This window comes from Macrobrachium nipponense, chromosome 29 (assembly GCF_015104395.2).
Source record: "Macrobrachium nipponense isolate FS-2020 chromosome 29, ASM1510439v2, whole genome shotgun sequence".
Taxonomy (NCBI): domain Eukaryota; kingdom Metazoa; phylum Arthropoda; class Malacostraca; order Decapoda; family Palaemonidae; genus Macrobrachium; species Macrobrachium nipponense.
The window spans coordinates 37,104,305-37,176,393 of NC_061092.1; the positions used below are offsets into that span (position 1 = coordinate 37,104,305).

The following is a 72,089-nucleotide window of genomic DNA, read 5'->3' on the forward strand; positions in this document are numbered from 1 at the left end:
TGCCATCTAATTTATCTAACACATCATTCCAGCCTTCATTTCGTAATTCATTTGATGCTTAACACGTCTTTTTACCAATGCTTTTTCAACGTTTATCCAATAGTAGCTAAAATTGGCATCTTAATTTATGTAATACATACCTCCAGCCTTCATTTATTATTCAATATAAACATCCTATTAATTTAGAAACCTTAGAAACCTTGCTGGTTCTGTCTCAATGTTTAGTCACATCCTCAGTTACTTCTAAAATATTTTAGCAATAATTTCTTCAGTAGAACAAACAAAAGTTAAACAAAACCAAAATTCCACCTTATGTAAACCAGCTAAATACATGAAAGACTTCCAAAGTTAGAATATAAAGCCGGCCACGGGAAAAAAAGTATCTAGTGCGTTATAGTATAAATAAACCGCACGACTATAAAGACCTTGATTAGCTTTTAATCCCGAGAAAGTCGAACACCAATTATAAACCAACATAACGACATAAGAGCACTTACCGAATCTCCAAATGAAGGCTTTTAAAGTTGGACGATCTCCGTGCAAAGACGTCCAGCCGCGTTTTGCGTGGGCGCAATTTGGGTTAATAATACTCCCATGACGGACACCTGGAATGAAGAATTACGTGTTAATTAGTACCTGGGTGACGTTTGAAATTCTTTTAATGCTCATAATAAAGCTCATTAAATTGTTAAGGTTTTAAGATATTCATTAATTGCGGGTTTTTGAATTCACGTTTATGAAAACCACAAATACATAAGCACACACACACACACACACATATATACATATATACATGAATATGAACGGAGGTATAGTAAAATAAATGAAAGGGATTACAGCTAGGGGCAGAAGGGACGCTGCAAAGAACCTTTGGTAATGCCAATAGTTTACCAATTGTGTTGCATTGACGGCACTAACCCCTTACGTGGAATGAACACAAGGGAAGTAACCATTGTGGGAATATATATATATATTATTATATATTATATTATATTATATATAATATATATATATTATTATATATATTATATATAATATATATTTATTATATATCTAATAATATATAGATATATATATGATATATATATATATATACTATTATATATATATTATATATATAATATATATATAATATATTATATATAATCTATATATATATATTATTATATAAAATATATATATATATATATATATATATATATATCATTATATATATATATATATATATATAATATATATATATATATATATATATATAGATATATTATATATTATATATATATATATATTCCCACAATGGTTCTTCCCTTGTGTTCATTCCACGTAAGGGGTTGGTGCCGTCAATGCAACACAATTGGTAAACTATTGGCATTACCAAAGGTTCTTTGCAGCGTCCCTTCTGCCCCTAGCTGTAATCCCTTTCATTTATTTTACTATACCTCCGTTCATATTCACTTTCTTCTTTCTTATTTTCCACCCTCTTCTCACAATGTTTTCATAGTGCAACTGCGAGGTTTTCCTGTTACATCGGTAAAGTATTTTGACTCTCAGTTTCCCTTTCAGCTCCGAATGACCGAATAGGTTCCAGCGCTTGTCCTAAGTAATCGATTCCATTCCAATATGTTCATTAATATGCTATAATGAACATGGATTCCTGTCAGCATTCATTTGAACGCTTTTATATATGTATAATATATATATATATATATATATATATATATATATAGATATATATTATAACATATATATTCTGTGTGGTGGTGTGGTTTATATATATTCATATATATGTGTGTGTGTGTGTGTGTGTGTATATATATTCATATATATAGTTTGTGATTATGTATGTTACCTACTTATTTCAACCTTACGCGTTCAAAGGAATGCAGACAGGAATCCATATTCATCATAGCATATTAATGCACGTATTGGGATGGAAACAAGTACTTAGGCCAAGCGCTGGGATCTATGAGGTCATTCGGCGCTGAAAGGGAAATTGAGAGTAAAAATTTTTTAGCGGTGTAACAGGAAAACCTCAAAGCAGTTGCACTATTAAACAACTGTGAGGAGAGGGTGGAAAATAAGATAGAAGAAAGATAATATGAACGGAGGTATAGTAAAAGAAATGAAAGGGGTTACAGCAAGGGGCCGAAGGGACGCTGCAAAGAACCTTCGGTAATGCCTTCATTTCACAAATTGAGGTGTCCTGACCCCACTAACCTACCACGAGGAATGAACACAGGGGGAGGAGCATTGGTATATTCATCAAGACTTTGGCGTATATACTGAATAATAAGAGTAGATATCTGATAGGGGAAGAAAAAGGCTGCCTGTAATGTGAATGGATCTAGAATAACCTTCTTTAAAGTTTAAGATTAATTGGAAAAAGTTCATGAGTAATTTGAGTGCAAATGGGTTAAAAAAAAAAAAAAAAAGGCTCACGATATAACTGATAACCAAGCAGCGTGTAGTCTGTCTTGCTAGAATGATGGTCACGCACTGTGAAAAGTAACTTTCACATTCCTCAAGTTATCTCATATTTACACAAACCATTTTGTAATTATGAATGCAAAAGAGATATAGGAGAAATACACACACATACGTGTATATATATATATATATATATATATATTATATATGTATATATATATATATATACTTAATATATATATATATATATATATACTTAATATTAAATATGAATTTCAAGGGTGTGTTATTAATATTCAGGTCTGTTTACCGACAAATACCGGTTGATACCGTATTACCTATATATACCTCGGGAATCGCTTATAGCCAAAGGATATTATTAATCCTTTCTGACCCTGTGCCTGTTTAGAAACAATGATTAATGATAATTTCCTTTGAGTGCAAGTTACTCCCAAGGTATAATGAATTCGATATTAAATGGTTAAATGGCATTTGTGGCTAAACATTTGTGAATGCAAATAACACACGCAAGAAATTCAAATTATATATATGTATATATATATGTGTGTGTGTGTGTGTGTGTGCGTGTATGAGTGTGTGTGTGTGATTGAACCGAGACAGCTCTAAATCTGTCATAGCTGATGTCATCACATGAAATGAAACATTTCTTGAGTTTACTGAATTCAGAAAATTCACCCTATATCCGATCTCTCTGTGGTAGAGGTGAAAGAATACTACCACCATGTCCTGTGTGTCGTAAAAGGCGACTAAAAGGACAGCTTCTGCCATGCAGTCGTAATTACTTTTTATTGAAACTCGAGGTCCACTGCCAATGACTGTGGAAACTGCTGCCTTGCATTCTTACTTTTTAGTAAAAGGCTAGGCCCACCGCAAATAACTGTGGAAACTGCTGCCTTGCAGTCTTTCTTCTTAGTAAAAGGCTAGGCCTACAGCCAATAACTGTGGAAACTGCTGCCTCGCAGTTTTACTTTTTAGTAAAAGGCTAGGCCCACTGCCAATAATTGTGGAACTGCTGCCTTGCAGTCTTACTTCTTAGTAAAAGGTAGGACAGCAATAAACTGTGGAAACTGCTGCCTTGCAGTCTGTTTCTTATGGCTGCCCCTGCAAGTAAAATTTGGTTTCTAGTAAAAGGCCTAGGCCCATGCCAATAATTGTGGAAACTGGCTGCCTTGCAGTCTTGTTTCAGGTTTGTTTATTAAAGTAAAAGGCTAGGCACACTGCCAATAACTGTGGAAATGCTGCCTTGCAGGTCTTGTAGTAAAAGGCTAGGCCTACCAGCCAATAACGTGGAAACTGTTGCCTTGGAGTCTTGTTTCTTAGTAAAAGGCTAGGCCTACCGCCAATAACTGTGGAAACTGCTGCCTTGCAGTCTTGTTTCTTAGTAAAAGGCTAGGCCCACTGCCAATAACTGTGGAAACTGTTGCCTTGGAGTCTTGTTTCTTAGTAAAAGGCTAGGCCTACCGCCAATAACTGTGGAAACTGCTGCCTTGCAGTCTTGGTCTAGTAAAAAAGCTAGGGGCCGACCGCCAATAACTGAGGAAACTGCTGCCTTGCAGTCTTGTTTCTTAGTAAAAGGCTAGGCCTACCGCCAATAACTGTGGAAACTGCTGCCTTGCAGTCTTGTTTCTTAGTAGAAGGCTAGGCCTACCGCCAATAACCGTGGAAACTGCTGCCTTGCAGTCTTGTTTCTCAGTAAAAGGCTAGGCCCACTGCCAATAACTGTGGAAACCGCTGCCTTGCAGTCTTGTTTCTTAGTAAAAGGCTAGGCCTACCGCCAATAACTGTGGAAACTGCTGCCTTGCAGTCTTACTTTTTAGTAAAAGGCTAGGCCCACTGCCAATAACTGTGGAAACTGCTGCCTTGCAGTCTTACTTCTTAGTAAAAGGCTATTAGGCCTACCGCCAATAACTGTGGAAACTGCTGCCTTGCAGTCTAACTTTTTAGTAAAAGGCTAGGCCCACCACAAATAATGTGGAAACTGCTGCCTTGCAGTCTTTCTGCTAAGTAAAAGGCTAGGGCTACCGCCAATAACTGTGGAAACTGCTGCCCTGCAGTCTTACTTTTTAGTAAAAGGCTAGGCCCACTGGCAATAACTGTGGAAACTACTGCTGTGCAGTCTTACATTTTAGTAAAAGGCTAGATATACCGCCAATAACTGTGGAAACCTGCTGCCTTGCAGTCTTAATTTTTAGTAAAAGACTAGGCCCACTGCAAATAACTGTGGAAACTGCTGCCTTGTAGGTGGACTTTTTATCAAAAGGATAGGTCCACCTCCAATAACTGCGGTTTATAACAACAAGGGCATGCGGTCGTACAAACTCCTTTGCCAAACAATAAGATGAACCATACCTGATGTTGTAAGGAAGGCAGTGGAGAAGGCGATTTCAGGCAACTGACTCCTTCATGTAGGGATAACGGTGGGAAAGAAGCCAAACTATCAGAGCAAGACACTTTTCCACCTCCCGCATCTTTTCTTTTGGAAGGGGTAGAACCTGAAGGGTAAATTTTCACGTTACTTTCCAAACTTTTTTTTTTATCCATTTACAGTGTGTGGAATGATGTGGGTTTATAAATATTTTATTATTATATTATATATAATATCTATATATATATAATATTATTATTAATAAATTAATAATATATATATATAATATATGAAAATAATTAAATATTATATATATCATATATATATATATATATATATATATATATAATATGATGTAACTGTGATTTCATAATAAAAATTCCTGTTTCATTTCCAGCTTTGGCTACAATGACCATAAATTTAGCTATGACTCTCGCTCTCCTCATCTCTCTTCCTCTCTCTCTCTCTCTCTGATGCAAGCACGCACACAGTCTTTAAACAAAATTTTCATTGAAATCAAATACGTCTTAAGTCAGCAATCCCATTTAGTCAATGCAAACCACAGAGTTCGGAAATGGGCTTCTAACGGGAATACTTAATAACTTAAAAATATTTTCTACTAAGGGAGAGAGAGAGAGAGAGAGAGAGAGAGAGAGAGAGAGAGAGACGGTGTTAGGGGAAGGGGTGGGGTGGGGGACAATGGCTATCATGGTAAAAATTAACTGCAAAATGAAGTCATTACAATTTCAACCCCTGGGGACAAGTTAATGGAGATATTTGCGGAGGTTGGATAAAAGGTTGCATACACCTGAAACGTTTCCCTCTTTTATCTCTGTTCCTGTTTCTGGCCTATTGCCATCATCAACTCGATTAATAATCGCTGCAAAAACATTACTCTTTATGCATTTTGTAACAAATACAATCTCCTGTACATCCATTCGAACACTGAACTGCTTTCCATTGTATAATAACTTTTTCGATATACTGAAAATGATTGCAGTTAACATTGGGACTGACGATGTAACATGATTGATTGCTTTCCAAAGCGCTATTTCGACAAGATAGCCTAAAGGTCAGTCAATTTTTTTAATTTTTAAACTTCCGTATTATAAATTGTTGGACACCAAGTTAATTTTTTTCTCTTTCTGAAGATATCATTTAATAATATGCAGAGGTCACGGGTATTTTCTCAAGTTAACATTTCTTCTGAAAAGGTTTGAGATCAACTTCGTAAATATATATCTAATAAGCAATGATTTTGGGAGAGCAATATAGAATTTAGGACAAAGGCCAAGCGCTGGGACCAATAAGATCAATCAGCAATGCAACGCAAATTGACAGTAAAATGGTTTGAAAGGTATAACAGGAGGAAAACCTCGCAGTTGCACTATGAATCAACTGATAGGAGAGGGTGGATAGCGAGATGGAAGAAAGCGAATATGGTTAGAGGTACAGTAAATGGAATGAGAGGTTGCAGATTGGCTGAAGGGATACTAAAAAGAACCTTAAGTAATGCCTACTTTAGACCGCGTGAGCTGCACTGAGGGTCTACCCCCATCCGAGGGCAACGATTTTAGGTCAGTTTCTTTAGTCAATATTCAATGAGCAAAGGTTTTGGATGAGTTTCTGAAGTTAACGTTTATATGCATCGGCTTGAGGTTAGAACCTTCACGTAGATTATAATATGAAAAGGGTTTAAGTCACAGGATACAGGGCACTTGATGAAATAACTTAAAACAAGGGTGGGTGATGGTTCCAGGCACAATGATCAGTAATGATTATGTCTCAGGCAAAATAATAAGTAATGGTTATGTCTCAGGCAAAATAATAATTAATAATAATTGCTAAATGATTATGTAAGGCCAACTAAGAAAGCTTTCAAACGACAAAACCGAGCCAGTGCACTATATTTACCATGAACCTTAAAAATAATAATTAACAATGTTTATTAAAATAATGATGAAGGACCGATCAGGAAAGTTTTCACATGACTGAGTCTGAATCATTATAATATCGACCATGAATCTAAATGTAATAGCCTTCAAGCAATATGTTAATGTTTGTGGGCGATAGCATCCCAAACTCCTTTGTATTTATTGCATAACCCTTCAAGAAACCTTAAAAAGACGAACTAAAATTGAATAACAGTAATCACTATCAAGTAATGAAAATGACAGGAGAGTGCTATGATATGAAAACAAAAGAACTTACGATAAAAGACCGTATTCAAGAAGCAAGTGTAGTCATTATTCACAGCACAAGTCAGAATAAAAGTCAGAACGAGCGGTAACGCGATATCTGCAGGTGTTCACGCACACGCAGTCTTTTTAAGCGAGGCCCCAAGGGAGTCGGGTGTTGCCTGACTAACATCAGCTGGTGACGGGAGGCGCGCTGACTGCTGGGTGGGATGGAACAACCGTTAAACAGCCTGTTCTAGGGATATGAGTCGTTTGCCATTCTCCTTTGAGTCTCGTTTATATTTGAGCTGTTGGTCTTTTTTCAGATACATAGTCTAAAACTAGTTTATGATGAGTTGTGTATGCTAGTACACTTGGTTTCTATGTGTAGGTATAAATATTGTGCCCACATTAGGTGATTTCTTATTTTCATTTGAATATCAAAGCTGTAATTCTGGCCAGAATTATTAACGTTAAGGAAAAAGAGCCTTTGCTTATGCCGACCGGAAGATGTACAGTCGCGTGGTATTTGATAGCAAACTTGAGAAAACTAAAACTTCCGCCATTAAAAAAGAAAGACAGAAACGGACTTGACATTTAAAAAAAAAAAAAAAAAAAAAAATCACCTTGAAAAAGAGTCGGCTTCAGATGAGCAAAGTAGAAATTCTAAATAAGATCATCGCAAATGAAGTTTCAAATACAAGTCCTTTTAAGATAAAAACTTTAATTATTGACCTAAAGGAACTTCCACGCTTATCGAGAGGCTTCACATCACTCCTACGAGGGTCATTATATCATTCCATAAAAATATTATACAATAATTGTTGAATAACCCTCATATTCCATTCTTGCGAGTCATTCAATTTAACAAAATTAAAATATTGTCGAATAACCCTCGCATGACAAAATAATTCTTTGCAACTAAATTGTTTGATAATGATTCAGAATTAAAAATTGTAAATATTCACGGTTTAAAAAGTGAGGAAAGGCGTGATAAAAACATTGCATGGGGTAATACCAAATGATTAAGTAAACACTGCTTAATGAAAAAGTGTTCATCCCTAACCGAGATATGATACCGGATTAAGAGATTGGTTTGGGATTGGCATGGATCGGAACTACTTACTTGGATGGGGTTAGGGTGTTTTTCGTATTTATGAACAATAAAGAGGTATAAATCTCTGCTGACACTAGAACAGCGTTAAGCATTACCTTGGGTTAAAATGTTTAGTAGGTATTTATTTATTTATGAATAAAACAAGGAGCAAATCTTAGGAACGAAGTGAGACAGTCATAGGGTGAATGTCGTGCTTTGCTGAGCAGTGTGACAAGAGTCTCACTTCATAGGTCGTCTGTTATTGGTCTTATTTGTTATACGTTTATTATCCACAATATGCTCTGTTGTTATTGATGTCATTTATATGATCTTTAGGATTCACATGATGTACATATATGGCCTGTTGTTGTTTATATGATTTCTCTTTCACATCTTATTCCCCGCTTCTCAATTCTTCTCCGCACTAGGCTTCTTTCTTCTCGGGAACCCTAGATAAGTATGTTTTAGTTTTACCAGACCACTGAGCTGATTAACATCTCTCCTAAGGCTGGCCCGAAGGATTAGATATTTTTACGTGGCTAGAAACCAATTGGTCACCTAGCAACGGGACCTACAGCTTATTGTGGGATCCGAACCACACTTATTCAAGAAATAAATTTCTATCACCAGAAAAAAAATTCCTCTAGGACAGCGTTGGCCGACCCGGGATTCGAACTTCAGATCACCGGTTTAGCAGCCGAGCGCGAAAACCACTCGTCCAGCGAGAGACTGGAAATATTAGAGCTTAAGTCACTATGCTTTTCCAACTGCTATAATAATAATTAATAATAATAACACAACAAGAATGTGGCGGAAGATTTATTACAAATTTCGTGAATTAATTGACAGTACCTACGAGGGAGAGAGTTCTGCTAACGAAATTTAAGTATAGATACTATCTAAAAATAGAATCGATGTAATTAAGAGGAATCGTACACTAAATAGATTTCATTATTTGGACTTATCCAGAATTTGTTGTCATCATTTATATTACATAAAAATTGGCAGAGTTAAAAAAAAAAATCAAACGATTTGCTTTATATCTTTGTAGAATTATTAAAGCGCTGCCTATTTTCAAAAGTTCAAAAGAAAAAATGTACATTTTATACAACAAATCTTCATTAATGTTTCATGCAACCTGTCTGTTTCCACATAAAGGTTAGAAAAATGGTTGTCATAAATACAAAAGCAAATGAATTCGATTAATTTCAACGAAGTATTTCGTTGAAGTTCGAAGGGATTTTTCGTTCTGCTACGGTTAATGTCTAGAACTTCTGTGAATTAGAATACTAGATCAAGTTGCCTGCTAAGTGAAAGACTCAAACTTGATCAATAACAAAGAAACTGTTGTTCGAACTGTTAATTATTGCTACGATTGGTTTATGTACATTACATGCCTCGTTGCCGACATCTAACTATTTAATCAGTTTACATACTCTCTCTCTCTCTCTCTCTCTCTCTCTCTATATCATATATATATATATATATATATATATATATATATATATATATACGTATAATATATATCGTATATATATATATATATATATATATATATATATATATATATATATATATATTTATATATTCTGACTCACATCGAGCTCGAACACAGGTTTCTCAGTTGAACTTTTGCCACATACACCTTAAGTTACAAATGACGTTTATTTGTCAACTTCACCAACCTAGGAATAAACACCGAAGGAGAATTATGAGTGATTCGTCACTACTTATAAGTGATTCGCCACTAGGTGGGATCGAGCCACTAATTGGTTGGGAACGACTACTTTTAAATGATGTTAAATAGCATCGTCTTTCAAACGGGCCAATCCGATATCGTGGTGGGGTGACTTCGTATTGACTCTTAACTAAAGCAATCTGAATTCGACGGGCATATGTACGACAGAGTCGGTATCGATTCATACCTCTCTTGATAGTCGACTAGTATGAAGTTGATTGTTGTTCCCCAACCATCCAGTGGTGTTTATCACTAGGTTGAGTGATTTTGATATTAAGAGAAGTTTTCAGCTTCAGATTTGTGAATATATATGTATACACACACACACACATATATATGCATAATATATATATATATATATATATATATATATATATTATATATATATATATATATATATATATATATATATATATATATATATATATATAAATCCCCCAACCTCGTAATAAACACCAGGCGATCCGTTACCTGGTGGACTCTAACCACAGGATGGTTGGGGATCAACAACTTTACTATAAGATTCCAGTCTTAATGAAAACCAAATTATACCTCAGTCGCCTATAAATCTCGATTATATATATAATTAATATGTATATATATGATACATAATATATATATATATATATATATACATATATACTATATATTATATTCTTCAGGAATGTCTTTTGTTATGATTATTGCTCTTCGATTTCATAGGTTCCTTTACTTTTTTACCGAGATTTATAGGTGATTGAGGTATAATTTGGTTTTCATTAAGATTGGAATCTCAGAGTAAATTTAACCAAGTTACATAGTTAACGTGGAACTGAAGCAGAGACACGGAAAGTAGCAGAGATAAAATTCCCTAACGCAAAGTTTAACCGGGAGAACGAGAGTCTTCTGAACATACAATGTGTGTGTGTGAGAGAGAGAGAGAGTGTGTTCACATATACCTTTGCGTTCCGGCAGAGCATCTTGGCAAGGAGATAAAATTCTGTGGAATTATTGTCACAATCTCATTGTATACTGAATTCCCAGGGTTTTGATCTCCGTAGGGGTGTAGTGCCGTCAATGTACCTCCTGTGGTTCACTGTAGGCATTACTTCAGGTTCTTTGCAGCGTGCCTTCGGCCCCAAGCTGCCACACCTTTCGTTCCTTTTACTCGGCCTTCTTTCATATTCTCTCTCTTCCATCTTACTTTCCACCCTCTTCTAACAATAGATTCATAGTTCAAACTGCGAGGTTTTCCTGTTACTGTCAATTTCCGTTTCAGCGCTGATTGACCTCATATGTCCCAGTGCTTGGCCTGTGGCCTAAATTCTATATTCATCTCATGTCAAACCAAGGATTGATGGTTGGTTTTAGAGTAAGTTGGCCTTATACTAGCATGCCTCTTGTCGTAGTGTGGATATTATCGTGATAAGATGTTAAAGACTGTAAGATGACTGGTGTGAATCTCTGATAATCTCCAAAGCTTTTTATATACTATACTAAAATAAAGTATAGTTTGTCTACTGTTAAACTGACTGAGAAACAGATATACTTGCTTTTCGTTACACATTAACTGACTTCCTCTCAGTATGCGATATCCGGAAATGAGTCCGATAATTGAAAATCTAGCATTAAGTATTTAGGGAGAAGAGTGGTCATAAAATATTCAATGACTGACTAGATCATTAGATTGTGCAATATAAGTTGTATATAATGGACATTCATACTATCATATCTATACTAATATATTTAACTTGTTTGTTATGTTTTGATGATTGAACAGGTTCCATATTTCGATTTTTAAACACGTGAAAAATTTACCATGCAGTTCGTCGAAACATTTATTCTTGACTTTGACTAGACATTCTTGTTAAATATTTACCGGTAACACCGGCTCTACCATATAATTTTTGTATATGACAATAAAATTCAGGTACTCATTTCGAATAATTTAAGCAAAAGTTAAACCGAAGAATAAGACAACATGCCACAAAGTACAATAAAATCCACACTTTTCTGGAGTGGAAAAGAGTGTAGGCCTAATTCTACTTGAACCCACATCAACACGAGAGAGGTCCAAGAAAAAGGGTCCAGAATAATGTAATAGATTCGGTGAATCTGTCTCGATTTAGTAGAGGACTAAGACACCGTTCTCACACTCTCCTGTTTAGTTTAGGCCAAAGATAAGGTTGAGCTCTTGACTTCTCAAGGTAGTACAACTTGGTCGGGAGGATAAAAGAAGATAATAGCATCAATCTCTTTGCTAAAGTTACAGAGAGCTTGGTGATAGACCATCTCCCTTTAGAAAGAGAGATAAAAAGACAGAATACAGAATCAAATGAGTGCTTTATGCATTATTTAGGAATGAAACAATGCCAATCACAAGATAAGTAAAGTTAAGAGACAGTTGTATATACATATCCTCCGAGAAGTCATACTCAGTCTAGACGAAATGCGTTGGACGACACTAAATACTTTTATCTTAAAAATATATATATATATAATATTATATATATATATATATATATATAATATATAATATATATATATATATATATATATATTTATATATACGTATAGAATACCAGAAAGGAGAAATTTGTATGAAATGATGGTCACAGTTCAGGCTTAACTTCAAGAGACAAACTGGATATAGCATTTTATTCAGCTGGTTCATCAAAACATCGGTGATATTGTTTAACTTTATATGATATTCTCTATGCGAAGTTAATTAGAAAGTATTGGCAGTTAATGATAGCTAAGCCCCAGAATTAAAATCGAGTTCTGTCATTCCAGTGTTCTAATTATGCATATGGATAACCACACCAGGTGACTCAAATTAAATTATATCGTAACTATTAGATTCCAGAACTACTGTAAATATATATATATTATATATATATATATATATATATATATATATATATATATATATGTGTGTGTGTGTGTGTGTTGTGTGTGTGTGTGTGTATATACACATCTACATTGTATACAAACACATAAACATATATATATATATATACATCTACACAGTATACACACACACACATAAATATGTGTGTGTGTACATTTTAAACGGTAATTGCCAATGCTAGTACCTTACTGAAATCGGATTTCAATGAAACACTGCAAAAGGAAACCAATTAACGGGCAAGATTAAAAGAAAAGGAGTTGAAAATTAAGTATTCCAAAATTGCTTAAGAAAGTAAGGTGATGAGTTTAGTGAAACACTGCAAAAGGAAACCAAATAATGGACAAGATAAGAAAGGGATGGAAATAAAGTCTCCCAAAATTGCTTAAGAAAGTAAGATTATTCATTAATCAGGTGAGGTCATGACTCACGATATGCAATGAAACCATATCTGAGAGATTGTATTTAATTTGAAAATAAAGATTTCAGAAGATTTTTGGGAGTTAGATAGTAGAATAGAGTTCGAGAAATATCATACCGGAAATTACGTGGGTTTCGTTTACATGATTTAATCTTATATATAAATATATATATATATATATATATATATTATAGATAATTATATATATATATATATATATATTTAGGTTTAGGGCGTCCATAAAGTCTTTCCAGGATTTCAGACCTTTATTACACACAAGCTATGCTAGATAGAGGTATGAGATTTTTTTCATTTCCAAAAACAATGACTAGTTTTTTTTTTTTTTTTTTTTTTTTTTTTTTTTTAATACATTTCCACATGTGGCCCCTTTGTTGCCCGGAGTACGTCTAAGCGAAATTCTATCTCACGCCAGGTCTTCTCCAACATCTCCATAGTTACCGTTGCTAGAGCTACTGTTATTCTTGCTTTGAAGGTCTTAAAACTATACTCTGTTTTTTTCCATCTGTCCACCCGCCTAGGGTGTTTGAATATGGTAACACTGCATCCCGGGCTTTATATAGTTACGCTATGTGAAGTTTTAGGTAAATAAAAGGATATCTGGGTGTACATTGCAACTGAAAAGTGTTTTAATAATTTACTGTATGCGAATTGTACCGTTAATATTCGAAATAGGATATTGTTATTATTGTTGAATGTAAGCTTTATGTAACTATCTAAAGCCCGGGACGCAGTGTTACCATACGCAAACACCACACGCGGGTGGACAGATGGAAAAAAAACCGAGTATAGGTACTGGTGTACTGTACACTTTATCCTTGATATAACCCCATTCTGTTGGGCCATCTCTCCCAACCCAGCGGATGCATCACTCACACTGGGTCTACCGATTTTCTTATGGTCTTCAACACTTCCAGTCTCAGTGAACTTTTAATACCAGTCTTTATTGCTTTTAACATCTGGTGGATCTCGTCGATACTCATTTCTGAACTTGAGTTGAACTGCAACAAGTGATTTTGTTTCGTGGTACCATAAGACATACTAGGCTTTCTCCTGCAATGGCACCATTTCAGCTATTCTCGACTCGGCTGGTGGACAGTGATCACAGTGGCATCTGTAGGCAAACAAAAGAAACTTTAGCAATTCCTCAACAGAATGTGAAATTTGTACGGTCATATTCATAATAATTTTGAAGGAAGTTTTTAATTTGATTAATTAGGGAATGACTTTATGGACACCCTATATTATATATATATATATATATATATATATATATATATAATATATATATATATATATATAAACGGGGGTATATATGTTACAGGGAGATAGCAAAATGCACTTAGGAACATTTGATCCGCCAAGGGCTAGTACTAAACGCACGAAACAGTGTAGGCGAGTCCTTGATTCGTCGTGTGTAGTACTAGCCACTGGAGGGATCAAATGTCCCTATGTGCATTTCGTTATCTGCCTGAAATTTCAGGCAGTTCGCGAAATGGCTGGTTTCGCTATCACTACCTGCAACATACGTATATAACCCCGTTCGTTACTCAGTATTACTAGACTCGCATCGTAAGCAAGTGGCAAGGTTCAATTCCAAGGAGGAGATCCCACCTTGATTCATTTCCTGAGAAATCCATGATGTCTCTGTCGACCAATGTAGTAAATGAGGTATGTTTTAATTAATCCGCTGTAACGTGTTGCTGCAGTAATGGAAAAAGGCAAGAGTCCAGTTACCTCTTCCCACAAAATGTTTATATATACAAACATACATACATACATGTATATATATACACATATATATGTGTATGTTTATATATATATATAATGCATATATTTTCTTTTTCTTTACCTGCAAATATTATTGAGATGAAGTTGCTAGCTTCACACACACTTTCTGGTATTTCTTGATTTTCGCCCATCAAAGTACTATCCATACCTATTGTTGCATAAGCCCTTTGATGGTTATAACGATATTGTAAATTGCATTGCTAACATTACACCCTTTCTTATAATGAGTGGTTGTAGGGTAAAACCGAGTCAGTGGTAAATGCCTTTTTCTGCCTCTAACTGCTAAATCGCAAACAGCCCAAGTTTGTAGATAATTTCTCAAAACTAGCCGCTTCATATGCATAACCAGATGGCTCATCAGTAGCTTGTCAAACAGATACATGGCTCTCCTTCTTCCCTCAGGAATGCTAACGAACTTTTTCAATATTAAAACTTCTCATAATACCATTCCCTCTTCCAAGCAACCTGTTCTTTAATTTTTAAGCTTCTTTTCTTAACACTGACCAGTTCTACACTCGATCAACGTTCTCATTTGCATCATCACACACGCACACACACATACATACATACATACACACACATACATATATACATATATATATATATATAATAGTATGTATGTATGTGTATATATGTAAATATATATATATATTACTATATATATATATTATATATATATATATATATATAATATCTAATAAAAGGAGCCCATAAAAACAAAAACACCGAAATATAGAAAATAAACTACATTTCAGAGACCGTGCTTTTATAACAGAACATTTGTTCCAGTCATATAGTATATATAATAAGATATATATATATATATATATATATAGATATAAATTACATAAATACATACACACCATATATACACATACATACATACATACATACATATATATATATATATATATATATATATATATATATTATATATATATATACTATATATAAATTACATATACATCACATATATACACCATACATACACATACATACATACATATATATATATATATATATATATATATATATATGTATATATATATGTGTGTGAATGTATGTATGTACGTTTGTGTGCGTGTGATGCAACTGAGAACGTTGATCGAGCGTAGAACTGGACAGTGTTAAGAAAAGAAGCTTAAAAATTAATGAACAGGTTGCTTGGAAGAGGTAATGGTACTATAAGAACTTTGAATATCGAAAAAGTTCGATAGCATCCCTGAGGGAAGAAGGAGAGCCATTTAATCAGCGAAATCCATGCGCACACACACACATACATATATATCTATATATATATAATATATATATATATAGTGTGTGTGTGTGTGTATGTATATATATATATATATATATATATATATATATATATATATATATATATATAATGTGTGTGTGTACGCGCGCATGTATTTCGCTGATTATACGTTGGTTCTCTAATGCACAGAGCTTATCTAAACTCTTGTAAAATTCAGTTTCTCATTGCATCGGGCTTGAACTGTAAGCAGGCAAACATGTTCCGCTAATTGGATTGCCTGCATCGCTGGTGATATATAAGTGATGCTTCGACCACGTTGTTTGATGGGAAACCGCCTTGTTGTTTTAATGATAATGATAATAATTATAATGACAGCAATTATTAATAATAGGTAAATCGTGGAAAATTTAGTTTTAAATAATATTATGATTCTCTGCAAGAATCAAGCCTTTCTTTGACTTAATCAATAAAAGAGTCAATTGAACTAAATAGAAAGGAGGAATATGAGAATCAGAGGTGCATCTAATTTTAAGGATATTTGTAAAAAAGAATATTGACTATGAATGACAGGATTTTAAAGGCTTAAAGAAATTAAGAGAAAATGGCACATTTATTCATGTGAACGACGAGAAAATAAAAATCTATACCGTTCTCATTTTGGGTTATCAGCAAGTGATCGGCATGGTCTTGGCCTGCCACCTCAGTGGCCGCGAGTTCGATTCTCGGGCATTTCATTGAGGTGTGAGAGATGAGTATTTCTGGTGATAGAAGTTCACTCTCGACGTGGTTTGGAAGTCATGTAAAGCCGTTGGTCTCGTTGCTGAATAACCACTGGTTACCCCATACAACGTAAAAACACCATACAAACAAAAATAAAGGGTGAGGCTGTTGGCCCCACTCTCTTGACCTTCACCCCAACAGATGCTGCCACCCATTTACATAATTACATGTATACATCATTTAGTATATATATATCCATATATAGTATATATATATATATATATATTATATATATATATATATACACGTATATGAATCTTTATCACATCACCGTGATTGATATACATACATTGAGTTACAAATGTCCTTTAATATCCAATTCGCTCTACCTCGGAATTCATATATTTTCATATAGGTTAACCGAAGGAAAATTTTTTATTTGGCCGAATCGATAACGTCATTGAAGTCCTGATTTCTCCTCAGTCCGCTGGGCACTGGTTCGTACCCGCGAGAGGACGAAATTATTATATCAACTGAAAAATTCCCCTTCGGTTAACATATATGAAAATATATAAGTCCGAGGTAGAGCGAATTGGATTTTAAAGGACATTTGTAGCTCGATGTTTGTATGGTGTTTTTACGTTGTATGGAACCAATGGTTATTCAGCAACGGGATCAAAGGTTTTAGTGACTTCCGAACCACGTCGAGAGTGAAATTTCGTCACCAGAAATACACATCTCTCACTCCTTAATGGAATGGCTGAGAATCGAACTCGTGGTCACCGAGGTGGGACGCCAACACCATACCAACCACGCCACTGAGGCGCTATGAATCTATTATTAGGAGAGGGTGGAAGGCAGGATGGAAGAAATTGAATATGAAAAGAGGTAGAATAAAGGGAACGAAAGGGGTTGCAGTTAGGGGCTGAAGCCACGCTGCGAAGAACTTTAAGTAATGCCTACAGTGCACCGCATGAGGTGTACTGACGGCACTATCCCCCTACAAGGAACAAACGTAAAGAAAAATGTTTTGAAACTAAAAAGGATTGAACAAAAATGAATTTAGAGTAGCAGTGCCTTCTTTCCTGCATCTTGACAAGTTTGACGTTGGTGACATTACATTCTCGAATCTCGAGATAATAATTATTTGCGATTGTTTTCATGTTAAATGATTTCGTGTTTTTGAAAGTTTAACGAAATTATGTTCGTGGAATTATCATATATAGTACACCTATTGCAAAGTATGATGGAAATACTGAGATACAGTGGAGGTACTTCTCTCTATCTCTCATTTTGGTGGAACTACCAACGTAGTAACTTCTGGACCTCAGGTAATCTGAATTCAACGGTATTGCAGCTAAAATTTTCCACATGGCTTATGGGCATATTTTTCTTTCTCTCTTTCTCTCAGTGGGTTTCCACGTGGTTTATGGGCATATTTCTCTCTCTCTCAGTTCCCCGTTGGCCGAGTGGATTTCGCGCTCGGCTACCTATCCGGTGGACCGAAGTTCGATTCTCGGCTCGGCCAACGCGGAATCAGAGGAATTTATTTCTGGTGATAGAAATTAATTTCTCGATGCAATGTGGTTCGGATCCCACAATAAGTTGTAGGTCCCGTTGCTAGGTAACCAATTGTTTCCTAGTCACACGTAAAAGTATCTAATCCTTCGGGCCAGCCATAGGAGAGCTGTTAATCAGCTCGGGTGATTTGGTAAAACTAAGATATACTTAGCAGCTAAAATTAATTTTGTATTCCTCAAAGATCGTAACTATATCGTTAAATTACATAAAAAAACGTTATATTTTCGTTCTTAGCAGGATTGGTGCAATCAGTGCAACTCATCTTGTTATACACCTTCTCCTAACAATAAGTGCAACTGCGAGGTTTTCCTCCTTTTACACCTTTCAACTCTCAGTTTCTATTTCAGCGCTGAATGAGCCAACTATAGGCCCGTGGACTAAAGTCTATACACACACACACATACATACATACACACACACACACACACATATATATATATATATATATATGATTACCCTGCCTTGAGATGGTCTGATCATGTGCAAAGAATGGAGGATGGTAGACTGGTGACAAGCAAGAGTGTACAATTTGTGGTAATACAAAGTAAAGGGTCTGTTAGTCAGGAAGCAATAGTTTGTGTCAAGTTAGTGTCTGGAGGGGGTTCAACGCGCTGCTGATGATCCACCTTTGTAGGTGTACTACTTTTCCTATCTAGTACATCTTCGGAATTGCGTTCCAAAGCGTGCAGCACTAATGTCAACTAGTGCACTAACATTAAAAAAAGTGATTAGATAAAAAAAATGTTTAGATAAAGGAAATTCTGAACGAGATACTTAATCTGCAAAATTACAGAGGGGCCAGAGGTTAGAGACTAACCCTCCGCCCCCTACCCGGGGGACCACGCCATGTTCATCGTGATTGCTTTAAACATAGACTACGGTTATGCCAGCTAACCCATAAATGGTATGGAGACTGTATTGTAATACATATGGGTTACGATAATAATAATTATAATAATAATAATGTAAATCAATGCTCCGTGCAATGTAAATGAATGTAATTGAATTTTCCGATCAACAGAGCACGAGAGAGAGAGAGAGAGAGAGAGAGAGAGAGAGAGAGAGAGGCTTGGTGAAAAAATTCTGTAATGTCAGTAACTGCGAAGATCAGTTAATTTTTCATATTTTCCATCTTATATGGGATGAAGAATTATCTATTATGCAGTGCTTGTACTAACGGTGAAATGCTAACATAATTTCCTTTGATTCCCAGTAACCCACTTTCAGTGTTGCTCCTACAAAGAAAGAGAGAGAGAGAGAGAGAGAGAGAGAGAGAGAGAGAGAGAGAGAGAGAGAATGCTCGGGAGGAGAGTTGTTCGAAAACAGATAAGGAAATAAAAATAGCCAAACGAAGTCCACTATACGTGTGATAATTGACACAGGAGTTCTCCAAAATCTCTCTCTCTCTCTCAAAATTAAAGTAATATAGGCCTCAAAATTACATAATACCTGAACCACATCTAGCTGATCCGCAGTGCTGTAGAATTCACTATCAGTAAATTTTCTATCAATATCGAATAAAACTAAGGTGGTTTGCCACTAGATAATTTTCCCCTCAGGCCATAATCTAAACTGATGTGACGCAAAAAATGCAATATACATCGTCACTCAATGACCACAAGTAATTTTAATCACGAAACAATTTGATATTGCATATTCGGCAGGTTCGTACATATTTCAGTCAAACGGTAGTACCTGGCAGAAAATTCGGGTGGGTCTGTGTGTTGGGATTTGGTGCAGGGGGGGGGGGGGGGGTCGTCGTGGGGGGGGGACGGCGGGTGATCATCTTGGTTAGCCTGTTTGGATGGGACTTACGTCTGGTGGATTGTCTACTGTTTCGAGGAAGTAATCAGTGTTGCCAAAACGCGGAAAATTAAGGAAATATGTGGAGTGATGCGTCCAACTACTGCAGACTGGATTAGTACTCGATTTTCAAATTGCATTTTTCAGACATAAAAACTTCTCAAGTCATATATTAATATTTTCAGCGATTTTATAACTGAACTATTCGTTAATCTTATAAACAACAACAGTCTCGGAAATATAGATTTTAGACCATCAGCTTGCAGATCATATCGTTTGCCTAACTCCTAGGAATTGTCTTGGAAAGGATTGTAATTACGTGTTGCCGAACAAAAAATGCACAACGTGAATTCGAACACCTATTATAAAATGAATATGAATTCAATAAAATATAAAATTTGAGAATATTAGGTGGCTAGTCATTAAAACCAACTCATTTTTTCAGTGGATATATCAAGAATAGGACCAACGGTCAACTCTCCTCCACCGAGACGATGAGTTTGTGGAATTGTGGCAACACTACTGTAACTTCATTCGTCCTTGTGGCCACGGTGGTGTACACATACACGAGTGGATACTAGATAGTGCCTAGCGAAAAAAAGGAAACACTTGCGAGTCTACGCAAGAAGGTTGGTTTGTTGTTATTTTACTCATAAAATAAAGTGAGTCGTATTATGTGTGTAATTTTGTAAGAAGGCCATGAGTGAGTTTTGAGTTCCAAAGCATCGTTTCTGTTTGAAGTTGGAGGTCACTCCAATGGCGCTCATCATGCCTAGGTAATGGAGTTTATTCGGATAATATCTCATGTGGTTTGTTCCTACACGGTATACCAACCCTCGGTCGTTTACATAAAGAATTACTTTCAAAGAAGCTGGAAGTAGTTCCTTATGTAATTGCCCTCAGGTTTGTATCGTTAGAAAAAATACAATTTACTTTCAAAAATTATAATTTTTCAAATTACGGTGTGACCAGGAAGCAGTTGGTCTTTCCACAGCATCAAGAACCTTTGCCGAAGGGTATTTTTATTAGGTAAATGATGCTCAATGTCCATGATGATTATTACTAACAACTTTATGTTGAAACCGAGTTTAGGCCCATGTGTAAAGACGGGTTTACTGGAAAGCACAAAGGTGATTTGACCTAGGCTATACTTCAAAGCGCTAATCATGCACATGAACCGGCTCGTGGTGAAATTGCAGAAAATGTTTTTATCATTATTGCAAGTTTATATGCTCATTGTTTATTTTTTCAAATGTACGCATTATGATGAGATTGCCTTGTTAGAAGTACATAGCTATAGGGTAAGTACACAGGGTTCATGTAGGCCTAGACCGTTGACAAGATTATTTTGCAAGTTGTTTTTTTAGGACTAGGCCTAACCCCCGCCTTGCAACTAAAATTAAAGTGCATAATGTCTTTTCTGCGGTCATATTTGTATGAATAAAACTTCGATGTTAATATCGTATAATAGTAATACGATGTTTAGGTGCTTGGTAATGATTACCAGATAAAATGGAGTAAGCTCTCTCCCGGTCTTCGGAGTTCCTTTGGTAAATGTTAGACATTTTGCCGTTGTACCGGAATCCCGGCTAAGGGTTTATATATTTAATAATAAGGACGACTAGTCATCGTGCCAATGATTACAAGACGCGGTAGCGCAAATCCCCAGCCTATCCTATGCAGTCCTAATCCAACCAGTTTGAACTCCAGGTTAACGTAATCAACACAAGTTCAAAATATTCTGCAGTGTAGGCTAACGTATTTTAGTTTCAATGCTACGATGCAAGCTTGCAATTTTACAATGTTACAATGGCCATTGAGCACCGTAAGTTTGGATATTGTCTTTTGCTTCTGTCTCCCCACCACCGGTTAGCTTAGTTTTGCAGTTAACTGATTAGGATTGCTTTTTTGCTATACCAAGCTAGGCTCACCTTATAATAATATGTGGATTGCTTAACCCAATATTCAGTATGGCACAGATGCAAGTAACTTTGGCCTATTGAAATGAATTCTCACCTTTCTGTGGTTGACCTATGCTCCATGTTAGCGTGTATCATAATGGGTTAACAGTAATGTGTTCACACAAACATATAGTATACTTATTCATTATAGAATTTAAATGTAAGTACATTGCGAGGTAGTTTTGCAGATTGTTGTCGTCGTTATCACCATCATTTTGAACCCATTAAATGAAAAATCAATTGTTCCCTTGGTGAAATAAAGAATGATAGGGGTTGATATATTCAGGAAGGAAAAGGATATGAGGATTAACGCCTCCATGTACCAACACCCCAACCCCCCTATTAGAGAAAAACCTTATCCACACTACGACCCTTAACCGTTACGAATATCAGTATGCAGGCGATTCATGGTAGCGTTGCATTCACAATGCACCTCTGCCTAATGTAACGCAAGCGTGATATTTAGCCATGGTGAATACAATCGGTACTGGCTTATAACGAGTAATGAAATATTAAAGTAAGAACAGACTAAACACAGTGTCCGTGTATATGTTGTCAGTACGGCTCTGGGCACCGTAACTGTGACATCATTTAAAAATCTCGTTTGGTTATGAGCAGCGGTTATGATTACTACGGTTTAAAGATCGATGTATTTTATTCAACTTTATATTTAGAAAATAAATGATGGATGTCCGTAGTATGTATTTAAGGTCTTTTGGAATTTTCGTAGGAGTTTGACGAGCAGTCCTATTACTATAATAGTAGTGGTAGTAGTAGTCGCATAGTGGAATTTTTTTTTTTTGCATAATAGCGTTTATATGTAATGAGTAGTGTTGAAAACAGTCCCTTCGCCAACGTACGGTATGTATTTCGGACCTAATGACGTGACAGGTAAATGGGGTGTCAATGGAGTTACTTTAATTGGAGGTTTACACCTGACTGTCCAATTTCGTTGTGTGGTCACAACAAGGAAAAGATCATTGTCTTATTGAAAGGACTTTGAAAGCTTTGTTCTTACCAAGTTAGGATATTTATTATTATTATTATTATTATTATTATTATTATTATTATTATTATTATTATTATTATTATTATTATTATTATTATTATTATTATTATTATTATTATTATTATTTTAACACTGAGTCCCATTGGCGTGCCTGAGGGGTTGGGCCTAAATAAGACAATTGAATAAGGTTGAAAGGTTTGGAAAGTGTTGCGGGCGGGTCATTTTTAAGACTAACTCCAGGGTCATATATGTGTATATACATATATTATATATGTATATTATATAATTATATATATATATATATATCTATATATATACTCATATATGAAATGTGAGTGTTGGGGTGGGGCGGGCGAGTCATTCAGTATAATTGGTAGGCGTAAAGAAGGCGAAAGCTTTGAAATGAAACCATATCTATAAAAACTTAGCTGATGTTCAGAAAATGTGTCCATAGAATGTATAAGGATGAAATCGAGGTGGAAGGTCTACGATGAAGGTGGGGTTTGCAAGTACGAATGCTAGACCGGGGCTTGAGAGTCCGATGGCTGGATATCCAGAGTTGAATGTAAACGGGATATTCACAGAAGACAAATGAAGTCCTCCAACCCCAGAAGAATCCTACGTCGACTAACAGTTGAAGAACAAAGCAGACTGTTAGCTGGAGACGTTTTTTTTCCCCCCGCTGGAGACGGCATTGTTCGTTATTCGTAATTTTAGAGTTCATACTAACCGTATTATCGCGCTCATGAGACTATAGAAGATATCCCCTAAGAGGTACATGCCCTATAGATTTCCACCGGATTTCCTTTATTTACTTATTTCATCAGGTAGGATATGATCAACCGCTTGTTTGCATGAAATGTAACTACAAATTCGTTTGGCAAACAAATGAGTATATGGATTGAGAAACGTTCCTGGTAAATGCTGTTCTGTTATAATTTAACAGCAGAGTGATAGAATTTGGACGTATAAAGTGTAAGTAATTATGATAATAAAATCTGTTCCAGTTTTCTGTAATGATCAAAAGCTCAAAAGTTACTTATTCTTAGAGAGAGGGAGGGACGGTTGTGGAGTTGGGTTTTTTTTTTTTTTTTTGGGGTGGGGGGGGGGGGGGTTAGGGCTTTCTGGTTGGTGGCGGCAGTTTTTTTCAGGGGGAGAACTAACAACTTTCAGATCACTTAATTATGTATAACCAAACAAGTTAACGCAAGAGTTTTAAAATGATGTATATCGCGTTAACAGTTTACTTGCTTTTATTCAGTAACTCTGCTATCTAGATATTTTCGTTGGATTCTGATACGTATTTGTTGAAATAAGTCGTCACATTAAAAGGCAGTGATCTCGAATCTGTATGATGGAAATTTCATTTATATATACACATGTTTATCTATATTCAGATATAAATATATATTTGTATATATATATATATATATATATATATATATATATATATATATATATATATATATAGTGTGTGTGTATTGATAGAGCACTTTTTTTCATCACTTTCATTTCTCCAGCGGTTTTACTCACGTCTTGGAAGATTTTACCTTGTGTTTCCTTGTTTAGTCCGTAAGAATTTCTTGATGATTTTTATGTATTGGCATTGTTAATTTAACAAATAAAACCATCTATCAACAAACCTAATGAACTGGCTGGTACTTTTCCAGACCTTATCTTTAAAATTTACCTTGGTTGCCGAAGTGATCAATAGGTTTATCGGGAGCTTCGGGCAGCAGTTGCATGGCAAGGTTAACGCTCTTGCGTTGAATACCCATAACATTAGCGGCACCGTGGCGTGGTCGGTATGGTGTTGGCCTGCCACATCGGTGCCCGAGATTTTGATTCTCGGGCATTCCATGAGGAGATGAGATATGTATTTCTGGGGATAGAAATTCACTCTCAACATGGTTCGGAAGTCACGTAATGCTGTTGGTCCCGTTGCTGAATAACCACTGGTTCTATGCAACGTACATACACCATACAAACAAACATACCCATAACATTGATATGTTTTCGGAAAGTTTATATGCTGTCCGAAGGTCGCATTTGTTCCTCTTTATTAGATCTCTAACTGGACCATTGTGAGCGTACTTACTACCATCCGGCAATATGAATCCATGGTCAAGAAAGTTATATCTAATAAATAAGCTTCATTAAATGCGGAGCATCTGCAATCGCATGTATTTCTCTGTTGTTGATCGATTTTCAGGTTTTTTATTTATAGGTGTTACGCATAATGCCAAGCACCGAGGCAACTAAGGCCATTCGGCGCTGAAACGGAAATTGACAGTGAAAAGGTTTGAAAGATGTAACATTAGGAAAGTCTCGCAGTTGCACTCTTAAATCAATTGTTAGGAAAGGGTGGAAAGTAAGATGGAAGTAAGAAAATATGCAAGGAGGTACAGTATAAGGAACGAAATTAGTTGCAGCTAGGCCTGAAGGGACGCTCCGAAGAACCTTAAGTAATACCTACATGGCACCGCATGAGATGCATTGACGGCGCTACCTCCCTACGGGGTTCTCAGTTGTCCATTGAATTAATAAGGACTAAGGCGAGGTGGTTTTGACGTCGCTCTCGACCTTCGCAGAAGAGCTTTATTTTGGGTCAGCGCCGACAAGGCCTCCCTATACTCTGTAGACATTGGATGGGCAACTGTTCCCCGAATGCGATATTGAGGCGATAAAAAGTTCTGTGTAGGTCAGTCATGTGAAGTTTTGAATGGTAGGAGGGCCATGAATTTTGGAGGCGAAAAGGTGACATGTTAAAATTCAGTCAATTAATATCTTGAAGTTATGAATTTATCCACAAAATTTCCGAATCTGGTATCTCACTTTCCTTTGTTGTGCTGAAACTGTCCATCCTCATGCGCACTACGGTTCTCATATTATCGGTGACACGTGTCTTATACTACCAACAGAAGGACCTGAAGTGTATGAGAGACAGGCTGTCTTGAATAATTGTAGCCTGTTGAGTGAGTTGTTGGTCCCAAATGGTTTTAGTCTTATGGCTCTCAGTAAGTCTTTGGGGGTGACATTACTAGTTATTTGCCCTTCTCTACCTTGACTGCAACCCACCTCTGTCGACCAGCCTCATGGTACCCAATTCTTTCCTTGCTTAGGTCAACGATAGCCCAGTGGATTTTTCAGGAAACAGCACCAGGTCTCTTGATAGTGAGGCGGAGTTGCCGTTAACCTTTGAGCCATGTGGACCAGCTGCTTAACTTAGCTCACCTTATTTTAAGTAGAATTAGAATGATTCGGGCATGAATAGCTTGGGTACACTGGTTGGACGTTGTAATGTGTATAAAATGAAATGACCCCAATATATACTATTTACAATAATCATTATAGAGTAGTTTGAGTAGTTTTATCGACCACCCATTATTTATAATTTTTTTTTTCTGTACATTATTCACGTTGAACAGAGATGCGTTTGCATTAAGGGAATGACTTTCCTCCAACCCAACCCCACCACCACCTCATGACCTCTAGTCCCTAACCTAATTTTCCAGTTATCTCGTCTCCTGACTTCGGGGAAGGGAAAGAAGCTTGGCATTCTTCGTTTTTCCCCGTTCATTTCAAATTTATCTTAATTTCTAATCTTTTCCTAGATTTTTGTGTGTCACATTTTCTTAGTCTTGTCTGTTACAGTTTTCTCTTGAATAATGTGGATTCGTAGGTAGCGTAGTCACATCAGCTGTCATTTGTTAATTAATTTTACTGGTCAGATCATTTTAACGGATTTTTTTTCCAAAATATCTTTCATATAGAAAGAGGTGATTTTGTTGCAATAATTTTAAATCTAGCTTTTATTTTATTCCTGACGTTTAAACTGATTCTTGTGTGTTGCATCTGTGACATTTAGCTGCTCTTACAGTGTCATGTTTTTTCCTGTGGATTTTCTTCAGTTCGCTTAATTTTTCAGCTGACTTCCTTTAGCATGAATCACTGCATGTTTATTATATATTAATATATTATATATATATATATATATATATATATATATACTATATAATATATATATATATATATATATATATATATATATATATATAATATATATATCTATATATATATATAATATATATATACGATATATATATATATATATATATATATACTATATATTCCATATATATATATAGAGAGAGAGAGAGAGAGAGAGAGAGAGAGAGAGGAGAGAGCGAGAGAGAGAGAGAGAGAGAGAGAGAGCAAGTTTTTTAGAAATAAATTTTATTTTTAGCGAGTGATCTGTGTAATTCATATTACCAACGTCATGGGAATATCTCTTCTTCATTGTCACAATCAACTGACTCCGTCCCCAACAGTTATTTATCCTGAACATTTGCATCTCCGTTCTTGGTGCGTCAGTGTTACTTTGGCAATCATCCTCTCACTGTCACTCTTACCTGCGTTGGGTGTCAGAACTTCGAAAGAACACCTGAATTATCAAGTATGTCGGAGGGATGCGATACACTGCTGGTATTGACGGATTGAATAAGGGAAGGGGACTCGGTTATGTCGGAGTGATTAACGAGGAAAAGATTATTAGAATAAAATTGTTTATTTTTCGAAAGGTCAAGACATTGGAATGTTGGTTGGTTTTTCTCAACTGGTATATATACAATATTATTCTCCCCTTCCGTGTTTCTTTCGTATTTTACTGTACAAATGTATCCTTCAGTATTCATAGTTGACTTTGATGGTAACAGGCATGTTGCAGTTACCTCACGAGATCGCGCTAGCCAAATGTTATAGACTAGGTCCCAGTTATTGTTATTTAATCTCATAATTTTTTTTTGTCTAGTCCACGTTAACAAGTGATTGACTTTCAGAAACTTTACGCTGACATGTGCTCTCTCTCTCTCTCTCTCTCTCTCTCTCTCTCTCTCTCTCTCTCTTCTCTCTCTCTCTCTCTACCCTTTGTTTTTTTTTTTTTTTTTTTTTTACCCGAAGCTGAGGCACTTTTAATAGACTGACCTCTTTAAATTCCGAAGCTCGCCATTTGTAAGTTAGTGACAGCTTCGGATTTTGTAAATTCGTGATCCAGCATTTTTTATTGTGGCTAGAAAATTTTTCTGGAGTGTTGCAGTATATTACAGTACTTTGAGGTAAAAGACGTTATAAATTATGAACACCAAATTTTTATTTCAATACCGCTTACATAATAACATAGTAAAACTGTACAGGTAACAGTTTTCTGAATATTGTTTACTTTGATGAATTATCAACTGAGTTGTCCCAATTTTTTATTCCCATCGACATTGTAGGGTGTCCTTTACGAAGTAAGATTTATTTGCTTTAAGTTCACTGACCCAAGTGTGGTTCTCAGTGAATTATAGATACTGTTAACTAAAATTGTCCTTATTTAACACGGCTGTTTATTCACGATGAACTTGAATAACTTTTCCATTAAGAACTCGGCAACTTCTCCTGTTAATATCTCTAGGTTAGTTGGTACAAATATTTATTCTATTTTTTTTTCAGTCAGGTAGTCACAGATGCCTTTTGACAGGCTTTGACCTTGCAAAGAATATTCTCACTTGGCTTGTATTATAGCCATTATATTGTAAGGTCCTGCTTAGGCCCTCCGGGCATCCCTGTCCAAAACAACAAACTTGACCTACCACAGAACATCGAGCTTTCCCATAAAACACAAATCAAAGACGGACAGCTGAAGCAGTGATTTTCATGCATTTGCAGGAAATACAGTATTTCATTTGTAAAACGCTTCAAGCTTTTGATCCATATATATTGGAGAACTTCCCATGTTTTGTACAAAATATTGTTAACTGTTTTCCAGGTGTGAGAAAACACACCTGACCTTAAGATTATGTCTGTCTTGCTCTGATATTAGATGCTACATTTCCGTTCGTGGCAGTCCATGTCTTGTCAGAAATTTGACGTTAATCAAGAAAGTACCCAGACGCTGCCTCTTACCTTGTCTCCACACTGGTGACCACTAAGATGACCAAAGTGCCTCAGTGGCGTGATCTGTATGGTCTTGGCTTGCTACCTCGGTGGCCGCGAATTTGATTCTCGGGCATGCAATTGAGGGGTTAGATGTGTATTTCTAGTGATAGAAGTTCACCCTCGACGTGGTTTGGAAGTCATGTAAAGCCGTTGGTCCCGTTGCTGAATTACCACTGGTTCCATGCAACGTAAAAGCACTATACAAACAAACAAACAAACAAATATGATTACACTGCCAGCCCAGTCACCAACAGTGCCTCAGCCTCGTCCGTCCTCTACCCCCATTTATGATGCACAATCCAGTCATAGTTCTTCAGAGCAGAGACCATCTTCAGATTCAAGAAGATCACATCGACATCACGAAAAGCCAACTCCGTCCTCGATTTCCTGTTCGATGATGTCTTCAAACAAATCGCAGAATGGCTAGCTGACCCACAGACCACCATCATGTATGAGACATTGAAGGCACAACTGAGGTCGTCCTTCAGCATGCCCCCTGCCCTCAGAGCTAGGAATTTCCAGACAATGTGGGATCAGTGATAGGATATCAATGGCCGTCATGTCTACAAAACACCTATGACTGCTAATAATGATCCCCATCACAGATGGTCAACCAGAAACGATGCTAGACCTTGTGAGAGAGGTCCTCCTGACGAAGTTGCCACGCCAAACAGTCGCCGCTATACCTGATGCATCCACCATACCTCTCAATGAATTCCTGAGAAGGGTAGATGTGTAAGTCTTATCGCTTGACGATAGACTTTTTTTGTGTTCTCCTTACGACTGTCATTCGTAAGTATTTCTGGTTTCTCCCATCTCCTTGGATATCTTAGTAGAGTGGTTCTTCTTAACTAAAGGAGATGATTCAAACAGATAAGTTGAACAAAGATAACAACTTTATTCTGTAACTCCATACTAGGAGATGCAGCTCGGTCGGAAGACCGATATGTTTGATGGTTGGTGTGGAACTGCCATCCTAAAGCATCGCGTCGATAGCGGAACATTAGCTATCTCAGCAATTCATATAAAAAACATACGTAGTCCGCCGGCTCGGAAGTTACAAGTTTCCGGCGTAGGTTAACAGGTCAACCGCTTCCCATGGAAGTTGTTGTGCAAAGTTATCATAAACATAAAATGTTGACAAAGCTCTGAGCTAGATCAGGCTACTGCAGACAGCGCATAGCGTAATCTAGGTCTGCTTTGGTCACGTAGAACCCTCCTTATGCCATGACCCCAGGTCATGGGTTTATATTTACAGATCTTGTAAATTTAATAAATGTATCTATTACATTAGGCTCGGACTGCTACCTATTCAAGCCTTGAATAACAAAAAAAAATTACTTTAAACATTGTTCATAGGAGCGTGCTCGTAACATACGTCTAGGTATAACATAATAAGTGATTAAATGCATAAAAAGGTTCTGTTACATACCCTTGTTGACATATTCATAAACAAAGATAAATGCATGGAAAATATAGATCCATGTTTGGTAATAATAATGATTAGGTACCCAAAAACAATAAAAAGGTAAAAATCAAAAGATTAACATGTATACATGATTAATATGATAACAGGTAACCTGATTAAGAATAATGGTTACTAAATAATGATTATAGCATGATCATGGATAATTGTTAAAGAGTACTTGACACTCTTTGTGATAGATAAATATAATTGTACAATGGTATAATAGTATAACTATGGAAATCTGCAGAAAAGCAATATATAGGGCTGATATATTTTATTAGATGCCCGAAAAATACCTTTAGGAATATATTAATGTATAATATTGGGCTATAATGTTTTACTAGGTGCCCGGGAGATACTTTTAACTGTTCAAATGCAAAGGCGTGAGTCTTTCTTGTCCTACATTTTTGCCAGCATACGGACCGCTTTTCACACACAACACAATTCCAGACAGTTCCCTAGGCACGAACTGAAGTGGCCAGGTTCAGGCGGCCCTAAACGCAAACGACTTGAGTTTAACGGGTACGTCATCTAGACGGGCCAATACGTTCCCTTGGAGATCCTTCTGTTTACGCCTCAGCCTACGCCAAGCAAAGATGTTGACGGCGATAACCAATATGGCCGTCACGCTGAACACGGCTAGCAGAATGTAGTAGCGAAGATTTTCTCCATCTGCATAAGTCGGTGACGCGTGGGTCATCTCAGCCAGTTGCGTCAAACGATGAGCCACTCGCGCGTTGTATGGGAGAGGTAGTGACGGGATGATTGTGGAAGCCCACGTGTAGTTTGCGAAATACGCCTTCTCACGTATTATCGTGTTGACCCCTCTGACGGTGTAGTTTGTAGATGTCCCCGTACAACCATCGGCTGCTACGAAGATAGGGGCATGGGCGTTGGTACCCGTCCGGACACACTACGTCGAATCCGGCTTTATCATAACGGATCCAGGAACCATTATTCATCCTGTAATTGAATTTATTACCGTAAAAGGATAAAGTTTCCCCAGACAACTTCGCTTGTATGAGAGAGAGAGAGCCGTGTTTAGCACTATGCCTAACTCACATGAATCCGTTGATATAGGATAGAATTCAAAGAGTCAGCTGTACAAATTTTATTATTCATGGCTTCTGAACAGTGAGTGAGTTCATCTAAGTCTTTAATGACTGTAAATGATTTCTTATCAGAAGAAATCAGTACATGCCCCGTTAAATTGGATATTACTGGATTTGAGTTATTCGTCATGAAAGTAGGAAACGGTGCTATTTTGTATGATTGCAAGCATCGGAAGAATCAAAAGGAATTGTGATCATAATTCTATAATTTTCAACGCTGACTGATATTAGGCTATAATAGAACTCTACTTTATGGGCGTCTAATAAAGGAATATAACCTAGCTTCTCCCGTCCGTTTTCCAAAGTTAACGTCAGATCTTTAATAGGCATGAGGTTAGGTAGATAACACACCCTTTGTTGCTAACGTAAGTTGCTTCTACGTAATCTTTTGACTTTTCAATAAAATGTGATATTTTCACACGGATATGATCTATTTTCGAACTATAGTAAGCTAACGTAGCCAGCAAATGTTGAACTTCCATGACCTGATCGATATTATTTGAATGTTCATTAACGATACTCATTATTTGATTGATCGAAGATAACTGGCTGCGAAGTTCAGATAAAGCCAATTCTGTTTTGTGTTGCAAAAACTCAATTCTTTTATTTTGATTATTTATCTTAAGGCGATTTGAGATTCCTGAAGCCTAGATTCGGCAAACTGATCCTAAGATGTTTAGTCCGGCCAGAATAAGCGGGTTGCGGCGTTCAAGAGTATTGTGCCGCACAGACCACATCAGCAGGTCACGAGCGAGTTCTTCTGCCTCGGCGGTTTTATTTTGTATGTCATAAGACAACATTTCCGCGACGCTTAGTGTTTGAGCTAGCGAAATCTCTGAGTTAGCATGAAAATTACGTTCATGCATTCCTTAAGGGAAATAGCCAAACCTCATCAGGTCATTCTTTAAGTTAAGGACGTCATCTTCAGGCAAGAAAATCGCATGCATATCTACTTCTATAACAATATTGCTTGACACGATGAATACATCATCTATTCTCTCGATAATCTAGCCATGATTAAATTCTATTTCTTTCGTCCTAGCGCTCTTTCCATACAACAAAGATGTCTGAATACACAATATCACTCCTAACAATAACAGATTCATTTTTGAAACCTGCAATGAGTAAAACATATGTAATAACTCGCGTAAAAGAATAGGTTTACATACAATATGATTAATAGATATATATATAAATTATTATACAAGTTTCATAAATACAACCATTTTTTCCCTCACTCCATCTACCTTTCTTTAGATTCTGATATGTGCCAATGGAACTATTCTCACATCAGTGGGTTTGGATACATTTTGAACCCTAACTCTATTGGCCGTTAAATTTTCTAAAATGTTAAACGGGCCTTCAAACTTAGGTGTCAGTTTATAATTTAAACCTTTACGTACGTATACTTGTTAGGTAATACCTGATCGCCCACGGCATATGTTCTAGTTGGCTTAGCTATTTTATCATGATTTTTTTTCATTATTATTTGTGCTTCTTCTAGATTCTTAACGAATTATATTATTATTCGACTTATGCTTGCATCCATAACATCCTTTAGAGGATTTGATAAATTAGTTGTAGGCTTTAAGATGTGGAAAGGCGTTCGGGCCGGGATACCGTACAGTGCCTCGTGCGGTGTCATTTTAATAGACACATGATACGAGTGATTAAGTGTGCTTAGTACCGCAGGTATGGCAATGTCCCAGTTGGGGTCTGCCCCCCCCTAAGGTGACCCTTAAAATGTTTAAAACCTTACGATTTGCCCTTTCCACTAGCCCATTAGACTCTGGGTGATAGATCATGGTATTGATTTTCTTTATACAAAGGAATTCGCACAAGGAGTTAAGGAAATGATTATTGAACTCCCCGCCCGAGTCTGAGATAATAATGTGTGGAATTCCATGTTTACCAATGTAGCACTCGTAAAACTTCCTAGCGCACTCGACCGCGGTTTTTGTTTTAAGCGCTATAAGTTCTGTATATCGAGTCAAAGCGTCTATAATTACTAGGAGGTGCTTATTTCCTCTGTCCGACTCGTAAAATCCTGTTAATAAATCTAAATGTACTCTTTCAAAGGGTTGATTTGGCACGGGGTAAGCCCCTAGGCTGACAGGTGTCTTCGTGTGCCCTTTGTATTCTTGACAAGTGCGACAATTTGCTATGTGCTTTGTTTTTTATATCTGTAAGCATCGTATGCCAATAAAATAAGGATTTTGCCTTTCTGTGACATCAAGGTATAACCCGGGTGTCCGTGCAGTGGATTTTCATGCAACCATTTTAAGACAGTGGGTATGAGTGAGATAGGCACCACCACCTGGTTGTTATTCAACTGCGGTGTGTTGCGGGTTTTCCTCGTCACGGATCTACACAGGATATTGTCCTGTATGATATAATTCTGCTGCTTATACTTTAGGTATTCCTTTTCCTTCGGATTTCCGTTTAACGCAATGATGATTTTTTCTATTTGCGGATCTTTTCTTTGTTCTGTCTGTAATAGTTCAGCACTCCAGCCCAGATCTTCCTGTTCAGATATAGTTTTAACAATGGGCGTGGAGGTTGAGATATCTATTAATTCAGCTAATGGCTCGGTACAAGATGAAGAGGGGTTGCGTGATAATGCGTCAGCAATGATATTTGCTTTCCCAGGTAAATACCCGATCCTCGCGCCAAAGTCCTGAATGATCATGTGCCACCGAGTTCGCTTGGGGCTGTGACTAAAGCCTTTAAAGAAGTCGGTTTAGGGCTTATGATCAGTGAGAACTTTGACGGGATAACCGTATATTATGAATTTAAAATGCACGAGTGAATTAACAATAGCGAGCCCTTCCTTGTCTATTACTGCATATTTACTTTCGGAAGGTCTCAGTTTACAGTGAATAAAAAGCTATAGGGAAAAACTGTTTATCATATTGTTGAAGCAATACCCCACCTACTCCTAGGTCTGAGGCGTCTGTTGCTATGAAAAATTCCTTACCGAAGTCAGGAAATTTCAAGATAGGAGAACTACAGTTCATCTTTCAATTTATCGAACGCCTGTTGATGCATTTCAGACCATACGAAATCTACGCCCTTTTTTATAAGATCGGTTAAGGGAGCGGCTATGATTGAGTAGTTGCGTATGAAGCGGCGATAGTAGACGCCGCTACATCCTAAAAATTGCTGTATTCCCTTGACGTTAGTAGGTATCGGAAAGTTACGGATAGCCGACACCTTATCATGGACGACTTTAAGACCTTCACTAGAAACCGTGAAACCTAGATAGACTAGTTCTGTTTTAAAAACTTCACAACTTACTTATCTTTACCCTTACCTTAAATTATGCTGCCTTAATCTTTGTAGCACTAACTCCAATTTACGTAAATGTTCTTCTAATGTGTTGGAAAAGATTACTAGGTCGTCCATGTAGGCATGTAGGATATCTCCTAACAATCCTCTCCAAACACGATGTTTATCATACGAGTAAAAGTTATAGGAGCACAACGTAAACCAAAAGGCATACGCAAAAATTCATAATGTCCCCTGGCTGTGCTGAAGCAGTGTATGGGATACTCTCTTGTTCCAACGGAATCTGATGAAATCCTTTTAGTAAGTCTAGGCTTGTGAAATATTTATTCTGACCTAGTAAGGATAGGATATCATCGGTACATGGTACTGGGAATCTGTCAGGGATTGTTTCTTCATTTAAACGACGAAAATCTACGCATATCCGCCAAGTTCGATCTTTTTTCGGTACTACTATTAACGGAAAATTATAAGGGCTGTTTGATTTCCTAATGACTCCTTCTTTTAACATTTTACCTACTTCCTCTGTTATCTCATTCTGAAATTTCATAGGAAGTCGGTACGAAGGTACATAAATTACTTTCTGTTTGTCCTTGAGCCTTATTTGATGCTCGATGACATCCGTTTTTCCTAAGGTTCCATCCGTAGTGGAAAAAACATCATGATATTTAGTTAAAAGATTCAAGAATTTCTGCTGAATTTCTTCTTCTTGAATGTCCTTATTGATTTTGTTCTTTATAGATTGCAAAAGGGGTTCATCCGCAACTGATTGAGCGTGATTTATCTCAGCTACGGTAAGAATGCGATGTTTATAAACTTCGGCATCCAAGATATGTTGATTTTTGTGGATTACTAATGTGGTATTCAAATGATTACAGACTTCGATGTTACATTGTTGTTGTGAGCCGACTGTATAAATGGCTTGTGTGACGGATAATCCGTGTGTTTTCAGAGTTTCGGAAAGGATTAATGTTTCAGATCCTGGCAAGGTTCTCTTTACACGCACTAATATATTTGGAAAGTTAGTTAGGATCGAGAGTTTGCGTGCAAGCTGATATTACGGGTGAGCGAGAGTCTGTTGGGTTGCCTGTATTATTTCTTGGTTCATGAGACAGGTGATTGGTTCCGTAATGTAAGTGACAACTCTGTCTGTCTCTTTATTATCTAAAACTGATTTTAGGGTATTAGAAGACCTATAGAATTTCCCTTTGATATACACGCCGTGTTTTGCAGGTGCTAAGATAATATTTTGAGTGCCCATAGACGGGTATCCGATAATTACTGCGGGATACATATTAATGTTTTGTACAACGACAAAGGTATCAGCAAACGTGCGCTTACCGACCTTGTACTGTACATGAGTTACGCCCACAACATTTAATTCATTATTCCCTATGCCTGAGAGCCTTATTCCGGACTTTTCTATAGGGAAATTTGAAAAGAGTAAATGATGAGTCCTTAAATCCATGATATTACGTGGACTACCAGAATCAAGAACAAAGTGAATGAACTTATGGTCAAATTTACTGCATGTAAGGTTGTTCGCAAACTCGTCTTGACTATAATTGCATGAATTTGTTGCAAATCTACGGGAACCTGCACAGATTTTTTTGATTCGGCCGTGTGTTTCATAGGAAAATCAATTGCCTCACAATGATCTGATAAATGATTAAACTGATTATTTGATACAAAAGATGTTGATATTGATGACCCAACATCGCCCTCTCCCCCCTTGGAGTGAACTACGTGGTATTTGTTTTGTTTATCACGCCTTGAAAATTCGCTTGCCCTTGCGAGTTCTGGCTAGACGGCCCAGGAACAGAGGTACCTGAAGCACGATTTGTTTGTTTCTGCTGTTGTGCAGAATTTCCGTTTGGTTGTTTCTTCTTATAGTACTGAGGACCCTTCTTTTTATTTGCACTGGCAACTGGTTGCGTGTTTGTAGCATTCTGCTGTTGATTCCTCGAGTAGCAACGGTTATATGAATGAGTTGAACTATTGTGTATGAACAAAAACGCGTCCGACAGTCTGAAATCATGTGACCTGGTCGTTTACAGTTATAACAAACCATCCCTGCAACTTGATTATTATTATGTACCACATTTACTTGTTGTGGCTTGTTCTCATTTTTTGCAAAAACTTGAATGAGCGAAGGATCTAGGTCGGTACATTTAGACATGTGTTTTTTGATTTGTTTATACACATCTAATTCCGTACTGTCGGGCTGCAATTTTTATCAAAACACCGTACTAACGCTTCAGGCAACATTGCAGTGATAGACGTAAGGTAGATCAAACGGATAAAATCTTTCACTTTGATTTTATCACCCGCAACCCATCCGGAGTTACTTAAACTATCCCGATATTCATTTAGCCGGTCGGCAATTAGCGCCGCCCGCTCAACAACATTAAGCTGAGTCATGGAGGCTTGGTTAAGGATATTTCTCAATGCCAATACTACATCTAAAGCCTCTTCACCCCCATACACGGCACGTAATCTGATTTTGAACTCGTCCCATGTAAGCGCCTCTTGGAAAGAAACCCCCCTTAGATACGCACTTGCGTCACCTTTTGCAAAGTCAATGAAGCTCTTGGCCTCCTGTAATTGTACTGCTGGGTCTGTGATGCTTTTTGCATTTAAATGAGCGTCTACAGATGAGATCCATGCCTCAACATTTTGAGGCAGGAACCCATTGACCCGACCTTGAAAAGGGACAATCGCTGACCTCGCGCTAACGAGAGTCACCACATTGGGGTTGCCAGTCGGAGTAGTTGCCATTTCGACTTTCACTTTTTTCTTATCACTTCTATTCCTTGCAATCCTATCAAAATATCTATAAGAGTACACTCGACCACTACGTAAACGCATATGCAATGTACTGTAGAAGTGTGTTATAATAATAGGAAAATCCCCCAAAAGATACAAAAATACAGATAATATGATAAAATAGTATACGGAGAATTCCTGCAAGAAACGATTAACAACAGCGAGAAGAGAAAAAAAATTAGTCTGCGGGCGAGAACTCGTAGTGAAGATTGATCCTGTAATGAAGGAAGATTAATATGGCGAACAACTCACCCCCAGAATACTGGATGATCGACTCCCGATGAACAACACTTCACTGAGGAAAGACCTGAATAGATAAAAATGGTACTTAGCTCCAGATTATATTGCGAAGGATTGTTGACATGGGATGACGTCTCAGTTCCTGTCTAAGTCTCGCGTCGGAAGTCATGATGACGTCACGGTCTTCTCTCGGTGCACGATGCGTGGAGAAGTCCAAGATTGATGACGTCACAGCCTCCGTCCTTGCACTACTGCCTCTAGCTGTGCTCTCTGCGTCCTTGCTCGTGATCGGGTGATGTTTCCTGTGTTTGTTTTCTTCTTTCCATTGATGTTCGATGCTGCTGCTCGTCCGTGTAGATTCTCGAAGATAAGTGACAACAGTTGCTCAAACGTCGGTGTTAATGCTTGTATTCTTCTCGATGAAGGACATATCTGCGTCTTCATAAACTGTTGCGTTGATTGAAGATCCCGTTTCCTCTGTTTAGTTTGATGTTGAAGGTGGAAGTTAGTTCTTGTAGACCTTCGGTCGGCTGATATGGGTCTTGTTACTTATATTCTCCGTTATACGCTGCCACCACATGTAAGTCTTATCGCTTGACGATAGACTTTTTTTGTGTTCTCCTTACGACTGTCATTCGTAAGTATTTCTGGTTTCTCCCATCTCCTTGGATATCTTAGTAGAGTGGTTCTTCTTAACTAAAGGAGATGATTCAAACAGATAAGTTGAACAAAGATAACAACTTTATTCTGTAACTCCATACTAGGAGATGCAGCTCGGTCGGAAGACCGATATGTTTGATGGTTGGTGTGGAACTGCCATCCTAAAGCATCGCGTCGATAGCGGAACATTAGCTATCTCAGCAATTCATATAAAAAACATACGTAGTCCGCCGGCTCGGAAGTTACAAGTTTCCGGCGTAGGTTAACAGGTCAACCGCTTCCCATGGAAGTTGTTGTGCAAAGTTATCATAAACATAAAATGTTGACAAAGCTCTGAGCTAGATCAGGCTACTGCAGACAGCGCATAGCGTAATCTAGGTCTGCTTTGGTCACGTAGAACCCTCCTTATGCCATGACCCCAGGTCATGGGTTTATATTTACAGATCTTGTAAATTTAATAAATGTATCTATTACAGATGTAGTTCATTTGGCCCAGACATCGTCAGAACCCACTCAACCACCTGTAGCAGCAGCCACCCCACAACCCCAGCATTAAAGCTACATATAACTGGACAGGGACAATGAACCAAAGGGCCCAATAGCTCCCATATACCACTTCCGAAACTACTGGAAGGAGAACAAGCATAAACATAGGACCAAAAAAGAAGAAAGTCCAAAAGGCTTATGTTTCTTTCTCTGGAGATTCGGGAGTGAGGCTCGAAAATGCGAGAATGACTGCCTTCTATAAAGAAAAAAAAGTATAATAAGGCCACAGCAGCAGCCCAAGCAACTAACTGTCAGTGACAAGCAGACAGGTTGCCTCATAAAGGGGAGTGAGTACTATTCACTGTCTTTCTTCCAGGTACAAGTGAAATCACTCCCTGTGTTTTTACGTCACAGATGATATTTCCAACACGCAGTTCCTTGTTGACACAGGTGTATATATGTCGTCCGTTCCAGCCAATCTGCATGAATGTACCTACTGCCATTGGTGCCCCGGTTAAAATCTATGGAAAAGAACTATGAAATTATCATTCAGGAGCAAAACAATGAACACAGCAAATGTCACAATTGCGAAGCAGGATTCCTGAAAGCCCAGGGCATGCTGTTAGATGTAGCAAGACAGCAGCTGATTCAGAGAGACTACCCTATAGCAGTAGCACCCTTCACTACAAGAACAACAGCAAACCGTTCATGGGGACCAGAGAGCTGTCACCTCTTTCAGGAATATCTGAAAGTATTCAAAGACATCCTAAAGCATGACCTAATGAGCCCCGCAAAACACCACATCAAGCACCACATCGTTACAAAGTGGCCCCCAGTCCATGCACGCTTCAGACGTTTGGTCTCAGACAGACTAGTCTACGCCAAACAAGTATTCCATGACATGGAACTGGCAGGAAGCCTCCACCTGCGGGTATCCCCATTTCACATGGTACCTAAAGTAGATGGTACATGGCAGCCCTGTGGTGACTACTGATGACCCAACGTCAAAACAATACCAGACAGACACCCCCTGCCTAACATTGCCGACAAAACAAACCAGCTAGAAGGCACCATGGTATTCACAAAAATTGACCCCCTTCAGCAGGTAAATTTTTGTGAATACTTTGGCACCTTCTAGCTGGCCTGTTATGCTGGCGATGTTGGGCAGGGGTAGTATCTGTCTGATATTGTTTTGACAGTGAGTCGTCGGTAGTCGCTACAGAGCTGCCATGTACTGTCTACTTTAGGTACTAGGAGGATTGTGGATGCCACAGACTGGAGGCTTTCTGGCAGATTCTTGCCTTTTCCATGTCATGGAACACCTTTCCATAGACATAAAATATGAATTTCCTTGCTGTTTTATTTTCTGATTTTATTGGTTTCTTTTGTAGTCTTAGTTAACTTAACTCTTTTCCCTTTTCCCACATGGACATGCAGTAAGCAATCTTGAAGTTAAGGGCACAGTCTTGTGGCATGTCCCATGAAATTTATATACCCTTTATATGGCTCCTCATCTGAACAACTGCGTAATGCATTTCGTACTATTTGATTATCATTGCATGTATTAAATGTGAAACTGGATAATATGTCAGTTTTTCTTAATGGGTATCTGCTGCAATTTAATATGTAATGATTATGTTAATTTGGTCAATCATCTATTTTGTAGAGTAATGTGTTTAAATTCATATTAGAAATAAATGTTTAAAAAAAAAATATGGCCTTCGTCTTGATCATTGTAACTTGTATTTCAGATTCAGGGGATATTTGTCCATGAGCGGCTGTGCTTGCATTATACAGAACTTATTTTTACCTAGTGCAAGTGTTTGTGATTTCAAGCCATCGCCAATTATTTGATTTCAAGCTATTGCCAATTATTTTGATTTAGTGCTCACCCCAAGCTCTGAAGAACAACGCACTTAATAAGCTTCATGGATGAAGGAGATAAGGTGAGTGCATATGCCATGCTGCAGCTCTTATTTAACTGAAATTTTCTGATACTAGCTGTAGATTGTTTCAACTATCTCATTGGAGATGGATGATACTCATATGAATGTTGGGCAATTTTTGGATTACCTCAGCATTTAGTTGTTGGGTACTGATAACAAATATTGAGTGCATTCTGATTTTATGGATAAATATATTTCCATGGAACTGGTAGAATGAAATTGCTGTTGTGTTTAGTGTATTGCATTGTAGTAATAAGTCTAAACACTGATTCGCTTACAGTCCAATAACTAGAACGAGTTCAGTGAGATTTTAGGATAAACGCAAATGAATTGGTTTCTTTGGGTGAATTTTTCTGGGGTTTCAAGTAGTTTCATGCATATTGATATCTTGAGTTTCTTCCTTTTTAAGGTACTCAGCCTTTGCTGGTAGTTCCATCTTTTGGGCTAACTCAGCAATGGTTGGATAATATCCTTACTCTTATGTAGAAACTTACTTCGGTATTGCAAGATCCATTGAACCTTCAGGTGTCATAGATTTCTTTGGAAGAAGCAGCTTGAGGAGGAACAGCCTGCTTCAAATATTTCTGTGCTGCTAAATTATTTCTTGTTCTGTTTTCTGTCTTCTCTCTAGCAGCCCTGTCTTAGCTGGGCTCTGCCTTCTTGATGTGTCAACCTGTAGGGACGTCCCAAGCTGCCTCAGATGGTGCTTTCCTCCTCCAGGAAACCATTGACTTCTCTCAATGCATGGTTGGCAGAGAAGAGAGACATAGGCAAGTCAGTTTTTTGTATGCCTCCGTCTCGTTTAGTAAGTCAAACATATTGAACTTATGTCACTAGAGAAGCTCCATCCTTGGGAGTTACTTCCTCCTTCCAAGGGAACTTCTCTAGTCTCACAGATGTGACATGCCACTCAGCATTTTCCTTGGATAGGATTTTGTTTATAGCTTCGGACTTGGAGCACTTGATTAAAGAAGTCTTCAAGGTGTTTGAGGTCATATGTTTCCTCGATTGGACAGTAGGGGTGTTGGCCAAAAATTTTGAGGATTGTACATCTCTTCAGCAGAACCTCTCGATAGATTGTTTGGAGTGTTGGCATGCGCCAAAAAGGCTATACGAGACCGCGCTCAGGAACTTGCAACAATTTTTATGACAGGAGTACTTAAGAGGGATTTATGGTATTCATTCATCTCTAAAAGAGTAACTCCGTCGCAGAGGTCATCCCTTTTATGTGTGCTTATAGATAAGACGTCTGTTCCCTCACGCTACTCTGGAGAAGGTGACAGCCGAACTTCGGAAGAAGTCGACTCAGGATTTACAGACTTGGTCGGCTAAACGGACTTGGATCTAAGCAAGAACTCCTTAAGTTTCAATGTCTGTAAAGACGTTATCTCTTCCGTCTCAAAATTCCTTTTGAAGAGACAGTGGCTGCTTTCAGCTTCGACCATGATCTAACCTCAGACCAACACGACCCAGCAAGAAGACGAACATCAAACCTGCCACTTGTAAATGAAGATCCTGTCATCTGTGGCCCAATGGGAGTAAGACTGTTTAATTTTTGGAAACCGTGAAAGATCAGGAGTGCAGAATCTCTGGTTTCTGGAAGTCTTGAAAAAAGGCTATGTGATTCCTTTCAAGGATAAACCTCCATTAACAACCTCTCCCATCAACTTGGAAGCCCACTCTATAGCTCAGATAGGTTTTCCACCCTGTCTCGAGAAGTATCAGCTCTACTCTAGAAACAAGCTGTGGAGGTGGTTGAAGATTTCAACTCCACCTTTTTGTTGTCCTCATGTCATTTGGGGGGATGGAAACCAGCCCTGGACGTCAGCGCCCTGAAATTCTTTCTCCAAACAACGAAGCTCGCAACAAAGATGAACCAGTCAGTCTTGTTAGCCATCCATCATGAGGACTGGTTGGTGGTGATAGATGTGTGAGATGCATCTTTCCATGTTCCAGTACACCTGGAATCAAGAAAGTACCTCTTTCAGATTGTCAGGGATCTTTTCAGAGAGAAAGAATTGTCAAGGAAAGCTGCGAAGGCAATTGCGAATTGTAGGCGACGATTTCCTGCTGCAGTCTACCAAGCAAAGTGGTCATTATTTCGAAGATGGTGTTGAGACCATAATATCTCATCTACTAAGACCACTATAATTCATACTGCACACTCTACTATTTGAGATCTACCAAAATGCAGTCTACATTGACTATTAAAGGGTACAGGGTTATGCTAATTTCAGTGTTTAAACATAGAAGATTAAACCTGCTGGCCAATCAAGACATTGGGGATTTGGTTAAGTAATTGGATACATCAAAACAATGGAAATCTGCATCAGTCGCCTGAACCAGGACATGGTCCTGAGATGGCCTTCGGGCCCTCCTTTTGAACTTTTAGAATCTTCCTCACTTAGGAATTTGACAATGTTATATTTAATCGCTTTAGCCATGACTAAGAGAGTTAACGAGTGGCAGGGCCTTGATAAAAAGGCAAGTTTTAGTCAAGGGAATGCAGTATGTTCCTTGATCTTAGGTTTCTTAGTTAAGAATGATGATCTTTCTTAACCCTGGCCATGTTCATTTGTTATCAAGAGTTTAATAGATATACTGGGTCCAGCAGGCCAGGAGAAAGTGCTTTTCCCTGTGAAAGCACTGAAGGCTTATTTAGAGAGAACTGAAGGGATTAGAGGTCCCTCACAAAATTTTTAGTGTTCAGTTAAGGATCTTACACAGCCACTTTCCAAGAGAGCCTTAACCCTCTTTTTTAGAACAGTGATTTCGGAAGCACATGAGAAGTTTCAAGAATACTCTACCCTTGTGCAAGGTAAAGGCTCATGAAATAAGAGGAGTTGTTTATTGTTGGATATCAAGGAGAACCTTTCTCTCTCCACGGTCGTGCAATCCACATTTTGGAGATGCAAGTCAGTTTTTGCTATATTGAAACAATTTATGAGAAATGCAGTACTCTGTCGAGGAGTGCTAATGGCATAGTTACGTATGACAAAATCTACGTGGGGTTGCGTGAGAGGGAGAGAAAAAGAGAGAGCGAGAGATTAAGTGAGAGCGTCGTTGGGTTGAGAGTTTGATGGATAATAAGGAGTGGTTTGATGGCGGCCATAAGCGTATGGGTATTGTCTGTTGTAGTGATTGCCAAGTATATCAGTGGTGAGTGTCCGTTACGAAAGTCGTGCAGAGTCAGTAAGTCAGAAAAGACGGTTAGTTAGATTCAGAAGTAGGCAGTGTTACTTGGTGTTTTCTTGGTTAATATTGATGTTGTACGGTTGTTGTGCCTGTGTCTGTCTGGTGATTGTTGAGCTGAAGAGATTTATGGTACTTGATTTTGCGTTTTGGTGGTTTCGTGAGTTATCTGTTGGAGACAGTGGTGGTGGTGGTGGTTTGTTGTACTGGGCCGGAGTTGTCGTATGATTTGTTGTGTTGTTTTCGAGCTTTTGGTGTTTTATTTGTGGCGGGATCAAAAGCAAGCAAATCTCCCCACAACACTAGGTCCATTCTTTGTAGCTGGCATGGTATTGGGTAACAAAGAATAGGAGTCTCTTACTTTTGGTAGATCTATATTACTATTCCGCAGCAGCCTAGACTATGGCAGTTGCGGTTTTTCTATGCAGTTTTACCCCCTGAACAAGAATTTTAAATAATATTTATTTGGACAACTTTAATTAACCCCCAGGGGCTCGTACTAAACATGGCAAAATACATTTGACGCCCCAATTCCGGTGACTTTCGTATTCGCGGGGACGAACGATGCGGAATGCTTATATAGAAATACCTTACTTTTTTGCTACCCTTCTTGACTGTGGATTCATGATTTTCTTGGGAAGCCTGGGAGCACTATGTGTTGTGAGTATCTTCCATTTATTGATTTTTAATGGTTGGGTGGGAAGATTTCTATGTGGTGTAGAATTATTTTTTGGTTATATGTTGTTATAATGCACCCAGGGCAAGGGCACATGTATATTTATGTACATTTATATATATATATATATATATATAATATATATATATAATATATATATATATATATATATATATATATATACACACTCTTAGATTATTAGCTTTGGCAACCTGTGGTTCAAATCCTACATTGCAAAGCACCCACTAAAGTAGGGGCGACACTTGGCTCTACTGCAAGTTTAGAGGAGCTTCAATCAGAGGCAGGATCTATCTATTGTAGCTCCCTCAACATGAAAGATTACAACAAGCATTTACGATGTGAGCTAATTTACTATTTTATTTTCATCTCCTTTTTATGAGTGTTTTTAAGTAGTATATGTCCATGTATCCCACTTCCTATCAATGTGTGATTTAGCTATGTAATTATTTGGGAAGTTACTCATATAAAAATAACATTATTATAGTAAAATTATAATTACCAGTAATTACAGTGGAACCTTGGTTTTTGTACATAATCCGCTCCGGAAAATCCAACGATATCTGAAACATACGAAAACCAAAACAATAATGTAAATAATGTAAATAGTATACGAAAACCAAAACAGTAATAGAAATAATGTAAATAGTGTTAATGCTTTCAGACCCCCAAAATAATTTTTAAAATTACATTTAAAGCACAGTTTTACATACAGAAAACAGTAAGAAGTAAATATAAATGAATAATGAAACGAATAATGAACATTTAACATCACTCTTACCTTTATGGAAGACTTGTTAGCGTATGGAAGACAGAGAGTATGGGAGAGGGAGGAGAAGAGGTTCCTGTTTGGAAGGGGAATCCCCCTCCAGAAGGACTTCAGGTATCAAGAACCTATCTGGGGTTACTTCTCTACGATTTTTAGTGACACTGTCTGGGGTTACTTCCCCATTTCATGTTTTACTGGCACTATGACCAGCTTGAGAATCACTGGACACCTGTCACAAAAAAAAACTCCCCAGAGACATTTGTTTCGGACGTCTCTTCAATATCTGATTAAAATAATGCAAAGCTTTGTCATTCAACATGTTAGAGACATGGATTGTAACGCCTTTGTTAGGATGGTATGTCTCAACCAAATTTTTAACATCACTCCACTTTGCAAACATTTCTTTAATCACTGAAGTAGACACAGTATCCTCTCCCTCTCTTCCTTGGATTCCTCATCTGCCGTCTGTTGCTGTTCCTGCTGAAGACCTTGCAGCTCCTCAGTGGTTAGCTCTTCCCTCTGGGCATCCACTAACTCTTCCACATCCTCGCCACTCACATCCAAGCCCATGGACTTCCCCTGAGAGACAGTAGTTTCCACAACAGGCATAGGGTCGTCAGGGTCACCCCCAAAGCCTTTGAAATCCTTCTCGAGGTAACACTCTGGCTAAAATTTTCTCCAAGTAGAGTTCATTGTCCTGGAAGTCACTTCCTGCCAAGCCTTATCTATAAGGCTTATGCAGTTGAAGATATTGAAGGTATCCTTCCAGAACTCTCTTAGGGTCAATTCAGTGTCTGAGGTCACTTCAAAGCACCTTTGGAACAATGCCTTTGTGCAAAGTTTGTTGAAGTTTAAGATGATTTGCTAGTCCACTGCCTGGATGAGAGGAGTGGTATTAGGGGGCAAGAACTTGACTGTGATGAATATAAATTCATCCAGCAACTGGTCTTTCAAGCCAGGAGGATGTGCAGGAGCATTGTCCATTAACAAGGGGCACTTTAGTGGCAATTTATTTTCTTGCAGGTATTTTTTCACACTCAGGCCACACCACACACTTCATTGACCCACTCAACGAAAATTTGCCTCGTGACCCATGCCTTTTTATTGGCCTTCCACATCATAGGGAATTTATTTTCTATCACATTGTTTTCTTTGAACATTTGGGGAGTTTCAGAGTGATACACAAATAGGGGCTTCACTTTGAAATCCCCAATTGCGTTCCCACAGACCAAGAATGTTAGCCTATCCTTCATAGGCTTGTGCACTGGCAATGAACTTTCCTCGTGTGACGTAGGTCCGCTTTGACATTTTCTTCCAAAACAGGCCTGTCTCATCACAACTGAAGACCTGTTGAGGGAGGAATCCTTCAGACTCGAGATACTCTGCATTCATCAAAGAATTCTTCGGTGGTATGTGTATTGGAACTCACAGCCTCCCCTTGGCATACGGCACTAAGTCAAGCAGTTGTTGGTGTTTTCTTACTGAAATCAGCATGCAATATCCTAGCTTTCTCACAAATTATTGCCTCTGGCACACTATCCCCCACTAATTGTTTTTCATTTATCCACACTAAAAGAAGATTTTTGTCTTCTACTATTGGGTTTGCTGTTTCAATAATGAAGTGACTCCTTTCGCAATGTCACCTGCATTGATTTCATGTTTCTTTGCTAGGATAGAGCTGATTGTTGTCACTGCTTGCCGTACATCCTAGTGAGATCAGCTACATGTGCACCACTTTTATACTTCGCTACAAGTTCTTGGATTCTATCGTATTTCTGGTCTTTTTTACCAAAGGGCTGGCACTTGCCACTTTTTTGGCCCCTTGATGTCATCTTTGCAATGAGTTTTAACGGCAAAGTAGCACAAAACACAACAAACATGTGCAGTGGTGCAGACTACGAGTGCAGTGATGCTTGTTCATTGAGAAACAAACCCATAATGGGTCATGAAAGAAGACAGGATGCTTTGTATTGGCGCTTGATACGGGGCCCAGTCACGTGCTGGGCCCGGGATGGAACATTTCCCAGTGTACAAAAATTGAGGAATTTACGATAACCGAAACGTATGAAAAGAGAGGCATACGAAAACCGAGGTTTGACTGTACTTGATGAGAGCCCTCCCTCCTCCCCACACATGGACATCAAGCATATACAAATTGTCGGTTCTAGCTGTGTTGTATCTGTTCTTCCCTGGAAGTGGGCAGGGCAAACTGTCTACACCCAAAACAAAAGAGCGCTACCACAATTTTCGAATTTTGATCTGCCATGTAAAGCAGAAACTTATAACTATGTAATTATTTGGTAAGTATATATAAAATCTTATTTTGTTATAAAATGTCATTTTCACTGAGTATCCTTCAATATGTATCTCTCTGAGTGGAGTATTCAGATATGTTACGAGTGTAATCCTTATGAGGAAAATAAAAAAAATTGCAAGATTATTTTTATTGTATGTACATGTAGCATCATGGTGAATTATATTGTCTCTATAGCTGATATTTATTTTTCCACAGATCGTGTCTCCAAAAGGCAAGTCATTTTGTACCACAATGCTATTGGAGCTGTGATGTCAGTCATTGTTTACTTAAGATTAAAAGTTTCATCTGAGAAATAAGCAAATTTTTGCAGTTAAGTTTCAAGTACAAATTTAGGAGTAATCATCTGAGTCACACGTAAAGCTAGTCGTCTTAGAATTAGATAGTAGGATTAGTTGCAGTGTTTGAACAGTGAGATAAAATTAGTATAAAATTGGTTATGATAGAAGAACATGGCCTTCCAGTCTTGTATCAAGGTGTTGTAACATGGTACTAAAGTACCATTGCTCTGACATTGGTAATGGTGTCTAGGTTGATGAAGTAACATGGTACTAAAGTATCATTGGTATGACATTGTTGGTGTTGTTGATGAAGCAACATGGTACTAAAGTACCATTGGTCTGAGTTTAGGTGATGAAGTAACATGGTACTAAAGTACCATTGGTCTGACATTGGTGGGGTTTTCTAGGCTGACGAAGTAACATGGTACTAAAGTACCATTGGTCTGACACGTGGTGGTGTTTTCTAGGTTGATGAAGTAACATGGTATTAAAGTACCATCAGTTTGGTGTTTGGGTTGATACCACAGTGAGTGTCTCACTGGGTACGAAGCCTCACCAAAGGAGAAGATAATGGTGTTGCCAAGTATTTGGTATTAGTGTTTTATTGCTACATTGTTTATGCAAAATGCATAACGACATTTATTATGTGAATTATGTTTGGAATGTATTGTAGAATTCAAGTATATGTATATTAGCATTTTTGTGACTCAGAAAATCTAAATCTTTTGACTCCTTAATAGCAAGTGGTATAAAATGAAGGTTATCCAGACTGATCAAAACTGATGCTCCTTAAAAATTCAAGACATTCGTTTTTCAAAACCTTTAACTGACAAAATCAAGTACTTTTGCAAGTAAGTTGATGCATTGTATAAGGATTTCTCATCCATGACGTTCATGTGTAAAGATACTGCTAAAGTATTAAAAGTCGTTTTGCCTCATCAATTTCTATAAAACTAGTCATAAGGTACTACCTGCACTTGTATTTACCTTGAATTAAGTTTTTGTCTTTTAAAATTAAAATAACTTTAAGCAGAGTACCCTTCTCACTACATTGCAGATAGTTTGATGTGAAGTAATATATTGATTGATTTATTTAAAGTAGTCAAGCCAAGTTTCATACACTCCTAAATCTACTAAAAATCAGTCTGATAATTCTGGACAGCCTTAGATTCTTCGGCATCGAAAAGGGCACACAAGGTATGTGATTTTGTTTCCAGATATTCTAATCTTCCTTTATTTCAGCATTAACATCCAGGTTGGTCACTCGACCTACCATAAAGACATCAAACCATCAGACATACCAAGAGACTAAAAGCCACCTGGTCTACCAAGAGACCTCAAGCCACCTGACCTACCAAGAGACTTAAGCCATCTGACCTACCAAGAAGCATGAAACCTGACTGCCCAATAAGATCCAGAATTGTTGATTTGAAGATTTATATATTTTTTTCTTCAATCTCCGAAGACGGTTTTCTGGTACGTGTTTCTAGATCGAATTGAAGAATTGCTTGTAAATATTTTCGGGAGGTATACATTGGTTTTGGTAAATTATTTGTCAGTCTTCTAGGAGATTATTTTGAATCAAGTACTCTTCCTTGAAACCATATTCTACAGCCTAAACATACTATAGGTTTTAAATCATAATTCGAGTTGTAAGTCTGGTGGGTACCACTTGGAAGTCTATTTAATCATATTGTATATGAACACAGAAATTCCTTGCAAGCTGCCTACAAGGATGCTGAGACCAGGAGTTCTTGGTGTTTACCTGATGAGGGTGTGTAAGTATTGGTCAATTCATCTTTGATATGCCTCATTGGGTTCCCTAGTTGGGCCATCACAAACACAACTCTAATTAAATAGTTTAGGATCTGTGGCATGTTTATGTTGGAGAATTAAGTCTCCAGTACAACTGCCTGACCCAAATGATTTCCCTTATGAGGCTGACTGACTGTCCCAAAGCATTCAGGGTGGTTAGTGAATTTTATAATTTCAATGTGGAAAATACTCAAGTTGAGTGTCGTGGTTTTTTGTGGAAGTGAAAAGTGTTTTTTAGTGGCGTTCCTTCAACTGGAGGGTGAAGTTTTGTGTTGTGGTGGTTCTTGGTGAAAAATCAGTGTTGAGTGACTTTCATTCCGGTGTTGTGTGAATTACTTTCATCCTAACAGTAAACAAGAAGTTACTTTCTCCTCAGAGAAATGTAACAGTAATACAAGGAAGGCAACTACTCAAGTGTCAAGAAGTGGTTCTGTCAAGACTTGGGCACTTTGAGAATGAAATCCAGAAATTTTTAAAACAGGTAAGCATAGACTTTTATATGTTTATATTTTGTCTGCAAAGTTGAAATCTGTATTAACAAAGATTCATTTTAATATTCAAAAGTCTGATAGTATACCCGTAAATGTCCTTATCAATGTAATTTAACTTAATACACAAGATTTGAATAATCATAAATAATCTTAAACCCTAATTGAGAGTTACTTTGCTCTACTAGAGATATTGCCTGGATTAATGATTTATGGAAACTTGCTCACATAAAGACAAACGGCTGTTTACTCATATTAACAGTTTTCATTGTTTGTTCTTGCAGATGTTGAGTTCTTCCGTATCGAGCAGTTGGCTTCACTTCAAGGTAAATGCTAACAAAGACCTTTTCAATATTTGCATACTAATTGTTTTTTCTAGTGTGTTTTTCAGGTAATGATTTGTTCAAGTGACGAGTATTTGAATTCCCGTGACAAGTAGTAGAAAGGATTCACCGTGAATATTGTGACATGGCGTATTCTTTTCATTTATGTAAGTAGTAGCTATGATAATTTTTTATCATGGTTTATATGTACCACAGTAATATATATATATATATATATATATATATATATATATATATATATATATATATATATATTCCATTGTGTAAAAATGTTTCCTTACGGTTTTAACATTAGTCTTCCTGCTTATACTGAAATTTGAAACTCAAATGCATCACAGTGTTGGTACATATATAAATAATATATATATATATATATAGATAATATATATATATATATATATATATATATATATATATATATATATATAGAGCATTATTCTCGAATTATTAACTGATTAGTATATTATTTCTTTTTTCAGCTTTCAAATCAACACATGGAGTTTTGTGTGCATTTTGAACAGAATTAGCAATTCCACAATAAGGAAAAAGGTAATTGGTTTTGAAGTCTACAGATGTAGCTGTGAATATGATCATTATTATAGAACGTCAGGTTTTAATTATTATTGTTGTAATATTCACTTGGGATTTAAAAGCATTTCAAAAGCAACTCATTTATATGTAATTAGATGTACCAGCAAATCATTTAGTCCAGATTTGCTTCGACATGATAAAAACTATTGCATGATATCTTCATACTCTTCCAAATCAGCTAATTACCTCCACTGAGGAATCATGTTTTAAGTTCGATTTGTTCCTTTGTTAGTTGATTGATTTATTGCAGTAAACAAAAATAACGCTCATACATTTTGGGAAAGATAGGAATGCAAAGTTTTGGGGACAGGTGGCCCTAGGAGGGAATGGATTGCTTAGCATTTATTCAGGTGCTCCAGGCTTAAGAAGAATCCTTGTGCATTCTTATCCTAGAATTTGGAAACCTAGTTTAAAGATAAATCTACAACATTAAGAAACCTAGTTTAAAGATAAATCTACAACATTAAGAAACCTAGTTTAAAGATAAATCTACAACATTAAGAATTTCCTGGAAGTTATGAGATTAAATTATGAAAGCCTTTATCGAATAACGTTACTTGTCGAACTCGTGTACTAGACCACGTTCACTTAAAACCAGAAATCAAGTACAGTGGTACCTCGACATACAAAAGTCCCAGCTTACGAAAAATTCAAGTTACGAAAGCAAATATGAAGATTTTTATGGCTCTACGTTCAAAAATAATTCAGGCTACGAAAGGTTGTTGCTGTAAAATCCTGAGATTCACCCGGACCACCGAGAACAATTTTAAAACTCGCGTGCCGCCAACTGAGTAGACTCGCCACCATCCTCCAACTCTCCCATTGGTTCCTGATGCTAGTCACTGCCATAAGATCCTGCTCTCCTATTGGTCAGCATCTCTTCCATCGTGCTCTACGTAAAGGCGTTCTTCTTCGGCAACTCGGTAGCAGCATGGTTATCGTACGCACGCGGAATTTGTTCGTTCACATATACGATTTCATTTGTTAACGTAAATTCGTGTTAGTGATTTCGTTGTACTACTTTATCGCGTTGTGTGAGAAATTTATTAGTATACTACATAACTTAATTATATACAGTATAGTTATGGGTCCCAAGAAAGTTGCTGAAGTTCACGGAAAGAAGAGGATGCTTTCTATGGAGGCAAAGATGGAGATCATTAAAAAGTATGAAGCTGGCATGTGGTTGAGTGTGATCGCTAAGGGATACGGCCGAAATCTGTCAATGATAGGCACCATTCTTAAGCAGAAGGAAGCCATCAAAGCAGCTACACCTTCCAAGGGTGTGACTATTTTGTCCAACAAGAGGAGCCACGTGCACGATGAGATGGAGAGGCTGCTTCTTGTATGGATAAAAGACAAAGAAATCGTTGGCGATATGATAACTGAGACAGCAATCTCCCACAAGGCCAGCGCTATTTTCGGCGATTTGATTGCCCAGGCCGAAGACGACGGAGGAGAAGGGACATCGACACCAACCCCAGACTTCAAGGCTTCTCATGGGTGGTTTGAAAAATTCTGGAAACGGACTGGCATCCATTCGGTGGTGCGGCATGGGGAGGTGGCCAGCTCGGATACGAAAGCGGCCGAAGCGTTTATTAAGACGTTCGACGAGATGACGATCAACCAAGGCTACAGTTCTCAGCAAGTCTTCAACTGTGATGAGACTGGTCTTTTTTTGAAAAAAAATGCCTTGTTGGACGTACATCACAGAGGAAGAGAAGAAGCTATGCGGGCATAAGCCTATGAAAGACATGCTTACGTTCGCACTTTGTTTGAACGCCAGTGGGGATTGCAAGGTGAAGCCCCTACTTGTCTGGGTAACGAGACTTGTTCACCGACTGGGTAAATCTGTGTTTCGGCCCGACAGTGAAGAAATTCTTGGAAGAGAACCGCCTCCCTCTGAAATGTCTGCTGTTGTTGGACAATGCCCCTGCTCATCCTCCTGGCCTTGAGGAAGATATCCTAGTGGAGTATCTTTCATCAAGGTTCTTTTTCTTCTGCCTAACACCACCCCTCTCCTCCAGCCCATGGACCAGCAAGTGACATCAAACTTCAAGAAGCTGTATACGAAACATCTTTTCAAGAGATGTTTCAACATCACCGATACCACAAACCTCACCTTGCGTGAATTTTGGAAGGAGCATTTCGACATTCATATGCATCTGACTCATCGATCAAGCTTGGCAGGAGGTTTTGAGGCGAACCTTGAATTCTTCGTGGAGGAAACTGGCCTGATGCTGTATCCGCCTGAGACTTCGAGGGATTCGACGTGGGCGAAGCTGGTGCAGATTCAGAAACAGTTGACGATCCTGGAACTGTTTCGCAACCAGATCTTGATGAGATCGTTGCATTCGACAAGTCCATGGGGCTGGTCGTCAACGAGGACGACATCAATGACCTTCTCGAGGAGCACCAAGAGGAGCTTACGACAGATGACCTGAAGGAGTTGGAGGCCATGCAACATAAAGTCGTTCAAGAAGAGTTCACTAGCAGCGGCGAGGAGGAGGAGGACGACGACCCTATGACAACGGCAGAAATTAAGGATGCTCTAGCTGCTTTTCATAAGGTGCAATCATTTGTAGAAAAGATACACCTCGAAAAGGCTTACACAGGTCGTATGCTTGCGCAGTTCGATGACGTTTGCCTAAGTCGTTTCAGGAACATTGTGAAAAGCAGGCAGAAGCAATTTTCCTTGGATAGTTATTTTTTAAAGACGCCTTTAGTAGGAGTAAGCAAACAGGAAGATCCAAGTGATACTACGAAAAAACAAAGTTGAAAGTGGTGAAGACATTTAAATTTTGTAAAAAAAAAAAAAAAAAAAAAGTAGCAAAAAAAATTTAAAAATAAAAAAAAGACAAGAAAAAAAACAAATTTAATTTTAAGTTTTTGTAAAGTTAAGTGTTAAGGTTTTGTGCCATTTGTTAATGTGTTTCGTAAAGTTTAGTGTTGATGTTTCCTGACATTTTTTAATGTGTTTCGTAAAGTTAAGTTTTCTGCCATTTGTCTTCCTCCTCTGTCGCCACTTTCGGAGATCGCCTCACTCGAAAGGTAAGGTTCCCCATTTTACTACATGAGTACGTATGTACGTACAGTATTTCTTGTATACCATGTACAATAATACACTTTATTTACAGGTATGTAGTATATATTAGTAGTATTAAGTTAGGTATTGAATGGTCCAAATTGTTGTATTTCATTGTTTATTGGTCAATTCAGCTTTATTATAAAATTTACTTCGGTGTTTTTGTAGGGCTTGGAACGAATTAGGCAATTTACATGTAAAATGCGGTTCAACATACGAAAAACTCAGGTTACGAAGGCCGCCTCGGAACGGATTAATTTCGTATCCTGAGGTACCATTAATTATTTGATAAGACTCCTTTTGTATTACTGAATATGAGAAATCTTAGAAAAGAAAAGATATTTGGAAAACTTGCACAATTGCCGGTTCATCTGTATGAAATTATATGTAGTGGTAATACACAAATTTACTTCATACCAGTCATCGATATAAAAGGACTGTTCCTTTTGTTGTTTAACTACTCCAGCTCCTGTGAAGCATAGTATGATGTGTACGTTCCCAACTGTATTCACATTTGGTATTTGTATATAATTACATATACATATACTGGGTGTTTTGAAATTAGAGGCCTGCCCCCCCTCCACAGAACAAATGGAAAGTTATGAAGTTTTCTGCTGTAGCCTATCTCCAAGTACATTATCTTAAGTTTCTATTAAGCTATTTTTCATTTTACATTTCTTGTATTTTCAGACTGAGTAGTGGAGTTAGATATAGCCATGACTAACGACTTGGAGGAAACCAGAAGGATTGACCGAATCCAGGCTATAACCTTCAGAGTGACACAAGAGCTGCTTCCAAACAGTGGTATCGATTTCTTCTCATCAAGTGAATTTCCAGGTAACTCCCCTGACCTTAATGTCTGAAAACATTGGTAGTATCTTAAAGGATTGTGTTGAAGTGCTCACAGTGAACTATGATGGTATACCAAGCCTCGACGACCTGCGGAGAGAGGTGACCGAAGTGCTCAGGGAAATGGAGTTTGAGTCTCAGCTTTTTTGCAATTTGCTGAAATCGTACCCCTCAAGAAAGCAGGCTGTGGTACAGGCAGATGGAGGCCACACAAACTATTAAACACTCAGAGAGAAACTTAAATATATACCTGGTCTGAATTACTTTTGTTTTTGTCCATATCAATTTTAGTTTATGCTGTAGAGGCGGGAGTCTAATTTCGAAATACCCTATATATATATATATATATATATATATATATTATATATATATTATATATGTATATATAATTATATATTATAATATATACAACATACATACATAACATACATATATATATAACATTATATATATAATATATATAATATATATATATATATATGTATGTATATATAAATAAATATAATATATATAATTGTATATATATATATATGTATATATTATATATGTATATATGTATATATATATATAATTATTATAATATAATAATTATACGAGATATATATGCATTATATATGTAATATATTATATATATATATATAACATATATCATATATATATTATATACATATATATAATAAACAATTCATATAGATAATATATAATGATTATATATATATCATTATATATAGAATCATTATATATATATATATAATATATATTATATATATAATATATATATAAATGTATATATATATATATATATATATATATGATATATATATATAAATGTATATATATATATAATGTATATAATATATATATACATGATATATATATATTAATATATATATATTATATAATATATATAATATATAACATAACATACATAATACATATAATATATTACATATTATATTATATATATAATATATATATATATATATATATGTATGGAATTATAATATATATATATATAGATATATGTATATAATATATATATATATATATTATATATAATATTATATAATTTATATATATATATAGATGTATACTATATATGTATATACATGTTATATATATTCTCTCTATATATATATATATATATCTATCTATATATATACATATCTATATATCTCTATCTATATATATAGTTATCGTCTCTTACATACAATACCTACATACATAGCTATCTTATACATATATATAGATATCTCTATCTCTTATATCTATATATCTCTATCTATAATGTCTAGTAATCTTGTATATATATATCTATATCTCCTTGTCGCTCTAATTTAATCTCTATATCTCTACTATTAATGTATATCTCTTCATTGTATATGTCTCTCTGTATTCTCTATACGATCTATCCTCTCTCTATATATCTCTCTGTAGCTCTCTATGGCCCCCCCCCCCCAATTCTCATTAATGTCTCCTCTATATCATTCTATATATATATCTATATATATCTTATAATTATATATATATATATACCTATTATTCATATATATATTATATATATATAATCTTCTGATTATATATATATATATATATCATATATATATAGTCTTCATATATATGTTATATTATATTATATATCTATTTATTTAATTCTATATAATATTCATATCTATATATATATATATATCTCTATTCTATATATAAATGTATATATATATATATAATAAATGTATATTATATATTCTATATGTATATATATATATATATTGTATATATATATGTATCTATATATATTGTATATATAATATTATATATCTTATATATATATATATATAGATATTATTATAAATGTATATATATATATATAAATTAAATTATTAATATTATATATATAATATATATTATATATATTATATTATATTATATATAAATGTATATATATTAAATAAAATGTTATTATATATATTATATATATATATATTAATATATATAGATATAAGTATTATTATATATAGTATAATATATATATCCTATATATATATATATATATATAACATACATACATACATACATACAATGTATATATATGTTTATACATATGTATATATATGTATATGATGATATGTATATATATGTATATATATCTATATATATATATGTCTATATATATATATATACATATATATTATAATAATTATGAATATATATATATATATAATATATATATATATATATATATATGTTTGTGTATGATGTGTGTGTATGATGTGTGTGTGTGCAAAATACACTTTTACACGCATTCACCAATTTCAACAAAGTTTCGTATACATATAACATACCATCAGAGAAAGAATACTATGTGGGTAAGACATCACTGGCACCAAAGGATGTTTATGTGGGAGGGGGTGGGAAAGGGTTGAAAATAAAACTTCAGAAAACAGCAGATATAGTGTCTAATCAAGAGTTTTTAAGGTTGCCGAGAGTAGTAATGACACTCCCGGGGCTCTATAAGGCTAAGTTTAGCTCCAATAGGGAGGGGGTGATGAGAAGGTTTGGGAAGGGACAACGTGAAAATAACAAAAAACGACAGATATTAGTGTAAAACCCATAGTTTTTTAGGTTGCTGAGATGAATAGTGATACTCCTGATGCACTTTGAGTCCAAGTTCAGCCCCAATAGGGAGGGGGTGGATGAAAAGGGGTGGGAAGGGTGTGAAATGTAAAAATCACCGAAAACGACAGATATTAGTTTCTAATCCATAGTTTTTGAGTCATTGTGATGAATAGTGGCACTCCTGATGCCCTTCAAGTCCAAGTTCAGCCCAACAGGAACTGGGGATGAGAATGGGATGGGAAGGAGGTGACGTGGAAAAATAACTGAAAACAGCAGATATTGGTGTCTAATCCATTATTTTTTTATGTTGCTGAGATGAATAGTAACACTCCTGATGCCCTTCAAGTCCAAATTCAGCCCAGATAGGGAACGGGGTGGGAAGGGGGTAACATGTAAAAAAAACTTAAAATGACAGATATTAGTGTCTAATCTATAGTTTTTTTTAGTTTGCTGAGATGAATAGCAACACTCTTGATGCCATTTAGGTCAAAGTTCAGCCATGATAGGAAGGTTGGGGTGAGAAGTGGGCAGAATGGGGGTGACATAAAAATAACAACTACAGATATTACTGTCAAAAATATAGCTTTTGAGGTTGCTGAGATGGATAGTAATACACTTGATCCCTTTTAAGTCTTAAGTTCAGCCCCAGTTGGAAGGGGGGGTTGGGAAGGGGATGACATGTAAAAATAATAGAAAATGACTAATATTAGTGTAATTTATAGTTTTCAAGGATGCTGAGATGAATAAGGATGCCCTTTAAATCCAAGTTTAGCCCTGATAGAAAAGTGGGTGAGAAGGTAGTGACATCTAAAAAAACTGAAAACAACAGATATTACTGACTATTCTATAGCTTTTAAGGTTGCTGAGATGAATAATGATACTCCCGATGCCCTTCAAGTCCAAGTCAGCTTCGATAGGAAGGAAGTGGTAGAAGGGTTAAGAAATAAAATGTCAAAAATCATGTATATCAGTCTCTAATGCATAGGTTTTGATATTGCTGGGATGAACAGAGACACACCAGGTGCCCTTTAAGTCCAAGTTCAGCCCCCAATAGGAATAGGGGTGAAAAGTTGTGAAATATGAAATGTCAGAAATGCTGGGCAGTGTAACTGAAGCAGCTATCCTAACGAGAGAGAGAGAGAGTTTGTCAGTTGTCATTCAGAGTTCTCCTGGTCAGTGCCAGATTGGTCAGCTAGTAATATATATATATATATATATATATATATATATATATATATATATATGTATGTATGTATGTATTATATATATAATAAAGGTATAAGCCATGAAGGAAAAATAAACAAAGGAGTTTCTGCAAGATCTTTCAATTGAACGTCCTTTACCCAGCAGACAAACTGACTTACTTGAGAAACTGAGGGTACAGTAAAGGTCGTATAACTGACAGATAGGGATTATAAGGAGATTAGTACCTGGAATCCGACACACCTGGAGAATGAGTAACCTTTCCAAACAAGCATAAACATGTGTACAATTTAAGAACAAAAAGATGAAGTCCAACTGCTCAGACACAGGGACTAGACAATTAAAGGATTATACAGGGCGACAGCTGACCACAATCAGATCTTTGGTAAACAAAAACTTATTCACAAAACATATTAAACATACATATACAAAGAAAATATCTCTAAGGCAACTTAACTAATTTGTATTTAAGTTTGTAATTATATCTTTGAGGTCATTCTTAAACATGCTATAAATACAAGGGTCTAAATAAAACAGGCTACGACTAATATTGAAATTACGATGGGAAGTAAGTTGTATTATGGCATATTCTAAAAGATTTCATGATAAGACATCTTTTGATCTTGCAATTACTGAACTACCAATCCCATTTATCCGGTGGTTGTTTTCACTTAAACGAAGGCATATTGCATTAGATATTTGCCCAGTTTTAACAGAATATTTATGCTGTTTTAATCTTACTTCTAAGCCCTTGCTCGACTGTCCAAGATAAAAAGAGGGGCAGTCCATTCATGGAATTTTATATATTTTGTTGTTGCTTTCCCTGGGGCCATCTTTTATTGACATTCCTTTTAGTGTGTTATTATTGGAAAAAACAAGGTTGACCTCAAAGGTTTTTAACAATGATATAATGGTTTCAAATCCGTTAAAATAAGGCAAACTGAGAATGTTCTTAGAATTTTCTTTCTCCGTGTTACTTACACTATAAAACTTTTTCTGGGCTTTATTATAACAAATATCTAGTATATGTGAAGGATAACATAAAACTTTCCCTATTTTTCCTATGTATTCAATTTCTTGATCCAAATATTGGGGACTGACATAGCGCAATGTTTACCAAAGATCTGATTGTGGTCAGCTGTCGCCCTGTATAATCCTTTAATTGTTTTGTCCCTGTGTCTTAGCAGTTGAACTTAGTCTTTTTGTTCTTAAATTGTACCCATGTTTATGCTTGTTTGGAAAGGTTACTCATTCTCGAGGTGTGTCTGATTCTAGGTACTAATCTCCTTATAATTCCTATCTGTCAGTTATACGACCTTTCCTGTATCCTCAGTTTCTCATGTAAGTCAGTTTGTCTGCTGAGTAAAGGACGTTCAGTCGAAAGATCGTGCAGAAACTCCGTTGTTTATTTTTCCTTTGTGGCTTATACTTTTATTTATAGATTTATCACTTTCCAAACTTTCGTGATTCAGTTGTACACACAGACACACACACACACACACACACACACACATATATATATAGGGAGTAGATATAGATATATATATATATATGATATATAAATAATATATAATATAGATAATATAATTATATATATACATATATATATATATATTATATATATATACTATATATATATATATATATATATATATCTTATAGTATATATATATATTATATATATATATCTATATCTTATATATATATATATATATATATCTCTATATATATATATATATATATAATATATATATATTATATATTAATACTATATATTATATATAGTATATCTATATATATAATAGATATATATATATATATATATATTTATATATATTATATTCTATATACGTATTATATATATATTCTATATAAATTATATTATCTAGATATATATATATATCTATATATATATATATCTAATATATAAATATATATCTAATATATATATTATAGCTAATGATAAATATATATAATATACATATATATATACATATATCATATATCTAGAATATAATATTATAATATCAATATATATTATATATATATATATATATATTACATCGAGCTACGAATGTCCTTTAATATTTAATTCACATCTACCGCCTTCGGAAATTAATATATTTTTTTGTTTTCATATATGCTTCCGGGAATTTTAATTAGGCCCGGGGAATTTTATTAGGCGATAATAGATTTGTCGGCGCCCAGGCGCGAACCCAGGACACCATACAGATCCAGGAACGTGAGTGAAGCTTGCGGCGGTGGAGTGGGTAAAAGCTTCACTTACGTTCCTGGATTTGTATGGTGTCCTGGGCTCGCGCCTTGGCGCCGACAATTCTATTATCGCCTAATAAAATTACCCCTTCGTTTAAGCATATATGAAAATATATTAATTCCGCGGGTAGAGTGAATTAGATATTAAAGGACATTTGTAGCTCGATGTATATATATGAATCAGGTAATGTGATATGACTTATATATATATATATATATATATATATATATATATATATATATATATATATATATATATATATTGATAATTATTCTGAAGTTTCAGTTTTATTAAAGAATTTTTCCGACTAGAATTTATATGAATATCATGTACGTTGGACATTTAAATTTATTTATATAAACACACACACACACACACACACACGCACATATATATTATAATATATATATATATATATATATATATATATAATATATATATATATATATATATATATATATATATATATATATATATATATATATATATTATATATATATATATATATATATATATTATATTGTGTGTGTGTGTGTATATTTTGTTGTAATTAGGACGTAACGTAAATGTTATTCATATAATTTATTATTCTCCAGATAAAATGGAAGCTTCATAACTATTACAAAATTATTCTAGTTTTCTGTGTAATGTGAAATATTACTTCTATAATTATTCATAGTAATTTTAATGCGTGATTATTCCCACACGATAAATAGAGGGAGGGAGGAAGAAGTTGGCAATGCATCATAGGGTGTGAGTTCCCTGCCCAAGCAATTTGCCATCTATTACTTGCTTTATTCAGTTCGGCCGTCATTGTACTATTATGGCCAGAATGTCGGCATACGACATCCGGTCACCATTGCAACAATTGCTTTCCCTTGAATGTTTATGAGATTTTCATTCTCACTTTGGTAAAGAATGTTGTGGGCAATAGAGGGACTATTACCAGAATAGTACAACTACCGAAAAATGGACATGTTACAGCCTTAAATGTTTAACTACACATGTAGTAATTAATTGTATTGTGGGGTTTGAATTTTTCTGTGTTGTAATTCTGTTGCATCACTTTTCCCATTATTAGTTTGACTTTTTCTGAGTAGTCCATCATTATGACACCTTACAATCCCAGAACGCAAATGCTACCTCTTTAAACATTGGAATGGCGCTACCTTCCTTAGTAATTTTGAGATTTTTCGGACGCGTTGCCTCAGAACATATAACTTTCAGTATACAGTAATGTAAAAACCAAATTGGCTCTTGTGCATACTCATATGCAGTCACTGGATGTTGTGGGAAGCCACAAGGAGTTAGAATTATTGCTTATATTTCGTGAGCAAGACTGACAAGGTTTTGAATAACCCTTGAACGTACACCCTTGTAGTTGGAGAAAACAGTTATAGTTCTAGGACATTAATAATATTATGGGCTGAAGCAAGTTCACGTAATTTGTGTCCAGAATATTTATATTTTATTAGTCAGATAAGCGAAATCCAAAATAAAATCCAGATGGTTCAGTGTCTTACTTCGGAAAGTTTAAGAACGGTACAAATAATAAGCATCGCAGGCCAAATAAATTTGCGAAAAGATGAATTATAGCCCAAGGCAGCCATTAACATTCCAGGGTCTGAATTGAGGTGTGTTCAAAGTAAAGATTGTGACTGTACAAAATAACTCTACAAGGCATCTAATTTTGCATGAAAAGTATCATCACCCAGAGATTAATTAATTACCAGAAGTTGTACCAATGTAAATTCTAGGTGGATTCCAAGAATAAGCGCAATGAGAGAGAGAGAGAGAGAGAGAGAGAGAGAGAGAGAGAGAGAGAGAGAGAGAGAGAGAGAGAGAGAGAGAGATTGTGCTTACTAGAAACCTGGCTTTAACCGAAATTGAAAAGAAACTGGATAGAAGGATGAGCCAAGATGTCTATATTATAAATGTGTTAAGACAAAATGAACTAGAAAAAAATTACGACAGTATTGTGAATAATGTGATATTTTATATAATGATAGCAGTAATAAGGACAACAATCTTATTGAACGTGAAATTATAATCATGGCTTGTATAGAATTTATTTTTGGCACTATTTTTTATTTTTATTTAAGAAAACTTCCGGTTGTTCAGGTGACGTGTCTGACTAGTCTCATAGGTTTATGATGATAATAAAGGCGGACATTGTAAAAATTAAACACACACAACAGCTGTTTCTAAGGAAAAACGAATATAAGCCAGTTGAAAAGTTCAAAGTGAAACGTAAGGTTAAAACAATCAGTTTTAGAACAGCAATTCCAGATTTCAGTTTAAATAAATGGCGACAAAAGCGTTGTTTTCCGGGGAAATATCACGTAGACCATATCACAGTACCACTTTCATTATATTGATTTAGCACTCTGCTGAATCAGGGCGAGTTGATGGCAATTATTGACAAAGCTTTTGAAGCCCGTCAGGTACAGAGACAAAATGCACACAGTCACGTTCCCCCTTTAGTTGGGGCTAAAGGAACACCTTTACTGGATGTTACACATGTGCAACCATAACTGTAGTTAAGGCTTTCAGGGAGAGAATCTTAAAACTTCAGAAAACTGAAGTGAGTCTAGGCAGTGTTTCTCCTACCTTTTAACACAAATTGCAATGACAGAGACAGACATTAATAAGATGCTGATGAAGCAGTACATCTTGGGTATAGTATATAATAAATTTCATAAAAATTGATGGGATTTTATGAAAAAGTATACGTGAGAACTTTTTCATTATAAACACATCGTTATCAAGGTACGTTCAGAAAAGGATGCCTCATCTTTTCCGATGTGTGATGCTGCGTCACTGATCATGACATCAGCGTAACCAAGGAACTTAATGTAATATATACAGAAGGCATGCTGTACAAGTTTTTAACTTTTATGACCCACGATATTCGTTGCGGTAAAATGCAAACCTTTATGTAATGTTGAAAACATGAAACAAGTGTTTATTAGATCTCTCTCTCTCTCTCTCTCTCTCTCTCTCTCTCTCTCTCTCTCTCTCTATTCTCTCTCTCTCTCTCTCTCTCTCTCTCTCTCTCTTCCAGCAATTTCCCAGCGCAAGTGCGTATTGGCCCATTTCACGTGTGATCAATCTCATCGCTCGTAGGATATCAATTTCTGCTGCTTATAACTCATCCAGGATTCTATCATTTCCTCCACTTTTGGGCCCGACCGATCACCCGGCACTACATTTATATATTTGTTAACGCCATTCCCCCCAAAAAACCTCTATTAAACCTATATTTCACTCCCGTTTTCAGTTATAATAGCCTTCGGTTTTTTCAGCGGTTTTATTGCCCCGGTAATGGGGCCTCTACAGTTCGTATTACGTAGTTGGTATTTTCATCCTGAATAAGAGAGTTTATTTCATGTAAAGTCAGGCAAATGTAATTGTTGATCTGACCGTGGAATTGGTAAACGGAGCAACTGACTTTAATGCAGTCGCAGGATGAACGTACCACTAAGCGGCGTCAAAGTTCTTGCACATCGAGACTTGGCCAGTGATGTATTGTCTGATTCATTTCAGTTGTCCCTTTCCAGTGATCGAAGTTGCTAGCTGTATGTGGGTAGAATAATTACATGTTTTATATGCACATGTAATTTAAAATGAAAAATATATTGTTTTTTGGTGTGGAAATTAAACGAAAAAGTAAAGTTGGCATGTGTATTTTTGAATGTCAACGAGCCTACAATAATACATTGTCAGAAAATTATTTTACACAAATACAAGAAGAAATGTTTCTTTAATGAAGGAATGGTCCTGTATTTACTATTATATAGTGTATATTCTTCAACGTGTACACGTTTATGATGGAAACACCTTTAACTTGAGAAGTAGAATCCGCATTCGCTGCCACATTAATCCTCGAACTGCTTAATCGAGAATGAAACCAATCCACAAAATATTCCTACATTCATTTCCATCAAGAGCGTGTAGGAGACCCACCTTCAGTGCATTTACCCGTCTCCTTGTCCTCGTTTGTACGTCCTCCCGGATATTAGGGTCCTTGATGCTTTACTTAAAATTTGTACACGAGTCACCTACATTCAACAGGAAAAGATTTTTTGACTGCCTGTCTTTGGCTCCCTTTCAACAGTCGAAGAGTTTGAGGCTAACAGACCAATGTCCATGGCTATCCCCGTACCCTGGGCTATTTAGTGAGTTTTCAGAGAAAGCAAAACGGCGAGAAGAATACTCGAACACAGTATTTCAAATCAAACTCTAAAATTGCATTGATTAGCTTTAGCAAAAATTTCGTAAGCATAAATAATTTATTAATATGTGACAATGTCAGTTACTGTTAACTATTATCGCTGACTGGTGGCAATATGTTCCCTTCGTAAATAATGGTTATGGGTCAAACCCCGTTTTCTCATTTTGTAGCACAGAATTATGAATATTTCGGACCTCCTAGGTGGGAAACATTATTTTTTGTGGAGGAATGACGGGTGTAAAGTGGGGGGAAAATATGGCCCATTTGTAGTCTTACTTTGGGAGGAAAAAATGAAGCCGTTACGAGTAATTCTGGAGCTTCAGAAGTAGAAGTTATTTTATATATTATAATCGACTCCAACGATGTGCGATGCAAATCTCATGTGAAATGCAACCACTCATGTTTTCCCTGTCTTTCACTATCACAAATCTCCACGCATTTCCATCCCCCTCTTTTTCACAGTTATTATCTATGTAAGTAGGTCTGGGTTTTCCAACTTTATATGTGACCAGAGGTAACATGCTGACGGTATCATGTACTTTTCTCCTGTAGATGGTGCGAAATACTTGTCCAAGCCACCTCTGTCATCATTCATCATTATCTCATCTTTCTAAGTCTTAAGATTAAAGTGATTTATTGATGCATAGCTATAGGATGTTTTTACTAGATTCTCTTTACTCACACCATCTTGATTTGTAATGTGTAAGTTTAGTACGTGTGGTTAGTAAACTTGAAGAGGGAATAATCTAAGTAATTCCCTGTGATTTTGGGACAGTACAGAATCATGCTTACTGTTTTTCCCTTCAGTGACACAAATAGTTTGGCTAACATCTCGCTACCTGATTCGGTGGAAGTTGTAAAAGGGATCTGTACTGGAGATTCCTCATTGATTTTTTAATTAAAGGATGAAGTTGGCAACGATTGCTTTTTCCGTTTCTGCAGAACCATCCCTGTTATTGCAAACAGATCGCATACATACATACATGTAACGGAATTACCTTTATTGAAATAGTGAAATGTGTATGATAATAGGATAAGCGAATTTCTGCAGTAAGCACGTTGCCATTAGAAGAATAATTTCGAGTTATCTACTTCCGAGTTAATTACAGTTTTCGCTAATTTGTTTTCAATAGGGATGGCACTGGCTGTTCCAGAAATTTATACGAACCCAGTCCCTTTCTGAAGTTGACTCTTGGATTTTTTTTCTCATGCTTTGTATTATAGATAGACATGGTTTACCTACTGAGCAAATGTATTAGCATGAAACCTTTTAGGGACGAGTTCTGCCAGGAAACGCTGTTTCTCTCCCCTGTGTACATTTTGTCTCTGTTTCTGACGGATTTCAAAAGCTTTGTCAATAATTGCCATCAACTCGCCCAGAATTCAACAGAGTGCTCTAAATCAATTAGATGAAAGCCATATTGTAAAATAGTCTTTGTGATATTAACGTGTCGAAAATCCATTTATTGTATTTCATATAATAAGAAATCGTTTAATAATCTAAGGAAGATTGTTACGGCTTCATTAGCTGAAATTTGATATCTTTACACAATGTATTTCCTGTTCATCAAAAACTAATTGCTTTATTTCATCATTTCCTTCATTGAAACCTTAGAAACATTACTGGCGAAGGTTCATTATTTTTTCATTGTCACCCTTCACAGACTGCATCCGGATGGAGAGATTGCATTAAGTAAATAAATGCACAAGTACGACATAAACTTCGGTTGAATATTTTTTTGTTATCTCATTATTCTCATAGCTACTTCTCCCAAATAGATACTAAATAACAATTATTTTGTTTGTCATTAAATGATGTGAAAAATTGAGTTGACTAAAGATTTCAAATATTGTGAAAGAGGATAAACGAAGTGGTTGAATGCTGTTTTGCTATATTAGGAATGTTCGTGTCATCCTTGTAGGTATTCTTTTAAAAGCGTCGAAAGAAGTCAGAGAATGCGAGATGTTTCAGCACATGGGCAAGTTTCATCATCCGGCAAATAGAACTATGGTGTTTGATTGCATGTGATATAAGCTTTGCAGTCCAATAAGGGTTTCACTCTAGTCCACCTTGCTGAGAACCCTTGCTCACTGATGTGTCAATGAATGGCCAGTGAACCAATTTACAGGATTGAAAAGCCACAGAAATATGTATCTTGGAAGTAACCTAGCACCTAGGAATACCATTCTACTGGAGTTGAAGGAAATGTTCCAGTGGAAGGGCCAACTATACTTATCCACCATCCAGAGGTGAAGAAAGTGTTCCACTGTGAGATGAAGGCGGTGCTTCACTGCCTTATCAACCTAGAACCTAAGGCAGTGTTCCACTGGAAGGGGACGCTCTGATTATCGTCCATCAACCTTTGAGGGCAGTGGCCCAAGAACCTATTGTCGGTTTCATCTTATCTGCTCACTCACAGGTGGCGATATGGCACATGTGCAAGTGTAGCTCGCGATTGGCTGAAAATCTGTAGCTTATTGTGATAAATATTTTAACTTCCTGCTGTAATATTTCATGTTTATAATAAACAAGAACAATCACTCCTCACATAAATAATAAACATGCTGATTTGCTTGAATAATATATCTATACAAGAGCAAAGTCGAGCTTGTATCAAACAGTCTACTCATATCAAACGCAAACGAATGATGGGTTTTGAAAAGATATGTTTCAAAAACCTATGCCCACAAACTGTTCAGTTAAGAAGATTTTCTTATCATTCAAACTTTATTCTATGTACAGTTTTACAGTTTAATTGCATGAATATGAAAATAACATTATTTTGATAACAAAGTTGTATCCCTGTCCGTAAAATGAAAAATAACCTTCAATGATGTTGACCGCCAAAACACAATGCATTGGCAAGCAAACAATAGGCCAATGGTGGATTCGCCAGATATTTTATTTGGATGGCCTTATTTTAAGCATACTTTCATTTCATATCAGTCACAATTTTGCTTATTGGAACCATTATTTATAAATTACATCTATGTTTTGTTATGCCTTACATGAAAAAAATTTGTAGGCTAGCCTTTTATGCCGGAAATGTCATCAACACAGAGTGATTTCAAACTTTTGCTTGATATTTTTTTTTTTTGGCAAAGTACTCCTGAAATTGCAGTACTGAGCTATTGTAACGATTTATATGCTCAAGAAAAAAATATGCAAATATGAAAGTATTCTGAAAATTGAAATTCCCTCTTTCTAGCCAGTGTTGCAGGGGCTACTCCTTTCACCTACCCTAGACAGCCTCATAGACAGGTCTGGTTAAACTATTTTAATAATTATAATAATAATATGATAATGGTAGTTCGTGCTATTTCGAATATTAGCTTATTCATTTAATTTTAATGTAAGAAATGATTAAAATTCCTTTTATTTGCACTGACATAGACATATGTATTTATTTATCTATAAAAAGATAAAGCATAGTAATTGAAGTCCTGGTGTTCGTTTTCATGTGATCTGATTAGGCTGTTGCGGGCTTGTTTTTCATGTGCTTATATTGTTCTGTTATCGGTACAGATCAGCATGTTTATGATCTATATAAGAAAGTGTGAGGGTTATTCGTATATAAGCATTCAGGTGTATTACTTAAGAAAGGTTTCATATCGTTATCGGAACCATTGAGCTAGCTACTACGCATATTACCACATCTACCTGTATCGTATATTGGTGAGTAGACTATTGGAATAAAGTGGGCTATAGTTATATCAATCTTCTAGGAGTTGAATGAAGTATTCTTCTGGAAGAGATAACGAAATTTATCTACCTTATGGAGCTGAAGGCAGTGGTCTTCTGGAAGGGTTAACTAATGTTGTCAGTCATGTGGAGCCGAAGTCATCACTCCACGGAAGAATCAGTTAGGCATATTAACCCTCTGGAGTCGAAGGCATATTAACCATATACTAGAGCTAAGTCAGTGCTCCACAGTAAAGGGCAAAAAGGTAAATTATCCTAGAGCCGAAGGCAGTTCTCCACTGGGAGGGGTATCCAGGTATATCAAACATGTGGAGTAATGGGTAGTGTTCAATTGTAAGGGAAATCTAGCAAATCATCCTTTTGATGAAGAAAACATTATTCCACTGAACTATCAGTCAGTGGAGCTTCAGGCAATACTGCAATGAAGGGATTAACTAAGGATGTTAGCTTGTAGAGGTGAGGGTAGTGTTTCACTGGAAGGGTCAGTGGGGTACATCAACCAATTGAAGCTGAAAGTAGTGTTTTGCTGGTAAGGGCAACTAGTTATACCAACCATTTGGAGTAGAAGGTAGTTTTCCAGTCATAGGGGATACTAGGCATATCAATGATTTGAGATGAAATCTGTTTTACTGGAAGGAGACGCTATGAATATCAGCCATTTGAACAGAATGGTAGATTTCCACTGGAAAGGTTTACTGCTCATATCTACCTTATTTATTTGGAGCTGAAGGCAATGCTTCACCCTAAGTGGTAACTAGGTTCCACTGGAGGAGGTCAACCATCTGGAGTTGAAGCCAGTGTGTTATTGGAAGGGGTTACTAGCCGTATCAATCTTCTGGAGCTGAAATTAGTTTTTATTTATTTATTTATTTATTTATTTTTTACTTAGGGGCAACTGGGAATAGTAACCACATATAGCTGTTCAGTTTTCTTCTAGATGTGACAAAATGCTTATCATCCATCTCGAGCCGAGTACATGCATTCATGGGTCACAAGTATGATTAAATAGTGACCATATGATGGATGATATCACAGGTGGACAACTGACCTCTTGCTGTAATTTTTTAGCATCCAGTTTGCTGCATAGGTTGCATTGTTTGTTATACACTGGAATTGTCACATATCTTGAAACTGGGATTTTCAATGGAGTTCATTCCATTGTTGGAGCAATGGCTCGTTACTGTTCTTCCTTATAGACGTTCATTTAATGTAAAGTTCCACTAGATTCATTTGACAAATCTCATTCCCTCAAGACGTTCATTTAATGTGAAGTTCCATTAGATATATTTGACCAATCTCTTTCCCTCAAGAAAATTATCTCAATAAAACTGAGAATAATAATTCATCGTAGTAAGGTCATGGTATGGTTGGTTAAAACCGATAATTCTCAAGAGAAGCATTTATAAGAATAATTTGTTTTCTTCAAAAATATCAGCCAATCATCAATACTTAGTTTACACAAAAGTTACCAAAATGAAGTATTTGCCTCTTTTGTTGTAAAAGGAAAAAAAAAAAAGGTCAGTTATAAAAGTGCTGTTGGTGACTGTTTGTTTACACCCTCTTGAATTACATATACTTGTGCCGGTGTTTTCAGAGTCCAATGTCATTGCCAACTCACAGCAGGAAAGAGTTGCTGTTGTTTATTCTTTGGAATATTCTAGTATTTCAGAGCCTCACTGTCGATTGACATTACACCTTTAAAAAATGGACGTACGTTGGCCTTTCTTTTTAGAATGGGCACGCTTGGCTGTTGTAGTAGATTAATAAATAAATGTGCATTGAAGTTAGTGCATTATTTTGTCGCTCTTAACATTTTTACATTCCTGTTTGGCAAGGAGCCATGGAATACTAAGGTGAAATTGTATGTAGCTATAAAGCAGAGAAAATAATCTTCAAGACTTTTTAAGATTAGAGCAACTTTAAATAGTATGATCATTGCAGTTAAAGATTTTACAAATTAGATAAGACCCATTGGTAGTACGAGACGTATGCAGTTGCAAATAAAAATGTTCTCGTGTTATTTTCTTATTAGCAATTTCTTCTGTCATCGCTCACTGTTTTTGCAGTGACTACCATGGGAAGGATTGATGATAGAATAATCTTTTGTATCGCGATGCATCATTTCACTTACTATATTACAACCTGTTAAAGTTTACATTTTATTTCGTTCCCTTAACACACTTTCCTTACATAGGATGTAGATAGCGAAAGTTTTTATTTTCTCCATGGGTATCAAATAGACTTGAAAGCAGTTTTATAGTGGTATACCAGTTTCAGTTGTTATTCGAATCGAAGAAGTATATATTTTCTGGTTAGGGTAGTGGCTGCTTAGTATACTAGGTTGCATTATGTTGACTTTTACACTAC

The 72,089-nt window shown here is 36.3% G+C and overlaps 1 long non-coding RNA gene across 3 annotated transcripts; it reads left to right on the top strand.

Moving 5' to 3' along the window:
• The first annotated feature begins 20,831 nt into the window (after nucleotides 1-20,831).
• Nucleotides 20,832-56,014, top strand: LOC135206243 (uncharacterized). Of its 3 annotated transcripts, none has more exons than XR_010312703.1 (6): nucleotides 20,832-20,932; nucleotides 41,078-41,272; nucleotides 48,440-50,818; nucleotides 51,110-51,315; nucleotides 51,649-51,718; nucleotides 55,533-56,014. It is a non-coding gene; the product is annotated as an uncharacterized LOC135206243 (long non-coding RNA). The 3 variants fall into 3 exon arrangements; XR_010312704.1 differs by having other exon boundaries at nucleotides 48,440-49,373; nucleotides 49,765-51,315; XR_010312702.1 differs by having other exon boundaries at nucleotides 48,440-51,315.
• The last annotated feature ends 16,075 nt before the right edge of the window (nucleotides 56,015-72,089 follow it).